Genomic DNA, 72,089 nt, shown 5'->3' with positions numbered 1-72,089 from the left:
GTTACATATTCAAACAGTTAAAACCCTACTGTACTTGGAAAGTAATACTTAACATCCATCTAGTATTTAGATATGCATTAAAAGCAGTGGCTTCGATATGCATTAAAAACAGTCACAACGCCTAAGAGTAGTTCGACACCGTGACGTTGAGTATATGTAAATAATTATTTGGAAACAGGAACTTCCCTACAGTTGTATCACACACACAATATCTCACAGTTACCACTAGCAAAAGCACGTTGGAGGAGCTACAAATTGTTTAACGCGTCTTTTATTAGATGATACGTACTTACACTGACTCACTGTGAGATAGGGTACAGTAAAAAGTTTTTTTTGCCCTGACTAAAGCCCACAGGGTGCCGACAAGTGTCCATGCTGGCACCAGCACATTTCCGCGGTCAGGGACGGTGCGATCTGGCGCACCAAACATCGCTGGAGGATCCCGCCAAAGAGGACGGTTGGGGCAGCTGGCCCTTTGCCTCGTCCAGTTAACGCCCATAGGCAAGGTAATCCTTTTCCTCGGCTTACCGCAATGACCCGTGCAAATGTTTCACCAGTGGAATCGCCGATAGCCATTGCACGCCTCCGTGTCCCGACTCGGCTGCGGACGAACTGACCAGAAGCGCACGGCAGCTGCCGCCACCGTCCGTGGGCCCAGTTACAGCCTGATATCACGAGGGGCTGAGGCATCCGTCCAGACAAAGTTGTCCGCAGTGAGGGAGACAACAGTAGATTCGCTATTGTTCTTTTAGAACTCCGAAACTAATTATAGGAGTGGATTTCCTGCACTTCGGCGATGTGCTTCCTGTATTCTGATCAAAAGTACCCGAACATCTACTATTTACGCCACCACTATTGTAGCTATCAGAGCGCCAGCTTGTCCCTGATGATAGTCGTCGTGTGAATTTTTTCAGCTGTTTTCGCCGATATTTTCCAATTTCATCTGCAGTCAGTATCACCAGATACTGCTCATCACATCTTTAATGCGTCGGAAAGTGTCAGTTTGTTTCATGCTATGAATAAAGTGATTTTACATCGTTATTCGATGTTCTTTTAATCAGTGTGTATTAAAAGGAAGGATAGGTAGTACCCCAGCGTAGTAAAGCGATCATCTTTGTACATCTGGCTACAGGACACATGTGGTTGCTAGTGTAGTCACACAGATGTTATGGCAATGTGGAGTACTGAGCTAGGATGTACGCTCTGCCAGTGGGTACAATATTGGACAATTATCATATTGTGAAGTAGCAGTTAAAGAAATAGAACTTCTGGCCACGATAAAGAAACAATTTCGAAATCAGTAAGACGAAATGTGCTATGTATCTAACAGACTTGATGCTTCTAACTGGCATTCCAACTACTCACTAGTAGCTATTTGTCATGTCAAGATAAAAAAAAATATAGATAATCCTAGACAGAACTTTTTGGTAGTGTAAAGAATCAGAAAAAAATGCTCTAGTACTGAAAATTGATTAATAAATGGATATGTATTTACACAAAAAATAACTCTTTCTTTTTGTTTGATGAGTGTACCATTCAGCTCAATTTTCAGCTTCCTACAACCGAATCATCTAACTCTAATCTAATCTGATCTCAACAAGACATCTACTGGGGTGATAACATATGCGTTATTCAGCCTCTCTGATGTAGAGAGTAGAGTAGAAGACACTGATGGAAACACAAAAGGAGTAAGATCTGCACGGTATTTTAAAGCAGTGTGTGTCTGGAGAGGTGCAGGTGTAAACATAGACTCAGTACTATTCCCAGAACTTGTGTATTCGAAACCTACGGGAAACAGTTTCCCACACAGCCATAATGAGTCAGGTTTCCTTAAATTACTTGTCGTGAACTCCAGAACGGTTCCATTAACTAGGTGGATTTCATTACCCAACCTGGCCAAATAAGCCCTTCTGCTCTGTCTCTAGTAACACTGACGTTGGTACATCAGAAACTGTACACTCCCTCACTATGACAAGTTAAGATTACTGCAATTGAATGTGAACTCACTGGTATCTATTTTATTCTTTCCCACCACACGCTAATGCATGACGTAAGAGATTTTTTTTCTTTTTTTTTTTTTTTCAATCTATGAAGGTCTGGAATTGCGCTTGTCAGGTGTGGCTCATGTGTACTCGGCATTTCCTTAGACCTCTGGTCGTTGAAGTTGGTGTAATATGACGTAGTGTTACTGCTGATACTACTACACGGGCGTCACACGATGAAATTGCCTCATGACGCTAAAACTGGTCGTGCAGGATCTGGAGAACCCAGTAGTACACACCTGTATTTGTGGGTCCCCCTGTCGCCAGCAGCAGCGACTCAACCCACACGTGCTTGCAGCCACTGTGCTGTACAGACGCCGCCTGCCATGGGTTCCAACTCCACCGTTCGCGCTTCAGTACAGAGGTACTTTGCCTTGTGGACACTGTGATAGCTGGACTCTGTCTCTTGTCGCATTATTTGTAACGAGTCTTCACACGTTTGTAAAAAAACAAGTTAAGTAAATCTTCTGTTTGTTGTGTTGTCTTCTTCACTGAACATTTCTGCTCCTGTGCAGCTTTCCAGAGGCGACGGCTGCCACACCACTCTGTAACCCACCTCTCCTCACCACTGAGTATGAAGTCCTCCTACACAACAGCTGGAGTACAGGTAGTGTCCGGTATCAAGACCAGTTTGTCTGATGGCTGGATCAGACAGTGTGCGCTTCAAATGGCTCTGAGCACTATGGGACTTAACTGCTGTGGTCATCAGCCCCCTAGAACTTAGAACTACTTAAACCTAACTAACCTAAGGACATCACACACATCCATGCCCGAGGCAGGATTCGAACCTGCGACCGTAGCAGTCGCGCGGTTCCGGACTGCGCGCCTAGAACCGCGAGACCACCACGGCCGGCGTGTGCGCTTCATCTAGGTAGCAATGCTATCTTCCTTGGTAGCCGTGCACCTCATCATAACACCTTACTACCTTTTTCCTGGAACAGATTTTCTCAAATATTCCTTAAGTCTAAGCGTTCTGACTTTCGACTTCTTCTTTTCTCTTTATTTTCTTTATGGTGCAACGTCGCGCGTCAGCTCCTCACAACATTCTTTCCGTTCCTCACTGTTAGATACAAAATATCTTCTATTCTCTACTTTCTGCAAGTTATCTTCAAACTTCTCCAACTAAACTCCTGGAAATTGAAATAAGAACACCGTGAATTCATTAACCCAGGAAGGGGAAACTTTATTGACACATTCCTGGGGTCAGATACATCACATGATCACACTGACAGAACCACAGGCACATAGACACACGCAACAGAGCATGCACAATGTCGGCACTAGTACAGTGTATATCCACCTTTCGCAGCAATGCAGGCTGCTATTCTCCCATGGAGACGATCGTAGAAATGCTGGATGTAGTCCTGTGGAACGGCTTGCCATGCCATTTCCACCTGGCGCCTCAGTTGGACCAGCGTTCGTGCTGGACGTGCAGACCGCGTGAGACGACGCTTCATCCAGTCCCAAACATGCTCAATGGGGACAGATCCGGAGATCTTGCTGGCCAGGGTAGTTGACTTACACCTTCTAGAGCACGTTGGGTGGCACGGGATACATGCGGACGTGCATTGTCCTGTTGGAACAGCAAGTTCCCTTGCCGGTCTAGGAATGGTAGAACGATGGGTTCGATGACGGTTTGGATGTACCGTGCACTATTCAGTGTCCCCTCGACGATCACCAGTGGTGTACGGCCAGTGTAGGAGATCGCTCCCCACACCATGATGCCGGGTGTTGGCCCTGTGTGCCTCGGTCGTAGGCAGTCCTGATTGTGGCGCTCACCTGCACGGCGCCAAACACGCATACGACCATCATTGGCACCAAGGCAGAAGCGACTCTCATCGCTGAAGACGACACGTCTCCATTCGTCCCTCCATTCACGCCTGTCGCGACACCACTGGAGGCGGGCTGCACGATGTTGGGGCGTGAGCGGAAGACGGCCTAACGGTGTGCGGGACCGTAGCCCAGCTTCATGGAGACGGTTGCGAATGGTCCTCGCCGATACCCCAGGAGCAACAGTGTCCCTAATTTGCTGGGAAGTGGCGGTGCGGTCCCCTACGGCACTGCGTAGGATCCTACGGTCTTGGCGTGCATCCGTGCGTCGCTGCGGTCCGGTCCCAGGTCGACGGGCACGTGCACCTTCCGCCGACCACTGGCGACAACATCGATGTACTGTGGAGACCTCACGCTCCACGTGCTGAGCAATTCGGCGGTACGTCCACCCGGCCTCCCGCATGCCCACTATACGCCCTCGCTCAAAGTCCGTCAACTGCACATACGGTTCACGTCCACGCTGTCGCGGCATGCTACCAGTGTTAAAGACTGCGATGGAGCTCCGTATGCCACGGCAAACTGGCTGACACTGACGGCGGCGGTGCACAAATGCTGCGCAGCTAGCGCCATTCGACGGCCAACACCGTGGTTCCTGGTGTGTCCGCTGTGCCGTGCGTGTGATCATTGCTTGTACAGCCCTCTTGCAGTGTCCGGAGCAAGTATGGTGGGTCTGACACACCGGTGTCAATGTGTTCTTTTTTCCATTTCCAGGAGTGTATTTAGGTTTTGACGACACATATGGGTATAAGAAATTAGCAAAGACTGGGAATATATGTGAAACAATAAACAGATGTCCAAAAAAATAAAACAAGGAAGGAAACAGAACTGAAATTTTATAAGGCAATGTTGATTCCAATGCTAGTTTACAGAAATGAAGCTTAGGTTGTACATAAATGTCAAGAAACTCACATGCAGGCAACATAGATGAGATATTCGAGAGGAGTAAAGGGATGCACAAGAGCGAACGATTAGTTTAAGCACATGTTGTAATAGTGGGACCAGATGTATCGTTAATCTGCTGTGGCAGCAGGCGATTGATGCGAGTCCGTTCGCTAACAGCGGGAATGGCTAAATGGCTCTGAGCACTATGGGACTTAACATCTGAGGTCATCAGTCCCCTAGAACTTAGAACTACTTAAACCTAACTAACCTAAGGACATCACACACATTCATGCCCGAGGCAGGATTCGAACCTGCGACCGTAACAGCAGCGCGGTTCCGGACTGAAGCACGTAGAACCGCTCGGCCACCACGGCCGGCTAACAGCGAGACATCGGCTGCAGTGCCTCCCCTGGTCTCGTGACCGTATTGGTTCTACTGTAGACGACTGAAAAACCGTGGCCTATTCATGTGAGTCCCGATTTCAGTTGGTAAGACCTGATGGTAGGATTCGATTGTGGCACAAATGCACTAAACCATAGACTCAGGTTGTCCACAAGGCACTGTGCAAGCTGGTGGTGATTCTGTAATGGTGTGGGCCATATTTGCATGGAATAGACTAGGGTCTCTGGTTCAACTGAACCTATAATTGACTGCAAATGGTTATGTTCAGCTACCTGAAGACTATTTGCAGCCATTATGGTGTTCATGTTCCCAAACAAGAGCGGAATTTTTATGGATGAGAATGCGCCTTTCCACCAGGCCACAAATGTTCACGACTGCTTTGAAGAGCATTGTGGACAATTCGAGCGAATGTCGCCCGACCTACATCCATCGAACATTTGTGGGACATAATTGTGAGGTCAGTTGGTGCACAAAATCCTGCACCAGCAATAATTTCTCAGTCACGGACAGTTATAGCGGCATCGTGGTTCAATATTGCTACACGGGAGTTCCAGCAACCTGTTGAGCTCATGCCATGTCGAGCTGCTGTTTCTCGCCGGGCGAAAGGAGGTCTGCCACTGTATGAGCAGATGGTTCACATCTTTTATCACCTCAGTGCAAAAACTTGCATCAGGTGTTCTAGACAGCCCATAATTTGAAATATTTCCCACAGCATACCTCGTTTCACTTTGTCAAGCTTCAAAAGTACCTGAATAGTAATCATCGATAGAATAAATTTAACACCGAGCGGGGTGGCGCAGTGGTTAGACACTGGACTCGCATTCGGGAGGACGACGGTTCAATCCCACGTCCGGCCATCCTGATTTAGGTTTTCCGTGATTTCCCTAAATCACTCCAGGCAAATGCCGGGATGGTTCCTCTGAAAGGGCACGGCCGACTTCCTTCCCAATCCTTCCCTAATCCGATGAGACCGATGACCACGCTGTCTGGTCTCCTTCCCCAAACCAACCAACCAATAAATTTAACATAAATAGAAGTAACTTATCTTTTTGGAGTTTTTTTTATCAATCTTTGTATTCTTAGTTTAGTTAGCTAAGGAATGTAAAGTTGACCACTGTCAGTCCAGTCTCGTTAATGAAGCTTAAAGCATGTAATAAAGAACGAAAGGTAACTCGATAAATGCAGCATCTGTGTTCGTAGGTAATGAGTGGTCATATGGAAAGACCACTCACGACGTGCCGTTACAGCCTGCCGCTTCGGACTGCAAATGGGCGGGAGTGAAAAAAAAAAAAAGAAACAAAAAAAAAAAAACTTCACGGAATTTAATATGTTGTAGTAATTTCGTAGTTACACTTTCTCGGCAAGAGCGCTGGCACAAAACTGTAAAAACTGATTAGCAGACAAGAGAGGAAAAATGCAAGGTCTTTCACATTTTTTAAACTGATCATTTTTAGAGTTCTGCAGAAAGCCCTTATAGGACGCAAGATGCTTTTAGTTTTGCGAAGCGGCAAAGAAGGAGGCGAAGAACGCAGGCGGCTCGAGGACAGACACCGGCGTTAGAGTTGATGTGGGGGCGGCTCTTGGGGTGGACGTAGCCAGGCCGTTGAGAGGTGGGGACAGGTGTTCTTCCCCTTTGTTCTCTCCCTCTGCCTCTGGCGCTGATCCTCCTGCTGCTCTCTGGGGTCCCGACATAGAGGTGTACAAATTCCCCTTGCAGCCTGCTTGCCCCTAGCTCCTCTGCAACCATTCATGCAGGTCAGCCTGCCGCGACGTAAACACAAGAGTGCGCGTGTACTGAGGCCCAGTGGGTAATGCGGCCGACTTGGGCTCCCGCAAGCACGGGCTACCTGGGTTCCCGCAAGCCTGCCAAGCTTCACGGGACCCGCTCAGCTTGCTGCGCCTGACAACAGGTTGCGCTGTCAAGCTACCGTGACTAGAGTAGCCAGGTAGTTAGCCTGCAGTTCATTTATCGCAACGGTGGAGGCAGCACAATGAATAGGTCGAACTTTAGTGAGATTGAAAAAAAATTGACAACTGGCGAATACATGCTGGTAACGAAACAGAGCACAAGTGCCGCATGGGAAACGTTTTCGTGTGTTTATGAGGCCGCTTCAAATAAATCGGTAGGTGTGTCTCAATGCAAACTATGTAAAATGCTCTTTAGTACTTATTCGGGAACCTCGACTATGTTTCGACATTTGTGCCAATTTGACAAGCAGTTCCCTCACTCAGTAAATATCTTGAAAGAGGACAAAGATTTAGTGGCCGAAAAGTGTGTCGAAATGCGTGCTAAGGACCTGAGACCATTTAGCAGTATAGAGGGAGAAGGATTTCTTAATTTAGGGCAGACACTGATCGACATAGGTAAAAAATATGGCTCAGTTGATATTAAAAATGTTATGCCTTCCCGAGTGACAGTAGCTAGGAAAGTTCAAACCTTAGCTGATAAAGTGCACAGCAAAATGCTCCCAGATATAGTGCATGCGATTCGTTCTGGTGTATGTGCCAGTACAATTGATCTATGGACAGAAAATTACAAAGAGGTGCATTACATGTCCGTGACAATGCATTACATAAATTCAGACTGGCGTTTGAATAAATATGTACTGATGTGCTCTGCGTTTTCTGACTGCCCAAAAACTGGCTCGAATATTCGAAACGAGTTGGAAGATGGCTTAGAAACTATGGGTGTTTCTCGTGAAGACATTGCCAAAATTACGTTTGTCACAGACCAGGGTAGTAACATTGTCAAAGCTCTCGAAATATATCAGCGTCTTCCATGCATGGCTCATAGTATAAACACAGTCTGTTCTGAGCGAATAGTTTTTGAAAGAAAATGTTCCAAATACACTCCGGGAAATGGAAAAAAGAACACATTGACACCGGTGTGTCAGACCCACCATACTTGCTCCGGACACTGCGAGAGGGCTGTACAAGCAATGATCACACGCACGGCACAGCGGACACACCAGGACCCGCGGTGTTGGCCGTCGAATGGCGCTAGCTGCGCAGCATTTGTGCACCGCCGCCGTCAGTGTCAGCCAGTTTGCCGTGGCATACGGAGCTCCATCGCAGTCTTTAACACTGGTAGCATGGCGCGACAGCGTGGACGTGAACCGTATGTGCAGTTGACGGACTTTGAGCGAGGGCGTATAGTGGGCATGTGGGAGGCCGGGTGGACGTACCGCCGAATTGCTCAGCACGTGGGGCGTGAGGTCTCCACAGTACATCGATGTTGTCGCCAGTGGTCGGCGGAAGGTGCACGTGCCCGTCGACCTGGGACCGGACCGCAGCGACGCACGGATGCACGCCAAGACCGTGGGATCCTACGCAGTGCCGTAGGGGACCGCACCACCACTTCCCAGCAAATTAGGGACACTGTTGCTCCTGGGGTATCGGCGAGGACCATTCGCAACCGTCTCCATGAAGCTGGGCTACGGTCCCGCACACCGTTAGGCCGTCTTCCGCTCACGTCCCAACATCGTGCAGCCCGCCTCCAGTGGTGTCGCGACAGGCGTGAATGGAGGGACGAATGGAGACGTGTCGTCTTCAGCGATGAGAGTCGCTTCTGCCTTGGTGCCAATGATGGTCGTATGCGTGTTTGGCGCCGTGCAAGTGAGCGCCACAATCAGGACTGCATACGACCGAGGCACACAGGGCCAACACCCGGCATCATGGTGTGGGGAGCGATCTCCTACACTGGCCGTACACCACTGGTGATCGTCGAGGGGACACTGAATAGTGCACGGTACATCCAAACCGTCATCGAACCCATCGTTCTACCATTCCTAGACCGGCAAGGGAACTTGCTGTTCCAACAGGACAATGCACGTCCGCATGTATCCCGTGCCACCCAACGTGCTCTAGAAGGTGTAAGTCAACTACCCTGGCCAGCAAGATCTCCGGATCTGTCCCCCATTGAGCATGTTTTGGACTGGATGAAGCGTCGTCTCACGCGGTCTGCACGTCCAGCACGAACGCTGGTCCAACTGAGGCGCCAGGTGGAAATGGCATGGCAAGCCGTTCCACAGTACTACATCCAGCATCTCTACGATCGTCTCCATGGGAGAATAGCAGCCTGCATTGCTGCGAAAGGTGGATATACACTGTACTAGTGCCGACATTGTGCATGCTCTGTTGCCTGTGTCTATGTGCCTGTGGTTCTGTCAGTGTGATCATGTGATGTATCTGACCCCAGGAATGTGTCAATAAAGTTTCCCCTTCCTGGGACAATGAATTCACGGTGTTCTTATTTCAATTTCCAGGAGTGTATATTAGCCATTCTTAATACAGTGCGGGCTATGGTTTCGTACTTCAAGAGAAGAGGTCTCTGTGTGAGATTGAACTCATCTTTAAAGCAGTGGGTTTCAACTCGTTGGAATAGTTATTTTGACATGCTTGTATCAGTCCATTCTCAGATTGATCCAGTGCAGGCTGTTTTACATAATGAAGGTGCCTCTGATAAGATGCTGGGTTATGACCACCATATAACTGGCCAGCTTATAGAATTTCTTAAGCCGTTTAAAGAAGCCACAGTTGATCTAGAGGGTGACAAGGAGCCAACCCTACATTTAGTTCTACCGTGGTTTTATGCCTTAAAAACTCACTGTACCGTACGGGATAACGATGCAGAGGTTTGTAATTTTATTGCATCTGAATATTATAGAACCACTTGTGAAATATGTATGTTGAGAAAATGTATTTTCAGGACATGAAATCTTTGAAACAAGCCGCCGATGCCTTCCTAGAACAGAAAATGTGCGTTAGTATGTTGCATAAAACTGCAAGGTTTATGGTGGCTAACTACCGCACATTAAGAAAGTTAACCGAGGCTGAAAAAATTGAAGTTTACCAAGCAGCACGACAGATGTGTGCTGAAGGTAAGCTCCTAAGATAATGCATGTATTCTTCATCTACATGTACATGGTTACTCTGCAAGTCACACGCAAGTGCTTGGTTGAGGGTTCATCCAACCACTTTCCACTTATTTGTCTCCTATTCTCGAATTTCGCGCGGGATAGAACACCTACATCTCTCCGTCTGAGCGCTGCTTTTTTGTATTTTATTCTGATGATCATTTCTTCCAATGTAGATGGAACTCAACAATATATCTTCGAATTCGGAGGTGTAAGTTGGTGATCGAAATTTCATATATAGATCGCGCCACGTCAGAAAACGCCATTGTTGTAATGATTCCCACCCCAACTCTTGTGTAATTTCCGCGACACTCTTTCCCCTGTTTCACGATAATACCAAACCAGTTGCCCTTATTTAGACTCTTTCGACCTCTTCCGTCAATCGTTAGGCTCTCCAACTGCGTAGCAATGCTCCAAAAGAGTGTTTTGTCATTAAAACGCCTACAGCATTTTCTGTGTGTCCATTCCTATTTAAGTAGCTCGTAACTGGAATCAGAGGTATTAAGTAAAATCTACAGCCTTTAGATTTGACTCGTTGACCCTGTAAACGAAGTTTAACGGACTTAGTATAGTACACACAGGGATAACCTCGCTCTTGTCATTATTTCCAATTGCTAATTTTCACACCAAAAATATATATCTTATTTAAATCGTCCTGCAGTTAGTTTTGATCTTCTGGTGACTTTACTGGACGATAAATGATAGCATCATCTAAAAACTATTATAATTTCAACTATGTGTAGTACGATCTTCACATTATTCAGCAAATATTAATTGCAACATGTACAGTTTCAGTACAAGTGCCCAATCACAGCACCCAAGAAACAAATCCAGGGCCGTACAAAATGGCGAAATTTGAGGACTGGGCAGAAGAGCCTCCTCTCCTACATGATGAAGTCAGCAGATACTTGCAAGAACACTGTGTGAACGAGGGAGATATTCTACAGTGGTGGAAAAATAACTCCCAACGACTTCTTCGACTTGCGTGTGTGGCAAGAAAAATATTAAATATGCCAGCCACTAGTGCCTCTAGTGAGAGAATTTTTAGTTGCGCTGGAAACCTAATTAGCGAAAAACGATCACGTCTTAATGCAGACAGACTTAACGATCTCGTCATAATTAATTCAAACACTAATCAGCAGACACATTAAGAATACAGTAGAACATTAAACAGGAAACTATGAGTTTGAGTGCAAATTTACTAATTAAGAGTGCAGATTTCTTTCTTGTGCTTTCTGGGCGCAATTTCTGAGATAGAAATTTTGTAATGCATACAGTTCATTTTTATTTTAGACTAAACTTTTTGATTTCAATCCCCCAAGTGACATTTATTATTGTTTGTAAACCATTTTCTGTTACTTGTGTTTGCAAAAGTAGCCAAATATTTTTAGGATTATCTGGTTTGGCCTAAATAATACTTTCAGGGGAACTGAAGGAAAATTTGTAAATATTTTATGTTGAAAAGTGTTCTGCAAAATAAAATATTCATTTGTGGATTAAGGCAATACACATTATGAGTTTAAATTACAATTTATTTTGTTGAGTTCCACACACATTGCAAAATGTAATTTTATTCTTGTATTTCTATATCAAGGGGAATCCCACATGCAGAGTCAAGATGCTGAAGGCCTAGACACTATAAATGCTCCTAAAATGCTCTTTTTCCATGAATGTATTGTAGTGGGAATATAATGGAAACTCTGAGCCACTCTCCGCAGCGTCTACATCTGCGTCATGAGGATTCAGACTCGTCGTTTAGGTCTGTGTTATGAGGGTCTACAGTCGTCGTTTAGGTTTGCATCACGCAAGTAAACACTCGTCATCTTAGTCTGCATCATGATGGCCCGAAATATGGTCCCTCATGACGCAGACCTAGACTACAAATGTGGACCCTCACGACGCAAACGTAGGCGCCGCGAAAAATGGCTCAGGGTCGCCATTGTATTCCCAGTACTATAGCTTTTAGACGAACTGGATACGAAACAAGTCCTTCGATTTTGTTAAAATGCATTTTGGCAATTTAGAATGATTTTGCCAACTTCGAATGAATTCACAGAACCAGCAAAATACATCTTGGAAACGTAGTTAAATATTTATATAATTGGTGTCATACTTGGCTGAAACATACTAAAGTTAAAGAATCTAGACTTCCAAAATCTTAATTTGGTTCTCATTGCAGTACAGTGGTTAATAGGGGCGTAGATAATTTATTCTTCTGGGGAGGTGACCAATCTTCTTTTTGGGGGGTGGAGGTTCACTTCTTTAGTACAAATATCCATCCGTTTCGGTGTTGAAAAGTGCATCACAGACTGCATTGTGTTGCCTGGGCATTTATTTATTCCATACTCTCGTAGTCCATCTTCCCTCCCCTATTTTCTCTCTATCCATGTAGTCCTCTCCCACTATCTCTCTGATCACCTCCCCCCCCCCCCCCCCCCATCCCTTGGCTGGCCGGAGTGGCCAAGCAGTTCTAGGCGCTACAGTCTGGAACCGCGCGACCGCTACGGTTGCAGGTTCGAATCCTGCCTCGGGCATGGCTGTGTGTGATGTCCTTAGGTTAGTTAGATTTAAGTAGTTCTAAGTTCTAGGGGACTGATGACCTCAGAAGTTAAGTCCCATATTGCTCAGGGCCATTTGAACCATTTTTGAACCCATCCCTTGGCCCATCTCCCCCCACCATCTATCCTTCTCCTCGTCCTCTCTCTGTTGGATTCCGCCACCTCAGTTCATCTCCTCTTCACCTATCTATGAAAACTTTTGTGGTGATCAGTGAATCAAAGTTTATTGCTAGGTAGCATTTATTGTAATACTTTTTGATAAGCAGCATTGATAGTTTTGTTTTCTGGTGCGTAAACAAATGAAGTTGAAGGTGTCCCGAGAGGGGAATATGCGACATACAAATTGCCATGTGAAAAACATGATTTTCAAGATTGATGCCACAAACATATAACAACTGCCCTTGCGATTTATCTATCGACATGGTAAATGTAGGCTGCACTGGAAATTATAACCGTTTAAAGTCGAATGGCGTGTCGGTCGGAATCTTAGTGATACTGGAATCAAACTGTCTTCACCTTTGTACTTTCCTTTTAAAATTGTGGCTTCGATTACGTTGTTCTTTAATTTAGCCGGGTGCCATTACAAAGACGTGGCTGGTTTACCTTTCGCAACATAATGATTGCCGATCCGACTTAATTACTGATTGGGAGGCGGTAATCTGAGGAAATCCAGCGAATTTAAAAATTCCGTAGGATAGTTGACTACATCATCTTGGTTAGTAACAGAATAAAGCGACTTTTATGTCAGCAATTCGCCAGGTGTCATATTTTGAATCTGAAAATTCATTTCCTTAACATCAAGGTTTTTTGCAGCCAATATAACACGTTCACTCAACCAAAAATGGTTTGCAACTGTTAAACGACATTTGCTGTGCGCGAATTGTCAAACACGATGACTCTGAATGTGTCAGACAGCTCTCAAATTTCAAAAAGATCATAGACATTTCGTTTAAAAGATATATATATATATATATATATATATATATATATATATATATATATTCAAATACACACACACACACACACACACACACACACACACACACATATATATATATATATATACATGTAAATATTCAAAAACCTTCTCCATGGAAACATGCGTACATAGTGAACTTTCATGGTAACCCGCAAACGATGTCAAAATCTTTTGTAAGGTACTCTTTTCAACGTACTGTCCAAAATATTATGTAGACAGTGATGTTCCTCTTGATGGTCAAGTGTGCAAAATTTCTTCAAGATCGGAATAAAATTGTAGGTTGGTGTAGAAGTGTGTAAGTAAAGTACCCTCCGCCATGCACCATTCAGAATTTTAAGCAGACAGCGCCCTTCATCCTGCTTTGAATATCAAGTGTGCCATATTTCATCAAGATCGGAATAAATACGTACAATTTGTCGAATTCCGTTATGTAAAGGAACCTCTGCCATGCACCATACGAAATTTTATGTAGACTGTGATCTTCCTCTTCGTTTCAAGGTATAGTGTACAAAATTTCATCAAGATTGTATGCAATACAAACACACGGACACAATGAAATCGCACTTTCAGTTTTTGTCAAATTTTCCAATTTTTCGGTCGATTTTCGAAAAATTTTATGTCATAAAAACCTTGTCCTGAGAATTACGAACACAGCAAAAAAAATTTAGCCGAATTGGTCCAGTCGTTCTCGAGTTTTACGCTTATCAACACATTTGGCAATTAATTTTTATTTATATAGATAGATAAGAAGCCCGAAATATACGCGTAAAGGAAGAATATATAAATAAAACCCATTATATATATATACGTTGGGGTTTGTCTTTTGGTGCTCAGGTAAAATAAAAACTTTTGATTAACGTTCATAATACGACAATGACGCGCGCAGACTAAACGGCTGCGTAGCGCAGCTCAGCAGTAATATGGGCAGGCAAGCAAGTCTCCCGCAGCCTGCAGCCTGCCCTGGTTGGGTTCTGCTTGGCTTGGCTGGGAGTGAAGCAGCCTGCCCGTTCTGTTGACAACGAGCGGCGGCCTGCCCGCCTGGCCACCGGGCAAGCATGGGCGGGTTAAAAGCGGAACGTGTACACCACTATCCCGACACCCACGCGGGTAACTACTTCAGCCACAACCGCTTTAATCTGCGGAAAGGTTTCCTATGCGCTCGCAGGGATGCCTGGGGGGCGGGTTTGGCAGGCAGTAGAGTCCGTGTGCAGCAGCCGTTGGTCCTGCTTTTAACACGCACTGTAGGTTGTCGTACTGCGTAGCATCTGGTTCAACCAGACGGACAAGTTTAACGGGAAATACGACCTTCGGGAACGAAACCTGTTTCCTTGAAAAGGCAACAGAACAAAAGAAATAATTTACTACAAAATCAATTCCAGGAACTACTACAAAATCTTTGGGAAACAAACTAAAACTGTATGAGGCACCAACGCTAATACTGAAAGATGAAGATGGATAAATGGAACACAGTTGCAAAGAAAATGCTGAAATCATGGCAAAAGCATTTAATAAACTTTTGAATTGTGAAAAACCTAAAGAACTGTTACAAATCGACGTAACTGTGCCAATTAAAGCAGAACCTAACAAATTATACATCCCCCCCCCCCCCAGCTATCCAAGAAGTAGAAAGAGTCCAAAAGGACAAAAAAAAATATAAGGTATGTGGAGAAGATCAGGTTTTAGGTGAAATATGGAAATATTCAAATAACACAGTGAAGACCTCCTTACCCAAGGCTCTAACAAAAATTTGAATAACAAAAATTCCCTGAACATGGGCCATCGCCATCCTGCACCCACTATTCTAGAAGGAGGTTAATGACAATCCAGACAACTCTATCCTAGATACCACACACAAGATTATATCCACCATCCTATATGGAAGAATCAAGGAACAACTAGAGCAACAGATAGGGTAATACCGGGGGGGGTTAGACCACAGAGAAGCTGTGCAAAGCAGATCATTAGTTTATAATTAATTATGGCATACTATATGAAACGGCCCCCCATGAACCATGGACCTTGTCGTTGGTGGAAAGGCTTGCGTGCCTCAAGGATACAGATAGCCGTACCGTACGTGCTACCACAACGGAGGGGTATCTGTTGAGAGGCCAGACAAACGTGTGGTTTCTGAAGAGGGGCAGCAGCCTTTTCAGTAGTTGCAGGGGCAACAGTCTGGATGATTGACTGATCTGGCCTTGTAACACTAACCAAAATGGCCTTTCTGCTGTGGTACTGCGAACGGCTGAAAGCAAAGGGAAACTACAGCCGTAATTTTTCCCGAGGGCATGCAGCTATACTGTATGATTAAATGATGATGGCGTTCTCTTGGGTAAAATATTCCGGAGGTAAAATAGTCCCCGATTCAGATCTCCGGGCGGGGACTACTCAAGAGGACGTCGTTATCAGGAGAAAGAAAACTAGCATTCTACAGATCGGAGCGTGGAATGTCAGATCCCTTAATCGGGCAGGTAGGTTGGAAAATTTAAAAAGGGAAATGGACACGTTAAAGTTAGATATAGTGGGAATTAGTCAAGTTTGGTGGTAGGAGGAACAAGACTTCTGGTCAGGTGAATACAGGGTTATAAATACAAAATCAAACAGGGGTAATGCAGGAGTAGGTTTAATAATGAATAAAAAAATAGGAGTGCGGGTAAGCTACTACAAACAGCATAGTGAACGTATTATAGTGGCCAAGATAGACACGAAGCCCATGCCTACTACAGTAGCACAAGTTTATATGCAAACTAGCTCTGCAGATGATGAAGAAATTGAAGAAATGTATGATGAGATAAAAGAAATTATTCAGGTAGTGAAGGGAGACGAAAGTTTGATAGTCATGGGTGACTGGAATTCGACAGTAAGAAAAGGGAGAGAAGGAAACATAGTAGGTGAAAATGGATTGGGGTTAAGAAATGAAAGAGGAAGCCGTCTGGTAAAATTTTGCACAGAGCATAATCATAGCTAATACTTGGTTCAAGAATCATAAAAGAAGGTAGTATACATGGAAGAATCCTGGAGATACTAAAAGGTATCAAATAGATTATATAATGGTAAGACAGATTTAGGAACCAGGTTTTAAATTGTAGGACATTTCCAGGGGCAGATGTGGACTATTGGTTATGAACTGTAGATTAAAACTGAAGAAATTGCAAAAAGGTGGGAATTTAAGGAGATGGGACCTGGATAAACTGACTAAACCAGAGGTAGTACAGAGTTTCAGGGAGAGCATAAGGGAACAATTGACAGGAATGGGGGAAAGAAATACAATAGAAGACGAATGGGTAGCTCTGAGGGATGAAGTAGTGAAGGCAGCAGAGGATCAAGTAGGTAAAAAGATGAGGGATAGTAGAAATCCTTGGGTAACAGAAGAAATATTGAATTTAATTGATGAAAGGAGAAAATATAAAAATGCAGTAAATGAAGCAGGCAAAAAGGAATACAAACGTCTCAAAAATGAGATCGACAGGAAGTGCAAAATAGCTAAGCAGGCATGGCTAGAGGAGAAATGTAAGGATGAAGAGGCTTATCTCACTAGGGGTAAGATAGATACAGCCTACAGGAAAATTAAAGAGACCTTTGGAAAAAAGAGAGCCACTTGTATGAATATCAAGAGCTCAGATGGAAACCCAGTTCTAAGCAAAGAGGGGAAAGCAGAAAAGGTGGAAGGAGTATATGGAGGGTCTATACAAGGCGATGTACTTGAGGACAATGTTATGGAAATGGAAGAGGATGTAGATGAAGATGAAATGGGAGATACGATACTGCGTGGAGAGCACTGAAAGACCTGAGTCGAAACAAGGCCCCCGGAGTAGACAACATTCCATTGGAACTACTGACGGCCTTGGGAGAGCCAGTCCTGACATAACTCTACCATCTGGTGAGCAAGATGTATGAAACAGGCGAAATACCCTCAGACTTCAAGAAGAACATAATAATTCCAATCCCAAAGAAAGCACGTGTTGACAGATGTGAAAATTACCGAACTATCAGTTTAATAAGTCACTGCTGCAAAATACTAACACGAATTCTTTACGGACGAATGGAAAAACTAGTAGAAGCCAACCTCGGGGAAGATCAGTTTGGATTCCGTAGAAACACTGGAACACGTGAGGCAATACTGACCTTACGACTTATCTTAGAAGAAAGATTAAGGAAAGGCAAACCTACGTTTCTACCATTTGTAGACTTAGAGAAAGCTTTTGACAATGTTGGCTGGAATACTCTCTTTCAAATTCTAAAGGTGGCAGGGGTAAAATACAGGGAGCGAAAGGCTATTTACAATTTGTACAGAAACCAGATGGCAGTTACAAGAGTCGAGGGACATGAAAGGGAAGCAGTGGTTGGGAAGGGAGTGAGACAGGGTTGCAGCCTCTCGCCGATGTTGTTCAATCTGTATATTGAGCAAGCAGTAAAGGAAACAAAAGAAAAATTCGGAGTAGGTATTAAAATCCATGGAGAAGAAATAAAAACTTCGAGGTTCGCCGATGACATTGTAATTCTGTCAGAGACAGCAAAGGACTTGGAAGGGCTGTTGAACGGAATGGACAGTGTCTTGAAAGGAGGATATAAGATGAACATCAACGAAAGCAAAACGAGTATAATGGAATGTAGTCGAATTAAGTCGGGTGATGCTGAGGGAATTAGATTAGGAAATGAGACACTTAAAGTAGTAAAGGAGTTTTGCTATTTGGGGAGCAAAATAACTGATGATGGTCGAAGTAGAGAGGATATAAAATGTAGACTGGCAATGGCAAAAAAAGCGTTCCTGAAGAAGAGAAATTTGTTAACATCGAGTATAGATTTAAGTGTCAGGAAGTCGTTTCTGAAAGTATTTGTATGGAGTGTAGCCATGTATGGAAGTGAAACATGGTCAATAAATAATTTGGACAAGAAGAGAATAGAAGCTTTCGAAATGTGGTGCTACAGAAAAATGTTGAAGATTAGGTGGGTAGATCACGTAACTAATGGGGAGGTATTGAATAGGATTGGGGAGAAGTTTGTGGCACAACTTGACTAGAAGAAGGGATCGTTTGGTAGGACATGTCCTGAGGCATCAAGGGATCACAAATTTAGCATTGGAGGGCAGCGTGGAGTGTAAAAATCGTAGAGGGAGACCAAGAGATGAATACACTAAGCAGATTCAGAAGGATGTAGGTTGCAGTAGGGACTGGGAGATGAAGGAGCTTGCACAGCATAGATTAGCATGGAGAGCTGCATCAAACCAGTTTTAGGACTGAAGACCACAACAACAACAACATATGAAAAGGAACAGACCTGTCACAGTAACATTTGTATATTTTAAGAACGTATATGACAGCCACTATAGACCTTCAGTATCAAAAATTTTACGCAAAAGGGCTCTCCCTCCGAAACTATTTAAATTAATAGGACCTACTCTAACCAGCGCCAAATTGAAAGTTAAGTCAGAGGGGAAATTTGTGAATCATTCCTTATAGAAACATACTGAAGTCAAGGTGACTGTCTGTCACCATTGCTGTTCAACTGTACGCTTTAATACATAATGAGAGAGTGGTACAAGGACAACTCAAAGAATATAAGAACTGGAAGTGCTAAAAATAATATAAGTTTGAAGTGCTTGGGATTTGCTGATGATCTTGCTCTCCTAGCCAACAATGTTCAAGAAACCAGGCAACAAGTTAAATCACTACAAGAAATAACACACAGAAATCGCCCCAGGACATCATTTGAAAAAAACAGAGTTCATGCTAACCGACACCCCACCTGCAAACGGAATTATAACAGAAGGACAATAAATCGAAATTGTTGATTAAATTTAAATATTTGGATGAAATTCTAATTTACAGTCTAAATCAGAACCCATCGAGGCAAAATGGAATAAAAAACTGAAAAAGAGCAAATTACATAACCAAAAATACGGGCGACAAAAGAAGCCAGTCCATTGACGCTAAATTAAAACATTATAAAATATTTACTCAACCAGAAATAACTTACGCAGCTGAAACCACCTTCAAAACAATTAATACAGTGGAAATGATAAAATAATATAGACAGGAAGAAGAATAATCAGGCCATTCATACATAAAACTATCAACTACATGGGCATTGGAGAATAGCTTCGAATGAAAGAGGGTACAAGAAAATAGAAGCAGTATCGAGCATAATCAGGAAGAAGTATGTCTCGTTCTTTGGAAATTTGATGAGAACAACGGCAAACAGAATTAGTAAGGGAATTATAAAAAAAAAATGTGGAATAATAAGAGCAACGTTGAATCGTCACAGAAATTAAGGAAGATATAAGAGAATTCCAAAATACTGTAGATGACTTTAAAAACGAAACCGAGAAAATCAGAATATTTCAAGACACGCAAGCGAGACTATAAATGAAGATCAATAAAAGATCTACGGAAGAGTGATCTTCTACGAAGCATGACAGAAAAATCTAAAAAATGGCTCAAATGGCTCTGAGCACTATGGGACTTAACAGCTGAGGTCATCAGCCCCCTAGAACTTAGAACTACTGAAACCTAACTAACCTAAGGACATCACACACATCCATGCCCGAGGCAGGATTCGAACCTGCGACCGTAGCGGTCCCGCAGTTCCAGACTGAAGCGCCTAGAACCACTCGGTCACAGAGGCCGGCTATTTCTTTTCTTTTTTTGTGCTGTGATTTTTTTCCGTCAGTGTAATTTTTAAAATTTTTAAAAATACTACTTGTTTTGAATGAAATATTCTACCACGTTCCATTTTCTTTTTTTGTGCTGTGATTTTTTCCGTCAGTGTAATTTTTAAAATTTTAAAAAATACTACTTGTTTTGAATGAAATATTCTACCACGTTCCATTTTCTTTTTTTGTGCTGTGATTTTTTCCGTCAGTGTAATTTTTAAAATTTTAAAAAATACTACTTGTTTTGAATGAAATATTCTACCACGTTCCATAGTTTCCAGTTTAGAGACCCTAGTTAGACAGAAATTTCTTCACAATGTACGCTGTGAGTAAAAGCTATCAGTAATTAACGAAATTTCTATTTTTATATATTTTGTGGTGGTCAGAAAGTATCCCCCATGTCCTTGGTAGAACGTGTAAGTTATTATCGCTAAGTGTGTACGCTAAGCGGTAGTTTCAAATTCTGGACCCTACTTACACGTCTGTACCTCTTTAAAAACTATGTTTTTATTATAAGTGAACGATCATAACATGTAGGGGCAGTGGTGTGTACCTAGCAAAGAGACCTTTTGCTTCTCAGTTTTGCTTTACTCAGAACTTAAAATGTAAGTGTTCGAAAACAATAAAATAATTAAACTTTCAATAACATGTAGTGTCTTTGAAGATCAATCTAATAACAAGTTCAATGACTCGTGACAAACCCAAATACCAAGGCATTGAACAGTGCGGAGATTACGCAATACTTGGTCCTCCACTGACATAGAATTAAATATAGTAAGCTTGGTCGTAAACTGTTGTCACTAACAGCGAGTAGCATTAGTAACATTCGATTATTTAACAACAGACTAAACATTCGTACATGCCTCAAAACTACAAACCAGTAAAAGGTTAGCTAACCACATGTTCTGCAAGTTCACACAGTCAGTACCGATTTCCTCACATACAAGTAGTTGAGAAACCTAAGTGAAAGACCTAACAAAAGAACTAAATGATAGGTAAGCAAAACAACACTTGTGTCTCAAATAAAACTCCTGTTGAGTCACAATATTCTTTCCTTAATATGAAACTGGCGCTTCTTTGTAATAATGACCTCATTAAACCCTAGGACAGCAAGAAGTTCCTCAGCAAACCAAAGCGCGTATTCAAGATTTGAAAAACTAGTGCCTGGAGAGTAACGTATTTGAGCTTCTCTAACGAAAATCCAATTTCCACATCTGTGCTGCACTAGTCACTTCAATTGAATATTATGTGGTGCCCTGTAACACTATACGCCACAGTAACAGGTTCATTGAATGTATAAGAAGGTTGCACACTACCTGTTTAAGGTGGACACATGATGGTTGCGTGGTTGGTTGATTGGGATGAGGGGACCAAACAGCGAGGTCATCGATCCCATCGGATTGGGGAAGGATGGGGAAGGGAGCCGGCTGCGCCCTTTCAAAGAAACTGTCCCGCCATTTTCCTGAAGCGGTTTAGGGAAATCATGGAAAGCCTAAATCAATATGGTCGGGTGCGGGTTTGAGCCTCCGTCCTTCCCAATGCGAGTCTAGAGTGCTAACCACTGCGCCACCTCGATCAGTCTGGGCACACGTTTTTCGTTCTCTCTTTCTTGCTTCCATCATTTACCACATTTTCTGATGGAATGATTAATGTACTTTGATGCCATTTAATACGATACTATCCATTTCAATTGTCAGGGAAGCTGGGAACTGTCTAAATGAACGTGTGACCATGAAGGAATACGAAGTCTGAATTCGGAGATAATTAGATAACACTATTATTTAACTTTCTGACTCCTTTCTAGTGAGAGATCACAGTGGATTAAGAAAGAAACTGCAGTGCGAGTCCTTTTAATAAATCAACACGAGTGGTGGCTTAATAACTGCACAACGCATATTGTTAGCGCCGTCGTGTCTTCTGTAGCTGATTTGCTTGGGCCTGTTGTGTTGATCACATTTTTGCTGTCAGATTATTCTTCTCCAAAGTCAGTTTTTAATTCCAGACCACTAGCATCGCAGCAGGTTCATCTTTTCCTTTGATGTACGTGGTACTACTCTCCACCACTGAAATTGTACTGTGTTAACTTTTTTCCATAAGTTATACAAATTAAAAAATATTTAAATTATTCTCTCTTTTTTTATGAAGAACGGTTTGCAATACAAAATCACAAATTAACATACACACAGTAAGATTACAATGGATTCTAACGAAATAATGTAAAGGAAATACGCCGATGTAAATTACTTTTGTATTTGGGTCCCATTTTAAACAAGTTAGCGGTACAAAATGCCAGTGTTTTCATACAGTGGACTTTTGCGATAGCTACAGTATTACTCCAAACTCTGGATTAACCCACAGTCACGTAAAGTATGGGATGTGGCCAAAAAAAAAAAAAAAAAGAAAAAAAAAACGGGCTGTATTAGTTAGTGCCTAAAAGTGGAACTGTATTATTGGTAGCACTTCATGCCTGTCATACATTTTAGGTAGGTCCGCCCTTTGCTGAGATGCAGCTGTGGAGCTGGCCAGGACTTGCTGCGGCTGTGCAGGCCCCTCACAAGATGGGTGACCGTGTGTTGCTGCCGCTAGACGAGAGCTCAACCTTAGACTGAGTGATGCTGCACACTTATGTGTGAAAAACATTGAAGCAACAGGAGGTGCCCTTAAGCTGAAATCGCCAGGAAGGCACAGAACATGTCACTCTCAGGAACGGATAGACGAAGTTCAAAATGTTGTAAGAAACAGTGTAAAGCGTTGTGTGAGACAAATTGCGGCCGTAATGAAAATGTCTGCTCGTAGAATGCATAAAATTTTCAGGAATAATTTAAAGTTGCAACCGTAAAACATACATATACTTATATGGATATGGTGTCTGTTCACACCATTGATGACCTAGAACGAAATTAGAATTATATATTAATACTTTCAGCTGCTGACAGGCGTTGATATATATCAACGGGGACAGGTGAAAATGTGTGCTTCGACCGGGATTCGAATCCTTCACCTCCATGGCAGACGCTCTATCCACATGAGCCACCGAGGGCACAGAGGATAGTGCGACTGCAGCGACCATCTCGCGCACGCCTCCCGCGAGACCCACATTCTCTACATTCGTAGTGCCCCTACCCAACACACTCATTATTCGTGGAAGACATTCTTACCAACTCCCGTAAGAGTTCGGGGAATATGTGTGCATCCGCACAGAAGAAGAAGGTCATGGCCGGTATTGCCAGAACTATATACTTATATCGATATGGTGTCTGTTCTTTCGAACATGTCCGAAGCAACAGACACCATTCATGACCTGCAGCGTGCGCGAGATAGTCCCTGCGGTCGCACTATCCTCTGTGCCCTCGGTGGCTCAGATGGATAGAGCGTTTGCCATGTAAGCAGCAGATACTGGGTTCGAGTTCCGGCCAGGGCACACATTTTCACCTGTCTCAGTTGATATATATCAACACACGTCAACAGCTGAAGGTACTAATGTATAATTCTAATTTCGTAAAACATACAGGTCGTGAATAAGTTAAATGAAAGTAGTTATGAAGAGCGAGTAGTTCTGTCTATTAAACTGTTGACTAAAATTAGGGATAATGAAAGCTTCTTAAATATTCTATGGATGAGTGAGGAGGCAAATTTTCATCGCAATGGTTATGTCACCAAACAAAACTGCAGTTACTGGTGAGCGGATAGTGCTAGCTAACTCCATCAACGCCCCTCACACAGCCAGAAAGTAACAACGGGATGCGCTGCCTTCTCAGCGGACACAATCGATCCTTTCTTTTTTGAGAATGAACATGGACGCCCAACAACAGGCACATGTCAGCGGTGTGCTGCCATGATTGGCACATTCGTCGCGTCTGAACTTGAACAGTTTCCTGCCAATACGTATTGGTTTCAGCAATATGGTGCTAACAAGGGAACCTCCCCATCGCACCCCCCTCAGATTTAGTTATAAGTTGGCACAGGGATAGGCCTTGAAAAACTGAACACAGATCAGTCGAGAAAACAGGAAGAAGTTGTGTGGAACTATGAAAAAAATAAGCAAAATATACAAACTGAGTAGGCCATGCGAAAGGTATGCAACATCTAGGAGAGTATTAGCTTGCGAGCGCAATGGTCCCGTGGTTAGCGTGAGCAACTGCGGAAGGAAAGGTCTTTGGTTCATATCTTCTCACGAGTTTAATTTTTTATTTTCAGACAATTATTAAAGTTCAGGCACTCACACATAATCAACTTCGCTCTCCAAAATTCCAGGACATGTTTTGATTTGCTTGGACAGATGCAGGATTTGACGGTCTACACACGGAAACATTTGAAAACGTAAAAAGCATATGTTTTGACAGAGCACAGGGAAAACTGTGCGACTGTGAAACTGTTGCATTCATTTGTTGCAGTTTATGTGACAAACTCTTATGTTTTCATCACTTTTTTGGGAGTGATTATCACATCCACAAGAAAACCTAAATCGGGCAAGGTAGAAGAATCTTTTTACCATTCGACAAGTGTGCAAGTTAGGTGGGTCGACAAAATATTCCTGTCATGTGACGCACATGCCGTCACCAGTGTCGTATAGAATATATCAGACGTGTTTTCCTGTGGAGGAATCGGTTGACCTATGACCGTGCGATCAAATGTTTTCGGTTCCTATTGGAGAGGCACGTCCTTCCGTCTACTAATCGCACGGTTTTGCGGTGCCGTCGCAAAACACAGACACTTAACTTATTACAGTGAACAGAGACGTCAATGAATGAACGGACAGATCGTAACTTTGCGAAAATAAAGAAAGTAAAATTTTCACCCAAGGGTGGATTCGAACCAAAGACCTCTAGTACCGCAGCTGCTTACTCTAACCACGAGACCACGGCGCTCCTGAGCTAAGATTGTCCTTTATATTGCCTATCTTACACATGGACTGCTCATTTTGTATATTTTGCTTATTTTTTCATAGTTTCACACAACTTCTTCCTGTTTTCTCGATTGATCTGTGTTCAGTTTTTCAAGGCCTATCCACTGCGTCAATTTATAACTAAATCTGAGGGGGGTGCGATGGGGAGGTTCCCTTGTAAGTCTCACTGTGTTCAGATTTCAACGGCATTGGTGCGCAGAGGGGTTGGCAACCACATCATTTGAAGCAACCCGACTTGTCAATCTGTGACTATTTATTTTGGAGGTCCCTCAAACAGAGGGTGCATTCTAGACGTCTAGACACAATTTCTGTCCTGAAAGAGACCATTTATGTGAAATCACAAACATTCCTATAAAGATGCTTGTATCTGTCACAAACGACTAACATCGCAGATTGTCCGAGTTCCAACGTAACAATGGTGGCTATCTGCACGATATCATTTCCAAGATATGAACGGTGCGTGAAATGTCAATATGCAAGGGCTTGGTTCAAAAATGGTTCAAATGGCTCTGAGCACTATGGGACTTAACTTCTGAGGTCATCAGTCCCCTAGAACTTAGAACTACTTAAACCTACCTAACCTAAGGACATCACACACATCCATGCCCGAGGCAGGATTCGAACCTGCGACCGTAGCGGTCACGCGGTTCCAAACTGAAGCGCTTAGAACCGCACGGCCACACCGGCCGGTAAGGGCTTGGTTGTTGAGATTGAAAATGTCGTACAGTATATTTCCCGGTCTGTTTCGCTATATCCATATCCGTCCATTTTTCAGCCACACAATGTATTTGCTTAATAGTTATAATCTTCTTCCGAATACGCTCAGAACCACTACAACTCTCGTTTAGGGGTTTGGTACCCCATTACTTTACAATGTCAAGGCAAGTCACATTCCTCTTCCTTGCACATTTCCAGCTGCTCCGCAAGTTTTGATCCACAAGGAAACCGATTGCAGCCAGGAACAGAGCTTGGGTTCCAACAACAACTGCCCCTCCACGTCAGCACTGATATCACGGCTCCACCCACGCACCGAACTAATCCTTCCTTTCCGTGTTCCCACTACCCATCCTACCGCCTACCACCATTTCCACATATCAGTCAACGGCATATATACTTACACCCACACCCTTCCTCCTAACTGAACACCCAAAGCTCAGTGTTTCCACAACATTTTTTGCCCAGCATCGATCCTTCAGCCTTTTTACTGAAAATACATTGCTCCTTTTTAATGAACTTTATCATCCTTTTTAACGCATTTTAAATGTCTGTTTTACCTTTTCATTCATATCCGTTGAACTGTTTCTTTTTTAAATTTGAAGTACGAAAACAACAATTATCTTTTTATAGACTTTAAAAACGTTTTTAAATTTTCCATAAATAAACTTTGTTCCAATGTCCTTACTCATATTTTGTAAAAGAATTTGGCTGAAGAGAGGGATATTGTAGCACTGGTAGCTCACCTCCCGGAGACATGGGAGGAACGGAATGAAAAAAATTGGAAAAGGCAGGAGCTGGTGCGGAAATTTTTAAGTCAACACGCGATGTACGCTGCGCTGCGATAGTCGATCAGCCGTCAGCAAACCGGACCCCAACGATAAAGGCGCGTTGCTTCTTCTGCCAGTCCATTGTTCCTGCTGATAAAGAAATTTCCTGGCCCACTGCTTCGAGTGAGGCCATCCCCGTTCACCGCCTACCATTGCTCGCTTCACACCACCCTTAATAAAATCAGTAACCTTCGTTGCCACATTTTGTGAGGCTGAATACGCAAAGTTGGAAAAACTCTGCCTCCATCAAGACAGTGCACCTAGACAAAGAGATGCTGTGGCTTTGGTAACAGCCATTTGAGCTGTGAGTAGTTGGAACATCCGTAACGCCGCTTTGGCACTTTGTGCCCTTTACCAGTTCCCACGTATTAATAAATGTCGTGGATTAATTCTTTTTAGAATTCAATAAAGACGTCATGCCAGCTATAGCCAGATATTGTGCGTACTCAGAATCACTCCTCAAAGATGGGAGCTAGCCACTGGGAAGGTGTTGGGCAGTACAAAATTTCTTAAAAGGGGCGTGGACCAAGAAGTTAATTTTTGATTTTAAATACAGGGTGAATCACCTAAAACTTGCACCGTAAATATTGCGGAAATGGAAGTGCTATTGATGTGCGGTTACGCAGAACGGATTCGTAGCCAGGGGCTCGTACTATTAGTCAATAAACTGATGATAACATTGAGAAAGTGTATTTTTTGTGCAAACACAGTTTAGAAAATGGAACAATGCCTACTGGCATTAACACACTAACATTAGAATGTCAGTGGTGTTTCTTGTAGGAGTCTAGGGAGAATCACTTACGAGATGTACCTTGAAAAGTTTCCACAACGATACATGTCTTTGCCACTCAACTTGCGTAGTTGCTAGGCACGATGTTGTTATGTTTGCTTAGAGTATGCTTGTGTGTTCCTCGAGTGCACTGCGACATGCTAGTCAGTTAGTATGTGACAGTCCAAGCAGTGGGTCGTGAGTGGACGATGAGATTTATCAATGTAGAAAAAACCGACATGCTGTTGGTGTATGGAGAGACTAGGAGGAACGCAGTTCGTTCTTATGTGGTGTTTGTAGCAAGATATCCCAATAGATGTCAGCCATCTCTGCAGTTACTTTTCAAACTCTTCAACCAGTTATATGAAAGTGGTAGTGCAACACCTAAACAACGTAACAGAAGGAAACAAGTGACGACAGAAGAGGGAGAAATTGATGTTCCTGCTGCTCTTGCAGTCGATCCCGATCGGTCGCACATGGATATGGCGCGAATGAGTCAAGTGTCCTACACATTCTCAGTCGTCATAGGTTCCATCCCTGTCACATCTCTCTCCGTCAAGAGATGCATGGAAACGAGAATAGTGTTAACTTCAGTACATGTGCATTAAGACAGGATACTCTAGATTTATCATGTACCTTGTTTAGTGATGAATCCACATTTACGAATCGTGCTCAGGTAAAGCGCCGAGACATGCCCTATTGGTCTGTTGGCAATGCCCATTGGCTTCTTCAGGTAGAACGACAGCGTCCGTCAAGTGTAAACGTGTGGTGCGGGACAGCGAACCATCAGCTCGCAGGCCCGTTTTTCATAGACGGAACACTGAACGCACACAGGTATCGCAGCCTCCTAACAGATGATCTTCCGCGGATGCTGGAGGACGTTTCTCTGCAGGCTAGGAGCAACCCGTGGTACGAGCGTGACAGCTGTCCAGACAGTAGTGCACGAAGTGCTACAGCATGTCACCATGAATTGTTTCCAGATCGCTGGACGAAAAGGACCTGTACCTTTGGCGGCTCGTTCCCAGGAATTGACGCCCGTGGACATTTTTCTGTGGGAAAAGCTGAAAGATACTGTCTACAGGGAAATAGCAACCACACACAATGATATGCAACGACATATTATTGCAGCCTACTCGGACACCTCCACTGAAATGCTAGCACGCGTGCAGCAGTGCTGCCATATCGGACTGGAAGCGTGTACTGCCACTGCTGGTTGTAACTTCGAACACAACCTGTGTTGGTCATTGTCTCATTCCTGGTCAGAATCCATATAACTATTGCATGCACTTATGTTGTTCTTTAGTGTGTGCTATCACAGATACTCTGTAAGTGTCGGTGAGGGAAATGTTTAAAATACAATATCTCCGAAACATTTCGCACTAGAATACTGCAACAAAAACCACTGGCATTCTAATTTACCCTACTTTCAGTCTGTTAGTGTCAATAGGCATTGTTGCATTTGATACAGTGTACGTTTACACAAAAAATACACTTCCTAAGTATTTTTACGATGTTTATTGGCTAATAATATGGGTTACCATTCATTCTGTGAAAACCGCACATCAATAGAAATCTCCAATTCCGTAATGTTTGTAGTGATGGGATGCAAGTTTTAGATGAGTCATCCTGTATAAACACTAATACAAAAAAAAAAGAGGGCACTACGAAGGAATTATCCGAATGAGTCGAAAATTCGTAGATGTGATATACATGTGTACTCAAACAGATAATTACAATTTCAGAAAAACTGGATGATTTATTCAGGAGAAAGAGAGTCTCAAATTGAGCATGTCAATAATCCGACGGTTCACCTCTGGCCCTTATGCAAGCAGTTATTCGGCTTGGCAGTGACTGAGAGAGTTATTTGATGCCCTGAGGGATATAGTCCCAAAGTCTGTCCAGTTGGTGCACTAATACTAAAAAAAAAAAAAAAAAGGCCCGAGACGGCTGGAGGACCTGCGGCGCGCTCTTCAAAACAGCAATTTTTACCACGGCCCACCATGACTCCTGCCCCACGGAGAGCGAGAGGCGGGTTGGTATCCAAGTGGCGTCTAGGACATCTTCAGACAATTCTTCGGCCTGGAATCTCTTTCAGTGGAGCAGAACTGTCTTCAGTGATGAGTCCCGCTTCGAACTGAGACCCGAGGACCGGCGAAGACGTGTCTGCAGACACCCCCGACAATGGTTGAATAATAACCTGACTGTCTAAATGGACGAGACACGTGTTTAAACTTATCACAGAGCATCGCACGGACAGACGGGCAATTCACTACACGATGTGTTGAAAAATGTTTCGGAAGGATGCAGAATTACAATTATCCATGTTGGCGGAGAGAACGATTCTGTATCGAATGCCTTAGTAAGGTTTACATCTGACCAGAAAAGAGGGCTTATCAGAACGAGACTGACTTCTCAGATCACGAAAAGTGGGTCAGAGGGATTACTTCGTAACCTGCTTCCTCACAGTGTTCTTGTTATAGACAACGCCCCGTATTAGAATAAGCGCCTGACTCGTGCTACAACGTCGCAAACCACGAGGAGATAAATTATGTCATGGTTAACAGAAAAGCGAATTCCTTTCAAAAAAAAGTCATATTGAGACCGCAGTTTTATCCACTGGTGAAACGAAAAAACCAAGCCACATCAATTATACAACAGGCAGTATTTTAACCGAACATAGTCTTATTGATGTACGACTTCATTCATACCATCCATAATTGAATGCAATAGCGCATATGTGGAGAAGAGTCAAGAATGGCGTTTAATAGCGTAATATTGCATTCAGAATGGACACGTTAGTAACACTTACGAATTAACGAAATAATTGCTTCCGTAACAGAGGAAGACTGGAAGAAACTCTGTCAGCATGAAAACAAAATTGGAGAGCAATATATTTGAATTGAATTCGAGGAATGATCATAAATGTGGGAAGTTGTACGGATTAGAACAGTGATAGTTATAATGATGTAAGCTATACTGACTCCGCAATTTAAGATGAATCAGCTGACACTGCCAGTGGACGTGAAACGTATAGTGGAGTATTTTCTAAATGTGCTTTATGTGTGGAAATAGTGGCAGTGAAATAGGATGCAGTTTGTCAAATGTCGAACTTATTATTAGTGGTGTGCTACTGTGTCTGCCATTAATCTAAAGATCTGTGACCGTGTTCTCAACAGTGAAGCTACTATGTACGACCAGTCGTACGTTTTCTACGACTATGCTTGTAAAATAAACCCACTTACACTTCCTTGCGTTTGCTCCTGCCACCTCCAGCCCCACTGGTTCTCCGCTGCACAGCGGTACCTCTTGCCCTCCCCTGCATTTTCCCTCCTGCGCATAAGAGTGTCCTGTGTCTGGAGGAAGTGTGCAGCGGTGTTCACGTGTGGACGCTACATTGTATATTGTCATGTTTATATGTTTTGTACCGAGCAACTCACAAGCTCGTCTGGTTGTAATGAGTGCCTTTCGTGCATGGATGATTTGATGGTGGACGAGGGTCAGAAACTAGTCATCAGTTGACAAATAAATCTTTCCATGGAACCTGCAACATCTACATATACATGGTTACTCTGCAGTTCACACTTAAGGGCCTGGCAGAGGGTTCATCGAACCATTTTCATACTACTTCACTACCATTCCACTCTCAAATGGAGCGTGGTAAATGGAAAACTTAAATCTTTCCATTCGAGCTCTGATTTCCCTTATTACATTATGATGACCATTTCTCCCTACGTAGGTCGGTGCCAACAAGATATTTTCGGAATCGAAAGAGGAAGTTGGTGATCGAAATTTCGTAAATAGATCTCGCCGCTAGGAAAACCGCCTTTGTTTCAGTGACTGCCACCCCAACTCGCGTATCATATATGAGTGACACTCTCACCCCTATTCCGCGATAATATGAAACGAGCTGCCCTTCTTTGCACTTTTTCGATGTCCTCCGTCAATCCTACTTGGTAAGGATCCCATACCGTACAGCAATATTGTAGCAGAGGACGGACAAGTGTAATGTAGGCTGTCTCTTTAGTGGGTTTGTCGCTTCTAAGTGTTCTGCCAACAAAGCGCAGTCTTTGTTTCACCTTCCCCACAATATTATCTATGTGGTCATTCCAATTTAAGTTGCTTGTCATTGTAATTCCTAGACATTTAGTCGAATTGACTGCCCTTAGATTTGTGTGATTTATCGTATACCCAAAATTTATCGGATTTCTTTTAGTATCCATGTGGATGACCTCGCACTTTACTTTGTTTAGTGCCAATTGCCACTTTTCGCACCATACACAAATTCTCTCTAGATCATTTTGTAATTGGAATTGATCATCTGATGATTTTACCAGACGGTAAATTACAGCCTCATCTGCAAACAATCTAAGGGGGCTGCTCAGACTATCACCTAGATCATTTATATAAATCATGAACAGCATAGGGCCTATGACACTACCTTGCGGATCGCCAGATATCAGTTCTGTTCTACTCGATGATTTACCATCTAGCACTACGAACTGTGACCTCCCTGAGAGGAAATCACAAATCCAGTCACACAACTGAGACGATACTCCATATGCATACAATTTGATTAACGGTCGGTTGTGAGGAACGGAATCGATCTGAGATCCCCTGTCGACAGCACTAATTACTTCATGGGTATAAAGAGCTAGCTGCGTTGCTCAAGAACGATATTTTCTGAATCCGTGTTGGTTATGTATCAATAAGTCATTTTTTTCAAGGTGATTCATAATGTTCTAGTACAGTATATGCTCCAAAATCCTACTACAAATTGAAGTCAGTGATATGGGTCTGTAATTCAATGGGTTACTCCTATTTCCTTTCTTGAATATTGGTGTGACCTGTGCTACTTTCCAGTCTTTAGGAACAAACCTTGCGTCAAGTGAGAGGTTGCAAATGATTGCTAAGAGAGGCGCTTTGGCGTCTGCATACTCTGAAAGGAACGTGACTGGTATACCATCTGGACCGGAAGAATTGGCTTTCTTAAGTGATTTGAGTTGTTTCGCAACGTCTAAGATATCTACTTTTATGTCACTCGTGCTAACCTAAGGTGGACCCCTGACTGTTACTGTAGTCAGTTATTCTTGAATTGGTGTCTCTTTCATAGTCACCTACCTACAACTATTCCTTCTGACTTCGTCCCACCACGCTGCAGTGTTCCAAGCCAGCTGCTGTCATTGTTACGCAGCTGTCGTCCGTTGCTGGACAACGTTCTTCTGAACTGGTCAACCGAGCTGTTCTCGCCGCATTTAGAAGAAGTTTTGCTGCTATACATCGCCGTATTTTTGCAAGCTGGTGGACACCGGGTGCCTGCTAATGAAGGTAAAGGACATACTTCTTCTATGTTATAAGAATAAGGTATGTAAACTGTGTATAGTCCTTCTTACGTTAAAACGTACGGATTATGGAAGGATAATACGTACTTAGACGTGAAAATAAAAGCTCAATTCGGTGTATAAACCTGTATAGAATGCAAAAAGTGACAATAAAGAATGAAGATTTGTTTCTGTGACACATGGCCAATGTTCGTGGTCACTTGACACGCTTTCTATCGTGTGATAAACGTTTAGGCTCAAATGGCTCTGAGCACTATGGGACTTAACTTCTGAGGTCATCAGTCCCCTCGAACTGAGAAATACTTAAACCTAACTAACCTAAGGACATCTCACACATACATGCCCGAGGCAGGAGTCGGCCCTGTGACCGTAGCGTTCGCGGCTCCAGACTGTAGTGCCTAGAACCGCTCGGCCACCTCGGCCGGCTAAACGTTCAGCATCGCTTACTTTTTCATAAATATTGTGTTTATTTATCAAACGAACTAAAACTCTGTTAGATTACCTCCTTCTGCCCTTACTTTGAAATTTTTGTCGTTTGGTGGTTAACGTATCAGTTGTGCATCAAGTGAAATCCTCAACGTTCCCTCGCATAATGGCATATATGAAACACGCCGGTTAAGCTCCATGCTTAGGATTAGTCTAGTCTAACTTTATAGCTCATGTTCCTCTTCGTTGTTCATAATGTAACCTATTAGGTCTTCAACTTTGCCTTTGCCATTTGTAATAGATGGCAGTAGCGGCAAGTGAGTGTGCAATAGGCAGGTCGTAAGTGTCATAAAATAAGCTTATGCACTTGTGAACATAGTGCCATTAAAACATTTTTCGGTTTGTGATTGCGTCATAAAGTTAATCTCGATTGAATACGACAACTTACGAGCCCAGTTCTCGTTATCTGTTACAAGTTTTATTTTCTGCGTTAATATGAAGAAACTTGCGGCTGAGACTCATCAAATGCTGGGTAAGATCTTTGGTGAGTTACCTATTAGTGAAACAACTTGCAGAGAATGGCTTCAGCGATTCAGAAACGGTGATTTTGATGTCGAATACCGGGACGGCGATGGAAGAGAGAAGTTTTCCGTAGCTACTGGAACCGACGGAACACTCACAGGAGATAGTTATAGAAAGCAACTGAGGCGTTTGAGCCCAACCCTGGAATGGCCACAATACAGCGACAGTCATCGAAAGGTATTTTGCAGCTTCACTGTGCCAAGGATTTATCATGCCAAGTTCAGAAATGATGAAAATACATAACAATAGTATAAAACTATTTTGACAAATAGATTTAATGAAGTCTAAGATCAGGCAAGGTAGGGTATTGTAGAAAGGTGGGAAATGGTCAGAGGTATAATATATGAGACAACTGGAACTGTACAGGGTAGAAAGAAGCAATCGAGATCCAGATCTGGTTTCATGAAGATTGGAGGAGGAAGACAGAAGGAAGGGATGAGGCAATAAAATGAATGCTGGAGAGGAGAACAAGAATTACTGTAAAAGAACACCAGGACAAGAGAAGGGAAGCATATAAGTAATGCAGAAGGAAAAAGAGAGAATTTGAAAAACGATGGAATGATGAGTTAGAAGAGGGGAAGAGTGCTCACGAAACACGGAAATGTATATGAGGGTGAAAGATATAAAGAAAGGATGCCAACTCAGAGCAGTTTCCCGTAACGATAAAGAGGGAAATCTGATTAGAGGAAAAGACAAGATTTTAATCAGGTGGGTGCAGTATTTCAGTGAACTGCTGAATACAGAAACGAAAAACGAAGGTGATGTTGATGCTGGTATCGTGGAAGAGGTGGAGCAGGAATTAAAGAGGGGAGTATCAGAAATCAGTCGAGAAGCTACAATGGAAGAAGTTAGAGGTAGTATTAAGACTCTTAAAAACAGTGAAGCTCCGGGAGAAGACAATATTACAGCAAAAATGATATAATATGGCGGAGAAAAACTAATAAGGGTGGAAAGAAAATATGGTGGAATAATGGAATACAGTAACACTCTGCCCTACGCATAAGAAACATGACAAAGCTGACTGTGCGAATTATAGAGGAATTGCACTGCTCTACATAGTATATAAAGTATTAGGAAAAATCATTGCTGGCCGATTAAGAACTTATGTAAAAGGGTCGATATCCACCAGCTGCTCATTGATTTCAAACCAGCTTATGATAATATCGAAAGGAATCGACTCCAGAAGGCAATGCTAGAGGCAGTAGTACTCAACAAACTAACAAGGCAGGTTCATATGACTTGAGAAGAATGTATCCAAAGCGAAGGTTGAGGGCACATTGCTAAAGGCATTTGAAGTTAACCGAGGATTGCGGCATGGTGATGTGCTGTCCAATATTCTGTTTAATGTCACCTTGGAGAGGACAATGCGAAAGACACAAAGCGGCAACCCTGTGGGAACGCTGTTTAATAGAGTGACGCACGATCTTGCATATGCAGATATATTGAGTTGTTATCCAGAAAGAAACAGGACCTGGGGGATAATCTTGAAAAATTAGAAAAGTATGGAGCGGAGGTGGGGCTGACAATTAATCAGTCAAAGACCAAGTGTATGTTAACATCTAGGAAAAGGTATGGTGAAGGAGAAAGAAGCATGACTTTGAACGGGAATGAATATGAACACAGTGAGAGCTTTAAATATCCTGGGTTACTGATAACTGAGAATAATGATATGAGAGAAGAAATACATACAAGGATTGCAGCTGGGGGCCGAGTTATTTTGCACTGATTAAAGTATTTAAAGCAAGAATCCTTAGTATGAATCTTAAGCTGACTGCGTGTCGTGCAGTAGTGAGACCTCTGGCGATGACAATGACGCAAAATGAGGAAGAATTGTTCCAGTGACGAGAAAGGGAGATACTTACGAACATCTACGGGCCACAGAATGATAGGGGGATTTGACGAATCAGAAATAATAAAGAGATCAGAGAGTTGTGTAACAAACCAGATATAGCGACGGAAATAAAGAGTAAGAGGCTATGTTGGTTGGGACGTGTAAAAAGAATGGTGGAGAACAGCACAGTCAACAAAGTTTTCAATGGAAAACCAGGTGTACGCCGTGTAAGGGGCAGACCAAGGACCAGATCGCTAAACAAACTGGAGGAGAACTTGAGAAGAATTGTAGTCAGAAGATGGAGAGCTGAGGCAGCCAGAAGAGAAGAGTGGATGGATATTGTCCAAGAGGCCAAGGCCCTACACGGGCTGTAACGCCAAGGAGTAAGTAAGTAAGTAAGATCTATGGTGATGTACCTATTAGTGGAAGAACTAGTAGAGAATGGTTGCAACGATTCAAGAACGGTGAATTTAACGCCGAAGACCGGCATGGCGGTGGAAATGGGAAGCTTTTCGAAGCGACTGACACCGACGGAAACAATCACAGAAGATACTTGTCGAAAGCTTGGTACGTTTGAGCCGAACACTGGAAAGGAAATGGCCACAGTACAGCGATAGACATGAAAACGTGATTTTTCAGCACGGCTGTTCCCGACCCACTGTCGCAAAACCCGTCAAAACAGACTTGGAAACGTTGAAATGGGAAGTCGTATACCACTCACTGTATTTGCCGGACATTGCTCCCTCTGACTACCACCTTTCTCGATCATTTGCTCACGGCCTGACTAACCAGGACTTCCGGTCAGATCAGCGAGTGCAAAATCAGATCGATTCATGGATCTCCTCCAAAAACGCCCAGTCCTTCCTGCGAGGGATTCGTATGCTACCCGAAAGACGGGAGAAAGTAGTGGCCCGAATGACCAGTACCTCGAATCGTCAATTTTTATAAGCTTTCCAAAATAAAGTCTCCAACTTCGAGAAAAAACATAGGAAAGTTGTAGACCTAAAGGTAACATTTAAACATGTACTCGTACGTCTAGCACCCTTTTTCTTTGTTACTATCTGCGAGTGCAAAATTATTGCTATTATTGTCATATATTCAGTCAGTGGCCTTCACCTTAATATCATTCAGTGCTCAGTAGTAAAAGCGCGAGCGATTTGGGTATGTGGCGAGATTTGAAATATGGAAAAACTTGTTGAAAGGAATTTTTGGTTGCAGTCACATAACTTCTTAAACAGCACATAGTTGTCTGGGAGTGAGAGGTGTACGCGTATCTGGTGCTGTACAAGCAGCAGCGCACAGCCATGACATTTACTAGCACCAGGGTGCAGTGAACTGTGTACAGCGACATCTCGTGATGAAAAAGTCGTTTGTAAAGCTGCACGCAGTTCAGAGCCAGCTCACGCTAGTAAATTACTTGTGTGTGTGATGGTTTTCGTAGCGAATCTGTCGTCATGGCTACAGCTCTCAAGCCCAGCCAGTCAGACTACTCATGAAATTAAGATTTTATACCAAAGCATATGCGTTTTACGAGTTTAAAATTATTTTGGGAATGGCTACGAAGAGGAAACATAGTGGTATACAATGCAAAAATAAAACTGATACAAAAAACAACCCATGCAGGAAAGCAGTTTCATTCAAGAAGTTTACCATTGGCGTGGAACGTGGTGCAACTATAAGCTATTAAGTAAACTTGTAGTCTAATCGGATTTTGGACTTCGATTTAACATTGTTGTCTATTACCTTACAGTTTTTCAGTGAGCATTGAAAGCCGTCTATCTCGTATCGATTAATATCTAATTGCTCGATATATCTTTAGTACTATGTTATTTTACGCAGCTTTGATGTGACATAGCAGTTCATTTCATTTAATGTTTCAGTCGTGTAGAGCTGTGGTCCTAAAAGCTACCATTCTCTCATTTTTTGCATATCTAAGTGTTTTGTTTCTTATATCAATTGTTGTGTAAGGTCAACTGAAGCTTTTGTATATCTTTTGCTTTCCTCGCTGGTGTGTACTGTTTCATCTCACTGATCTTCTAAGAATATCTTGCTGCGGTATTGTCTGATGCTACGTGCGACCCTCTAGTGGAATACAGTTGGTATTTGAAATAGGGTACGTCTGCTCGCGATTTTTGTTCCTGTTTAGATACATAGTACCGTCTCTCGATAAAAATATCAGTACGGAGCCCGTTTCTGACTCATGTGTATTACCGAGGAATGTCTGAAACTTTTTGCACATATTGTGCTAAATTGTCTCCGCAGAGTTCACGTTAAAAATGAAATTAGTTGGCAATTATAATTTCTAGTCTACAGCAGACAAATATATGGGAAAGCTGCCTTTATTTTACCGGCTCCTAATTCGTACCACTACTTCAAACTACAGTACCCCTTTCACAGTCTGACATTTTGTGTCGTCAACATAAAATACGTGTTTCTTAGAGCCATATTGTCGGCTGTGTCTCGAGGGACAGATTGTCTGAAGACAGCGCTCATCTTATTGTAGTAATCAACGTTACGAGATAAATGGCAACAAATGTTTTATTTTTGGTTAATACACATGAAACTTTTCACGACACCGTGTTCGTAACTTGCCCGTATTCTAAACTTCAAAAAATGTGTTTAGCATTATTGGTGCACATAATGTATAGAAGTGATGAGGTGAATTTTATCATGCGTTCTTTATGCTAAGTTATTAATCGAATAAGTAACGGAAAAGTGTTATGACTTGGACTTACATGTAACACTATATCTAAATGGCGGTCGTGGACCAATAAAATTTTTTCCTAAGCTAACTATTAAGAGGCAGACTGAAAATGAAAAGAAAAATGCTAACGGGGACAGTACAAAGTTTTCCAACTGAGCTGTAAATGATTTGGAAGGACATATTCTTACATTTTAAGAGATAATGTTCGGTTTAAGCTTTTTGAACGTAAGAAAATTTGCGTTAGACTTCGGTAAACGAGACGGCTTGCCCAACAGTTTCAATGCAAAAGAAGTAATGGCAGACAAAAAGTGGGCTGAAGATCCACGAGATAATGATGAATACAACGAAAAAAGCAAAAGAGTAGAAATCTAAATCTGTAGCTCGACCTGTGAAAAGGAAGTGTTTTGGAGACACTACAGGAAAGACACCACAGAAACTCATTTCTAAAACACAAGAATGGTGTAGTGAGTCGTCTGAGGTAGAGCGAATGGAAAAAGTGACCAGACACGTGAATTAAGAGAATATGGACTTACGATAGTGTGCAGGGATGGCGATAGAAGGGAAAAGTTGTATCGCGATGCCTGCAGATAGTGTTGTAAGAACTAAAGCAAGGGACATTTCCTTAAAGTTAGACTAACACGTATCTTAAGGTTAGGCACATATTTTAGAAGGGTGTTACAATTAATGTACCCGGCGTAGGTTACAATGGTCTTACAACTTATGCACTCGCTTGCCCAAATTAGAAAACCAGGTTCCTAATTTGTACCACTTGCAGATGCTTAGAAAACTAAGTGTGATGGGTTTAGTATTCTAAGATTTTCAGTTCTTTAAATCAGACACCGAGAACAACTTCCTGTAGATGAGGAAGCCACTGCTTACACAATTTTGTAACTTACTGTTTACACTACAGAAAAATCTCAAAAGTGGTACAATTTAGTAAAAATTCTGAAAAATGGTACAATTTTGACAGCTCTTCCCTACTCGTGCAGGTTGCTCTAGGAAACATGAAAGAAATTGCTATATTAATAGTTACGAAATAATTTCTCTCTCGCTTTTTTCTAATGCCATACTCGTCACAGACTGTACCATTTATTACAATTTCCACAATAGTAATTTCGACCTCTGATCATTTTAAAGTGGTTAAATGTGCTAAAACCATAGCAACTGTCAGTACTAATAAAGCAAATAAAAAGGATGTGAGCCTATGTTCATTTCATTAACGTTGTCAACTGCTTTGTTTTCAGTAAATATAACCACACGAAAACGACCGAAGGTTGAAATTACAGTCGTGGAAATTGTAATAAATAGTCCATTAGTGGCAAACATGATGCCACTGAAAAAATTCTGCGGCTCTGTGATCCGACAACAAATACAATTGTGTCGTTTCTAGCTTATATTTCGGTGGTATGGGAGTCAGGAAGAAAAATGAGAGTGGAGCGCAACTTTCGACTGCTCAAAGATTACGTCTGGAAAGCCTATTTGACTGTGTGACACACGCATTAGCGTATAACTTGAAGTGGGACAAAGAGACGTACACCTACACCTACATACATACTCCGCAAACCACAGTACGGTGCGTTGCGGAGGGTACCCTGTACCACCACTAGTCATATTCTTTCCTGCCCCAGTCGCGAATAGAGAAATGCAAAAACGACTATCTATATGCCTCCGCTGTTATTGTTTTTGTTGTGGTCTTCAGTCCTGAGACTGGTTTGATACAGCTCTCCGTGCTACTCTATCCTGTGTAAGCTGCTTCATCTCCCAGTACGTACTGCAGCCTACATCCTTATGAATCTGCTTAGTGTATTCATCTCTTGGTCTCCCTCCACAATTTTTATCCTCCACGCTGCCCTCCAATACTAAATTGGTGATCCCTTGATGCCTCAGCACATGTCCTAGCAACCGATTTCTTGTTCTAGTCTGGTTCTGCCACAAACTCCTCTTCTCCCCAATTCTATTCAACAGCTGCTCATTAGTTATGTGACCTACCCATCTATCTTCAGCATTCTTCTGTAGCACCACATTTCGAAAGCTTCTATTCTCTTCTTGTCCAAACTATGCCTCCGTATGAGCCCTAATTTCCCGTATCTTACCTTCGTGGTCCCTACGCGAAATGTATCTAGGCGGCAGTAGGATCGGTCTGCAGACAGCTTCAAATGCCGGTTCTCTAAATTTCCTCGGTAGTGTTGCTTGAAAAGAAAGTCGCCTTCCCTCCATGAATTCCCATTTGAGTTCCCGAAGCACCTCATAACACTAACTTGTTGATTGAACCCACCGGTAACAAATCTAGGAGCCCGCCTCCGAATTGTTTCGATGTCTCCGATGCCTCCCTTTAATCCTTCATCTGCCTCACTAGACTGGTCAATGAGTGACGGGATGGAAGCTTCAGACCAGCTTAGCGATTCTGCATAGGACCAGAATATTCTCGGGTTCTTTGCTAAGGTATGACGGTGGTTGTTGATGTATGCCTCGAGCATAGATATTCTGACAGACGCATGAATCTCTACTAAGCTTTACCTGTCCTTTGAACCCAGAGTGTTACAGCCTCCACTTCATCAGTATTTTCAGAATTTCGTTGTTGAACAATGGTTGGTCTTTTCCGTCCTTCATCCATTACTAGGTTCATAGTTCTCCAGAGTACGATTTACAGTGTGCCTAAACTTTGGCCGTAAAACCTTTAAGTTCGTCTTACTGGAAACAAGTGATGTCACTTCACTGACCAAGTGAGATGCTAACAACTGTTTATCTGCTCTTTGTAGCAGAAATATCTCCTAGCCTTCTTAACTGATTTAATAGTTGCTATGATGACATCATTATAATTAATCCTCTTCTCTATACTGACGCTGTACATAAGGTCCGGCCTGTTTGTAGCTACCAGGTCTAAGATATTTCCGATGCGTGTGGGTGCCGAACTGTGTGGTCAATACAGTTTTCAGAAAACTTGTTCAGAACTGCTTCGCATGAGTGTCTGTTTGGACTCTCCCCATTGAATCCATAGAAATTCCAGTCTATACTCTGTAGGTTAAAGTCGCCATCAATTAGTATTGCAAGATCTGGGTATTACGCGCTACTGACCGTAGACTTTCTTCGAATGACTCTAGAATTGTCACAGCAGAAACGGGTGGCCGGTAGAAGCATTCAGCAATTAACTTGGTTTCACACAGACCTGTTAAACCGGACCAGATAATTTCACTGTCACACTCAGCTTCGACCTCAATAGGGATAGTAATTTTGTCGACTGCAATGAACACCTTCCCATCTGTGGCATCTAATCTGCCTTTCCGATACACTTTCAATGAGTCACCAAGTATCTCAGAGCTTTTCACTTCGGGTTCAGTCAGATCTTCTTCCCAAGAATAATGTCAGTGCGAGAAATTTTCTGGGGGGCAGTACATTCGTGAACTTTATTAAGAATACTTCGACAACTTACTGATAAAATTTTTGGCAGTCAAAGTATCTTTACTCTGAATGCGGACTGAGTTTCCTTTCTGCGTATCGACTGACAAGGGTTCATCAGAGTACCTCGAAGTACCGCCTAGCCCGAAAAACCCTCGTGTGCACTTCTGCACACTTGCCTGGACCTTGAGCACACCATGGATTATGACGAAACCAGGATCCTGGCTCAGACCCCCTGACTCTGGGCTAGTGTCAATAATGAATCGATTGAAATCTCATCCTTCGGCTTGGACTTCTAGACGCAACAGTGATCATTTCAGTAAGTTGTCATAAATACTAAAATAAGCATTATGATTGAACTCGCTTTGCTCGTTGAGGATTAAATCCGGGTCTTTCTTCTTGTGGGTGTATATTTCAACTTCTTCTAAAATGTTAAGAAACCGTCCTTTGTGAGCTCTATGTAGGATGTCTAAGTCTTGTTCAATGTTCGTGACTGAGTGCTTTAAGGCAGCCATATGCCCCCCAAACGCTGTTTTGTTTTGAGAGAAGGTGTGCTTTCTAAATCTAGTTTTAAAGTCCCTATCAGTCTGCCCTATGTATTGTTTACAGCAGTCATCACATTTAATCTTATATACACCTGTATCCTGAAATTTATTCCTACTATTACATATTTTTAGAATTACGACTTACTGAAATTATTACTCTTGCGTATAGAAGTCCAAGCCGAAACACGGTGAAACAGCTGGAAGATGCGTGCAGCAAGGCCCTCTTACCCACGGCGATGGACATCAGACGACTGAACGGCTCGCCGCACAACACCGAAATAGCGGGAACCACGGAAGCAGACCATAGAGGAAAACAAGTCTACACCAGCGCCATGGATATAGAAATCGCCCTTTGTTTTCGACTGTAGAAAAACGATAATTTTATTGCTTATTATTATTTTGACAAGTACAGATTTTAACCTCGACAACTACAGATCTTAACTAAGTATTTTTAGAGATTAAGGAAAATTAGAAAAATCTACTTAATACAGTATGTGCATATGTAATGTAACAAATGTACCAGACGCCACCTGTAGGTAGGAGTTTTATAATTCATATAAATGACGCGCATTCTGCCAACAATTTAATGTGACTCAGCATGTGAAGGTTGCTGTGTGTGGACGGGTTATTCCTGTAACTGAAATTGCAGGTACGTTCTGGCACATTTGATGTTGATCTGATAGGACGAAATAGGTTTGCAGTTATGAAATAGTAAATTAGTATCTTTGTCATTTCAGATCTGAAGGTGGTTCTAGGGGAACCGAAAGCGGTCATGTGAATAAACATTTTCCCAATCAAGACGGATTATAAGTAACGTTGTGTAACCAGTGATTGCGGTATCCCTCCAGACATTGTCTGTTGTTGCAAAGTTCAGTATTAGGCCTATATCCTTTTCATTTTACTTCAGTGTAGTCAGTTCTGTCTTACTGCAAATACCAGCTGCATACTAATGACCTCCACTTGTACCTCATGAAAAACCAATGAACTTGAAGACAGAGATTTCAGAGGTGCCCTCTGTGAAATATGGGCAGGAAATATGAGATTGACGCTCAACCAACAAAAAATCAAGGAAGCCTGTTTGGTCATTACAGGCTCATTATCCCGAAATACCAGATAGACTTACCATATATAATCTTAATTGGGACAAATAACATCATCTCTCCGTCACAAAAAGAGTCTAGGAGTAACAACAGATGAAAAACTAACTTTGGATAATCACAAAGCTGCAAGTGCAAGAATGCATTATCATCTCTCCACGCCTTACAAAAATATAAAATACTCTTCGCTTTTGGCCTGTAAGGAACTATAAAAGTTGCACAAATGCTTATACTTCGAATCGTTCAATACAGCGATTTTATCCTGCAAAGTCTTTCTCGGGAAAGCTCACGGCGATGAATGGCTGCGTCCGACTCTTTGAACATATTTCACCGCGTTATATACAGATAAGCTTGTTACGTGCGGACAAGAATACAGATTTCCATATACTCTGTCTCCTCTACCACCTCATCTACATATAATGTCCTCAACCTCAACGGTGCTGTTTGAAAAACATAGCTTAAAAGCTCGTTCCCATTAGGGCAAATTCCTTTCTGTCCAACTCCATCGTTCATCCACTCGCTCGAAACCCCGTTCAGTGGCAGGAATCCGTCACTGGAATGTCATCCCTCATTACAACAGGTAACTGAATAACCCACCTGCTGAATCAACAATAGTGTATGCCTTTATCCCTGTTGTGGATTGGCAGGAGCCAACCCACGGAGTTTGGAGGAAGCCGAATGGCACGCGTTTTAGCTCACGCAGGCTGGCGTGAGGTCTGGAACAGGACAAGGAAGTTAGACTAGAAAAAAAGGATGTAGCTGGTGGAATACTTAACTTTAATCCATTAATGTTGAACGTAGCTCTTGTCTGTACATTCTTTACAATATCAATAGCAACTGATAATGACGCCTTGCCAGGTCGTAGCAAATGACGTAGCTGAAGGCTATGTTAACTATCGTCTCGGCAAATGAGAACGTATTTTGTCAGTGATCCATCGCTAGCAAAGTCGGTTGTACAACTGGGGAGAGTGCTAGGAAGTCTCTCTAGACCTGTCGTGTGGCGGCGCTCGGTCTGCAATCACTGACAGTGGCGACACGCGGGTCCGACGTATACTAATGGACCGCGGCCGATTTAAAGGCTACAACCTAGCAAGTGTGGTGTCTGGCGGTGACACCACAATCCCCATACACATTCGTTATCCCATTTCGTCCTACTTTCCTGCCAGATCTGTCTTCTTTGGCAATGCTCTTAGTTGGTGCGGACTACTCAAATTTCTCTCCCTCAGAGCTCTTAGTGTCAGGGAACGTCAGTTTTATACATCTATAAATACATATTGTGTCTACCGCTTTCACTGTCATTGTTATTATTACTATTATTATTATTACTATTATTAAAGTGGCAGCAGCAGCAGGAGCAGTGGTGGTAGCAGTAATAGTAGGACTGTTAGTATTAAAGTTATTACTTCTAAGCTAATACTATTCATTCACATTGTTTCTACATACATTCAAATCATTTTTAATTATATTGATTTTACTGCTATTCAAATGGTTCAAATGGCTCTGAGCACTATGGGACTCAACTGCTGTGGTCATTAGTCCCCTAGAACTTAGAACTACTTAAACCTAACTAACCTAAGGACGTCACACCCATCCATGCCCGAGGCAGGATTCGAACCTGCGACCGTAGCAGTCGCACGGTTCCGGACTGCGTGCCTAGAACCGCGAGACCACCGCGGCCGGCTACTGCTATTCCTCATATTAAAGTTATCGTCTTTCTGAACTAATTTTAGTTTTTTTTTTTAAAAAAAAAGTATCGAACGTGTGAAACCATGATCCAGTTTCAGAAAGAGCATTAATGCTCTAATCTGATCATCTTGAATAGATCAATTAATCAAGTAAACAAAAAACTTCCCTAGTCATAGTCCTGACGAATCTTTACTACTGTAACGCAGTTCAACAGCGAACCCTCTGCACACGTCGAGCTTTCCATGAATATCTGAATAAGGTTTTTGTGTGATATTGGTTTGTTTGATGACGTCAGTCCCTCCACTCCATCAGGATAGTTCCGACCAGAGAGAGTCGGTGATTTCCACGCACACTGTTGTCATTTACTCAGTCACCGCTGTCCTCAGAACCTCTCCCCCGACATCAGCTACATATCCCAGTTCCATAACTGAAATGTAACATGGGTTACCATTAAGGGTTAACGTGTTACCGTCATCACAGTTTCCTTCTAGGTATGTCCCCACTGTCTTTCTTCTGCCTAACAGGAAACGAATATTTCTGTCTCATTGTCGACACTATCCCAGTTTTTCTAGACCCTCCCAATTTCTTTCATTGTTCTCTACCAACTCATCTACTAATTTTTCTGTATTATTTCTTTCTCTTTCCCAGAGCAGTCACCTGGTTCCTCAAACCTGATTCCATCATAACTGGTTGACTTATATTTCTATTCGTTTTTCATTGTTTCCAATCGAATGGAATTCGGGAATTAACAGATTTTCAACCCGGATAGTAGTTGGAGCTAGACGAATGGGGTATTCCACTTCAGAAATCGTTAGGGAATTCAAATTCCGAGGTCCACAGCGTCAAGAGTGTGCCCAGAACAGCAAATTTCAGGCATTACTTCTCACCATGTACAACACAGTGTCGACAGCCTTCTCTTAACGACCGAGAACTGCGGCGTTTTTGTAGAGTCATCAGAAAAGCAACTTTGCTTGAAATAGCAGCAAAAGTCGGTGAACCACGAACGTATCCGTTACGACAGTAGCCGGCCACGGTGGCCGAGCGGTTCTAGGCGCTTCAGTCAGGAACCGGGCGACTGCTGCGGTCGCAGGTTCGAATCCGGCCTCGGGCATAGATGTGTGTGATGTCCTTAGGTTGGTTAGGTTTAAGTAGTTCTAAGTTCTAGGGGACTGATGACCTAAGATGTTAAGTCCCATAGTGCTCAGAGCCATTTGAACCATTGGAATCGTTACGACAGTGCGGCGAAATTTTGCCTCAGTGGGCTATGGCAGCAGACGAGTGACGCGAGTGCCTTTGCTAACATCACGACATCGCCTGCAGCGCCTCTCCTGGACTCCTAACCATATCGGTTGGGCCCTGGACGACTGGAAAACCGTGTTCTGGTCAGATGAGTCCCGATTTCAGTTGGCAGCAGATGATGGTGAGGTTCAAGTGTGGCGCAGATCCCACGAAGCCATGGACTCAACTTATCTCCATAATGGTGTGGGCTGTGTTTACATGGAATGGACTGGGTCCTCTGGTACAACTGAACCGATCACTGAAATGGTTATGTTCGACTGCTTGGAGACCATCTGAATCCATCTGTGGAATTCATGTTCCCAAACAACGATGGAATTTTAATGGATGACAAGGTGCCATGTCACGGCCACAATTGTTTGCGATTGGACAATTTCATCGTCCGACATGGATCACATAGAACATTTGTGGGACATAACCGAGTGGTCAGATCGTGCACAAATTTTGCACCGGCAAATCTTTCTCAATTATGGACGGCTATAGAGGCAGCCTGGCTCAATGTCTGTGCAGGGGACTTTCAGCGACCTGTTAAATCCAAGCAAGGTCTTAACTTACAGTCTTGTGTTGTCACAGGGAAATTCTGCGGAGTGTGACCTAGGTACACTATTACATGTTCAGATATCTAAGACCCCCCTATCCTTTTGTTCTACCTTGCAGAGCCATTCTGTACGATTATTTCTCAGAGATTTTCATACTATTTCAGTCATTCAATTAATTCAGCCTGTAGCGCAATAGTTGCTCATTTGTTTTCTTTTGAAGACAAGCATCCGTTCGTTCAGCAAGTCATCCACTCGAGCCCCAGCTGTCCCCTGATACACATCTCTAGAGGGGCAATTTACGTATTTAGCTTTTCCTGGGCTTTTCTCGAAGTATATTTCTCAAAGTTCGTGCATGTTTTTTCTATTTAACAGGATACATCTCCCGTTTTTAATTGTAAGTGTAAATTAGTCTGTAGCGCAGTTTTCATTTCTTCTGAACAGCCAGCTATCTACCTGATTTACACTAGAAGGACTGTAACAGTCAATCTGACCGCTGAGCGTCATTTCACATTTAATAAATGCGTACATTTTAATTCATGGGCCATATTTTTCATGACTTTTAATGTACCTTAGTGCTTTATAACTTCTATAAATGAGAAACGTCTATTACAAAAACCAAACGAATCATACACATTTCTACCTTAAAAGACTGCACCTCATCATTCTTACCGGTGAGATATTTCTGCGTTTCATATCTGTAAGGGCGCACCAGTGGGTAGTTTCATCGCCTTGGGTTATTTTATTTCGTTATCGGGATCTCTTTCCCGCCCCCTCTCTCTCTACGTTTAATTTTACTTAGTGGAAGAATGGACATACTTTAGCTGCCGTTCTCTGTCGATACACTGTTATCCTCTGCAGAAGTTAAGAGTTTCTCTTCATTATTATGCTGCGCCACTGTTTTCGTTCAGATGAAGAATTACTGATTTACATAAACAGTTTACCAGAACCAAATTCAGGAGTGTGTTGGATGTTAACGATGACAAAGGTTATAAAGCTGACATGGAATATCAGCCTCACGAAACGGTACAAGGCGGATCGTTAGCCCGCATCTCGTGGTCGTGCGGTAGCGTTCTCGCTTCCCACGCCCGGGTTCCCGGGTTCGATTCCCGGCGGGGTCAGGGATTTTCTCTGCCTCGTGATGGCTGGGTGTTGTGTGCTGTCCTTAGGTTAGTTAGGTTTAAGTAGTTCTAAGTTCTAGGGGACTTATGACCTCAGCAGTTGAGTCCCATAGTGTTCAGAGCCATTTGAACCATTTTTTTGAGGATCGTTAGAGTCGGAAGATGACAACTCTGTACAACATACGAATAATCCAGAGTAGAACAGTGTGGACTCGAATTGCACTAGAGCAAGCACCTGGAAGATTTGGGCGTATCAACGTGTTGGTAGAAAATCCTGGGCCAACGGTAATGCTAGGAAACTTACAGCCGCAACCAGTTACTTGAGTGCATGGCGAGTATTAACAGTCAATAATATTCTACATAACATAAAAAAAACTTTACAGAAATTAGAGCCCGAGAACTTCTCCAGGATGACACGGGGGTACTTGATATTGCCCATTTAGAAGCTGCCATAGCTATATTGTGTGCATGTGGAGCATTTGGAACAAACAATTTGCCCTGAAACTTCTGTGGTCTCAAGTGTGGGGGCCAGAATTTTTTTCTCGCACTATGGGAAGAAATAAGTTAACAGAAGTCATGTGAGTTTTAAGATGTGATAAAAAGCAGATTTGTGCCTAAAGACTCAAGGCCGATGGCTTCGCAGCAGTTACCCCAGTCTCGGCTTCGTTTGTAGGTAACTGTATCCAGAGCTATAAACAAAGTGCGTTTATAGCCGTAGTTCTATCGATTCAATGCACGGTGCCCGTGTATGCAATACATGAGTCATAAAACAGACAAATTTCAACCTCTGGTTTTCAACAGATGTCAGTAGTAAATATACAATGAATCGATCCTTACTTGGGTAAAAAAAGTGAAAGTCCCAATAACATATCTGTTGCTGAGCGTGTTGCTGCGTGTCTCATTCAACCTTACACTTCGAAAGGAAGAAGTGTAACATGTGACAATTTCTTCAAGCCAAACATCTTGCAGAACAGCTGAAGACGGAGAACACAACTATGGTAGGTATACTGAAGAAAATCCGAAGAGAAGTTCCTCCATCAGCTAAGTCTACTGCCGGATCTTTGTATGATACTATTTTATACAAATCTGGCGACACAGCCATTATTCCCTATCGAGGGGAAAACCAAGAAAAGCGTTCCCGTATCGAGCACAATGCGCCAGGCAGTTGCAGTGGACGATCAAACAGAGAAGAAACTACCTGAAACCGCGAGCTTCTAGAATTCTACTAAATTTTAAGTTGATATTCTGGACGAGATGTCTCGCCTGCGTACTGTCAAGTGTGATTGCCGCAGATGGTCTATGCACGTCTTTTTCGACATCCTATACCTTGCTGAAAACAACGCCTGGGTCTTTTACAGAGAGACAACAGGCGAAAAAGTTACCCGGCGAATGTTTCTTTTCAAATTTGCAAAAGAACATATGCACAATCATATGTACAATCAAGGAAAAGACCTCTTCATTCATTGCAACCACTGAAATACGTAAGGTACCGGTACTGAAGACCTGCCAGATAGACGAATGCAAAAGTTCGAACAAAAATAAAAATCTGTGTGTGCAGTGCAAGAAATTCGTATGTGGTCCATATGCTGGAAGTGTTCAGCAAGTGTGGGCAAAGTGTTTTGACAAAGACGGTGGCTAGGACTGGGAAGATGTCATTCAGAGGAAAAATGTTATTTTATAGTTATCTCTACAGTATATTGGGTCCATTTTTCCTTATTTGTCATACGAAATATATGTTCTAGACCTGTTGAGTACGAGTCATACAGATAAAAATGTTGTTGTGTAATTATATGTTTATTTGGATTTGTAAGTTTAGTTTATCTTGATTTTGTATTTACAATGTATTCCTTACTTCGATCTTTTTTACTTAATTAAATATATTTTCTTTAGAAATTTTTAAGCATAACGCATTTTACGATAGGCATGATGCACTAATGACCTAAAAAGACACCGTACTGGAGCAACTTAAGAAGTAAATCTGAAAACAAAAAAAGGAAAACTTCACCGCTCAAAATGACCTGTTACATTCCTTCTACGTAGTTTGCTAATGCCGGTTTGCCTAGCGCTGAGGCGTCAGCGAACATTGATGACACATCAGCAGGGTAGCAAGTTGCGTATCTAGGTTTCTGCCGCTCTCATAGTTCACTTCTTCAGTTAGTCTTGCTTAGCATGGGTAGGATATGTGAGTGCTTTGTGCATACGCAGGAGCAGCTGGCTGCAGTTCGCGAATAGCTGAATGAGCTTTCGGCTACGATTAGTCCTCCTTGGAGATGATGCCTCGTGGTTTACCGGTAGCAGAGAATGTGACGCGTTGCGAGCGACAAGCAAGGTGTTGCTTGTTTCGCCTACGGGCTCTGCTGCCGAGGCACCTCCTAGTGTGGAGGATCTGCCCTCACAGCAGGGCGAGTGGCGGGTACTAACGCGTTCCTGTCACCTGAGGCGAAGGGCCAATGGGGAGCGTGGCGTCTTGCCTCACCTATTCGTTCTGTGAGCGGTGGTTAATTAGTTATCAGGCGCTCCACCGTTATGGACCTTCTGAAATGTCTGCTGGGGACCTCATTCAAGGTGTGGAGGCAGTCCTGTCTGCGGCTGTCGCGCGTCCAGGGTACAGTTGTCTGAAAGTTGTCAGTCACGTCGCCACCAATTACACCTGTTCCATGGGTTCGGAGGCCATCCTCAGTTCATACAACCGGTTGGCGGAGGTGAGGAAAGCTGTTGGCTTTGTACGTGATACAGCCAGTCCTTTGGTTTGGAACCGACTTGAGGGTCTCTAACAAGAGCTTCGTCGACTCTGCAACATTGTTGACCGCAGATTTCTGGACCTGCGTTATGGGATGGGATTCGTAGGACTTCCCTTGATAGGTCAGGGGTACACTACACAAAGGAAGCAGCTGTTCGGGTACAAGAGTGGACAGGAAAACGAGCTTTCTTCTTACGGAAACAGGATAGCCTGAGATTGTTGTCAAACAACTAAAAGCTAAGGCACCAGTATCACCCAGACTGTATGGCTTACCCAAGATCCATAAACAGGGTGTACCACTTCGCCCGATCGACAGTAATATCGGCGCAGCCACCTACTCTACAGCCTCCTACCTTAAGAAGATTTTGGCACCATATGTGGGAAAGAGTGTCCACCACATTCACAACTCCTCAGACTTTGTGGAACTTCTCAACAACCTACGGATCTCGTACACAGATATCACGGTCAGTTTGCATGTGGTGTCTCTATTCACTAGGGTACAACTTCAGGACATACTCGACATAATTAGTGAGAAATTTGACGGAGCCTTGCTAGATCTTTTCAAGCATATTTTGACACTGACGTACGTCCTTTGTGGAAGCCAATTCTACGAGCATACTGAAGGAGTGGCCATGGGTAGCCCCTTACCTCCAGTAGTGGCGAATCTGTTTATGAAGAAATTTGAGGATGAGGCACTTACAACTGCTGCCTACCAGCCGACGTGTTTCTTCAGATACGTTGATGACACGTTCGTCATCTGGCCACGAGGCCCGAGAAGACTGGATGAGTTCCTGGACCATCTGAACACAAGATACCCCAACATCAAGTTCACCATGGAACTAGAGAGTGATGGTTCGTTCCCATTCCTCGATGTCCTGGTAAAGAGGAAGGCAGACAGCACCTTAGGCGAAAGTGTGTATAGGAAACCAACACACACTGCCTCATATCTACAGGTTCACAGCTGCCATCACCCAGCACAGAAGCATGAAGTGCTGAGAACACTCGTACACCGAGCCAAAACACTCTCTGACCCAGACAGCCTGACAGCGGAATTAGAACATCTACATATAGTGTTCACAGACAACGGATACTCCACCAGGGACATCCGCAAAGCGCTCCATCCCACCACACGACCTGAGGCAACAGGAGAGGAGCAGGAAGAAGAGACTAGCCTTTCTTTCTTATGCTGGGCCTATATATGGCAAGATCAGCAGAATCTTGAAGAAACACAATATCGAGAGTGTGTTCTGACCTCCTAACAAGATAAGAACCCTCCTTGGAACTGTCAAGGATGATTTGGGTTTAAGGAAACCTGGTGTCTACCAAGTACCATGTGAGTGTGGGATGTCGTACATCAGTCAAACTACTAGAACAGTTGGAATAAGATATGAAGAACACCAGAGACATACGAGACTACGACAGGTAACTAAATCTGGAACAGTAGAACATTGCCTGGACTTTGAGCACACCACGGATTATGACAAAACCAGGATCCTGGCTCAGACTCCCGGATTCTGAGCTAATGTCATTAATGAATCGATTGAAATCAAGATGGCGGAGAACTTAATCAACTGGGAAGCGGGATATCAGCTTAGTACTGCGTGGAATCCTGCTTTGGAACTACTACAGAAACAACGGAAGAAAGTTCCCTCCTACAGACGTCCGAGGGCGTAAGTAACGGAACAGGACGGTATACGCGATACCAGGCGGCAGCAAGCTCCTCGGAGGACGGCCATCATAATATGCAGCTCCAACAGCAGCCGGATGGGGCAGGAATCGCACCTCACAGGCGCTTACCGGGTTCAGAGGGCCAGGAGAATGGCTCGGCCACGAGAGAAACTCGCCGTCGCCGCGGACAGCATGAGGAACTTCAACAGAGCCACGACAGTGCTAGGATCGCGCCTATCGGGCGCGGACCCAATAGGGAACGCCTTGGGATGTCCGCTACCTCAGAAGAGAGCCGCAACGGGCGCGGACCGAAGATGGAGCGCCTAGAGACTGATACCACCGCCAGAAATGGCCACAGTGGGCGCAGACGGCATAGGGAGCGCCACACACCGCCCAGCCATAAATATGGGACAAGGTCAACTCGTCAACCAGTCTCAGGGAACACCTGATGAAGACGCCGAGTTACGACGTCGAAATATTGTGTTGGGAAGACGCGGACCACCGGCAGTACACCCGATTCTACGAGATGACAAAATAGTCTTGTCTTTAATTGGTCCTAAATTACAAACCGATAAGGTATATTAGTGAGATTAAACGGGTAAGGGAGGCGGTTGTGGTATTCAAAGTAATTCTTTTTATCATAACAATAGCTGAAATATAGGATGGAATTATGGGTAGCATCTGCAGTCGGAACTTGTGAGTAAGGGAACTCTGTCTGGTCATTCAGTACGAATCTTGTGTTGATTAACATATAATTATAAAATCTCATTATTTCGAGATAGTTCATCTTCCTTCCCTTATGCATGTGAAGTAATACTTCACGTTTTGTCTTGCAACTATGGCCTTCTTTAAGCAGGTGGTCTACAAAAGTAGTCTCCTCTTCTGAATCCACGTTTCACCTTGTAACTGTTGCCGTCTTGAAACAGGTGGAAATTTTTTTTGAACTTTCTAGAAATAGAGAAATTGATAAACATACGATCATCAACCAAAGCTTGAGCTAAGTACTGAATGACAAGACACAGTTCCCTTACTCGTCACTACTAACTGCAGATACTACTCATAATCCCATCCAGGCCAGTTGTAAATTATCCCTCTCACTCACATGCCCAATTTTCCAATATTTCAGTTTCAATAATTTCTCTTGTTGTGCTAAAAATATTACTTTGTATATCACAGCTGCCTCACTTACCTGTCTCGTCTCACTAGTATGTCTTATATGTTTGTAATTTAGGACCTATTAAAGACAATGTTATTTTGTTCAGCCACACATCCGGAAGAGCTCACCAAAGTTTGTTGTTCAGTTTATTTTCTTCTATGAACAACTGTTGTAGTTTGTACATAGTTCATTAGCAAATATCTCATGTATTTTTTCCTGCTTCAATAATCTTACGTCGCGTTTGCACTGAGGTAATCCCTCTTGTTTTATTTCTAAACCTAACATTAACATTTTCCATCTCTGGAAACGGAGATACTCCGTACATGCACTTGTTTGAAATCTTTGATCTAACATAATATCACTGTACCATAAAGTTACCTTTATACCTGAGGATGGCGTAACAGACGAAAACAGGTTTTGAAATAAATAACAAATATTGGAGAATACTACACTAGTGTTGTGTTTGCTTTCATTCATAACGTATAAAATCTTCTATCAACAACTGACGGAACACTTAAGCAATGCAATATATTCTTACCCTTCTGCAGTGCGGAAAGAATGCAAAGAGGTCAGGGTGGTGTGGCAATGTCATTTGTAGATAGCGGCTTGATGGCTTCCAGATTCCAGGCCTCAAGGGAAACACATGTGGATAAGTAGACGCTGAAGACATTTTTATAGTGGGCAGTGATGGACCAATTACAAGCTTCACCGTTTATATTCTGATGCCATCATGGCCCATAGATGGTAAATTTGATATGAATGATGGCTTTTCGAACGTGTTGCAAGTACCATGCTTGAGATAGCAGTTTTCGTGGCTGCCACCTATGACGCTTTTGAAGTAATCAACAAGTTTGAGTTTCGTTTGCGGTTCCGTTCTGGTTGGTTGGTTGGTTGGTTTAAAGATTAAAGGGACTGAACTGCAAAGGTCATCGGTCCCTTGTATGGAGCACAACGACAAAAACAACATATAGAAGAAAGGCAGAGAACCGTGGCTGGTTGATCATGAAAGTAGAAGAATGAGCCAGCCACTCTGCAACTCGTTAAAATGTCCAGTCTAAAAGGTTAGGATGGAGTCGAATTACAACACAAAACTAAGTAAGATATACAGCACAAAAGAGGGCGACGTAATAAAATTAGACGGGCCTATAAAAGCCGCTTACGCGAGTAAAACTTAAAACCCGATGTGCCATAGAGACATTGTCACCTAAAAGAGATGATAAATCACCTAGGAGATTAAAAGTTTGCCTGGGGGCGGTTAAAAGAGGACATTCCGACAACATATGGGCCACCGTCATGTTTGCACCACAGCGACAAGCGACAATTAGGTGGGTCCTATCGACGCAACAGATGACCATGCGTCAGCCAAGAGTGACCAATGCGGAGCCTACAGAGAATAACAGAATCTCTGTGAGAGGCCTGCATGGAGGACCCCCACACAGTCGTGGTCTCCTTTACTCGCCGCAGCTTGTTGGGTGCAGAGTGCGCCATTCGTCTCCCAACATCCCAAAGACCCGCCGGCGCAACACCGATCGGAGATCAGTTGCCGGGAGGCCGATCTCCAGCGTCAGTTTGAGGGTAGCCTCTTTGGCGAACTTGTCGGTGAGTTCATTTCCTGCTATCCCAACGTGTCCCTTGGTCCATATGAACACCACCGAACGTCCACGCTGATCAAGAGCGTGAACGGACTCCTGGATGGCAACAACAATGGGATGGCGTGGGTAGTACTGATCAAGAGCCTGCAGACTTATAAGACATTCACTGCAAATAACGAAGGACTCTCCAGTGCTGGTAAGAATACGCTCAAGGGCACAAAAAATGGTTGTTAGCTCTGCGGTGTAAACACTGCAGCCTTCCGGCAAGGAGCGCTGGTCTACATAGTCCGCATGAGCATAAGCGTACCCCACATGGCCATTAACCATCGAGCCATCGGTATAGATAACCTCCGAGTCACGGGATGCGTCTAGGAGACCAAGAAATTGGCGGCGCAAGACTGCAGGAGGAACTGAATATTTTTGCCATCGTGAGAGGTCCAGCTGAAGCTGCGGCCGACGAATACACGAAGGTGGTGTATGTGGGTGGACCTGGAAAGCAGATGGAAGAGGCAAAGACTCGAGTTCACTAAGGAGTGACCAAACACCGATCCCAATTGAGTGTCCTGATCGCGGCCGCCGGTGTGTGATACGGACTGCCGCATTAGCAAAAAGGAGACGGTAGTTAGGGTGACGGGTGGAAGAATGGATGTGTGCAGCATAGTTAGCTAAGGCTTGTTGACGCTGTACGCGAAATGGAGGAACCCCAGCCTCAGCAAGTAGGCTATTAACAGGACTGGTGCAGAATGCTCCTGTCGCCTGCCGAACTGCACAGTGGTGAAAGGGATCCATCAGTTACAACACTGAGGGCGACGCTGGGCCATACGCCACACTCCCATAATCGAGTCGGGACATCACGAGGGATTGGTAGAGCCGCAGCAGCGTATTACGATCTGCACCCCAAGTTGCGTTGCTGAGGCAGCGGATGGCATTCAGATGCTGCCAGCACTAACGCTTGAGCTGAAAAATATGTGGAAGCCATGTAAGCCGAGCATCGAACAGCAATCCCAGAAAACGGTAAGTGTCAACAACCCTGAGCATAGCATCCTGAAGATAGAGCTCAGGGTGGGGATGAATAGTTCGACGCCGACAAAAGTGCAGAACACAAGTCTTCGCAGGAGAAAAGTGAAACCCATGGGCGAGAGCCCACGCCTGCGCCTTGTGTATGGCTCCCTGCAACCTACGTTCGGCAACACTAATAGTGGAGGAGCTGAAAAAGATGCAGAAATCGTCAGCATATAACTTGGGTGAGACAGACGACCCTACTGCTGCTGCAAGGCCATTAATGGCCAGAAGAAAAAGTGGCACGCTCAATACAGAGCCATGTGGAACGCCGTTTTCCTGGACATGAAGCGAACTATGGGTAGTGCCAAGTAAAACGCCTAATGTGCGAACAGATAAAAAATTCTGAATAAAAATGGGGAGAGAGCCCTGGAGACCCCTGCCGTGCAACGTGGCGAGAATATGGTGCCGCCTCGTCGTGTCATATGCTCTGGAGAGGTCGAAGAAGACAGAGACGAGGTGTTGGCGCCTGGAAAAAGCAGTGCGGATTGCAGACTCAAGGAAGACCAAAGTATCGGTGGTGGAACGGCCTGGACGAAAGCCGCTCTGGCACGGAGCCAGGAGACCCCGAGACTCGAGCAGCCAACACAGCTGTCGACTCACCATACGTTCCAGTAGCGTGCACAGAGCGTTTGTTAAGCTGATGGGCGGATAGCTATCCAAATTAAGCGGGTCCTTACCAGGCTTCAGCACCAGAACGATGGTACTTTCGCGCCACTGCGACGGAAAGACACCATCGCCCCATATGTGGTTAAATATGACAGGAACACATCGCTGACAGTCTGGGGACAGGTGTTTAGGCATCTGATTGTGGATGCCATCTGGCCCTGAGGCTTTATCGGGGCACCGTGCCAGGGCGCTTTGGAGTTCCCATGAACTACATGGGGCATTATACGCCTCAGGGTGGCGAGAAGCAAAAGAAAGTCGTTAGTCTTCCTTCCGGCGTTTTAGCGCACGAAATGCTGGCGGGTAATTCCGCGACGCAGAGGCCTGAACATAGTGCTGAGCGAAATGCTCGGCGATTGCATCGGCATCGGTGCATAGCGTCTCGTTGATGGAAAGCCCTGGGACACCTGTAGAGTGCTGCAATCCGAAGATGCGCCGAATCTTCATCCAAACCTGGGAGGGTGAATTACGGGAACCAATGGTGGAAACGTACCTCTCCCAGCACTCCTCTTTCCGCCTTTTGATGAGCCTCCGGACCTGAGCACGGATACGTTTGAATAAAATTAGGTTCTCCAAGGACAGGTGCTGCTTGTGTAGCTGAAGAGCCCGCCGACGCTCTTTAATGGCTTCAGCGACGTCTGGCGACCACCAAGGCACTGACTTTCGACCGGGGGCACCCTAACGAACGAGGAATAATACGTTCCGCAGCGGAAGCAATCGCTGTAGTCAGTGTCTCAACCGCCACATCGATGTTACCGTGGGGGAGAGATTCAACAGTGGCAGCAGAGGAGAACACTTCCCAGTTTGCCTTGCTGAACGCCCATCTGGACAAGCGATCGGGGGAGCGAACCTGGGATAGTGAAAGGAAGATGGGAAAATGATCACTACCACACAAGTCGTCATGGACTCTCCAGTGGACCGATGGTACAAGCCTTGGGCTGCACAACGACAGATCTATGGCCGAGAACGTGCCATCTACATCTATATCCATAGTCCGCAAGCCACCTGGCGGTGTGTGGCGCCAAACTGAAATATGTGGTGGCGCCGGTGTTTAAGAGGCAGAGGTCGAGTTGGGAGATGAGATTCTCGACATCTCTGCCTTGGCCAGTAATCATCGTTCCACCCCACAGGAGATTGTGGGCTTTAAAATCCCCTAGGAGAAGAAAAGGCGTGGGGAGTTGGGTGACAAGTGCAGCCAATTCGGTCAGGGGAACTGTACCATCTGGAGGGAAATAGACACTGCAGACGGTTATGTCCTGGGTAGTCCTTACTCTGACAGCCACAGCTTCCAATGATGTTTGAACGGGAACAGGAACACATCTTGTAAGCGCTACGGTTACAGTAATAGCCCCATGTATCCACGAAGGACAAGGGTCCGCATTGCTGGGAACCAGGTTTCCTGGAGGGCAATGCAGAAAGCAGCTTAGAAGCTGGCGTAGCACAGGTAGATGGCTAAAATAACCGCCGCAATTCCACTGGAGGATTGTACAAAGTGTGTCCTGTAGGTGTATGAAGGTGCTGAAAAGGCAAATTACTTAGCAGGGTCACATGCTGCCACAGACTGACTGTCTGACGTCTCAACACCCATCGTTTCTGAGGAGACGGTGAGATCCAGGTCAAGAGGGGACGCAAAGAGCTCGACCTCATCCTCAGAGGCAGAGCCGACAGGAAGCGGTGGTGTGGAAACTACCGGGTCCTTATTCTTCTTAGAGAGCTTCCTCTTCTGTCTCTTGTATTGGGAGGAGGGTTCGCATACTGGTAGGGCTTTCCTGACGTATTGTCAGGAACAGAGGAAGAGCGTGGCTAGCGTCTTGTGAGACACTGGTAAAGTCCTTGCAACGGACTCCTCCAAGGGACCCCTTCCAAACGAGTGAGGCCAGAAAACGCTGTTGCTTCTCCGGCTGAGTAGCCGGAGAATGCTGTGGCTTATTTGCCATGTCGATTTACAAGAAATTTTGGCCATAAATGTGTACGAAGTTGTGAATTTGGTAAATTTACTCCATATCCGTAGTATCGATATAACCATGTTCTTTGTAAGTCTGTTCTTGAGACGGCAGATGTTGGTCACAGAGATTACTTATTTTGAAGAGAGTAGGCGGCACAGTGTGGTAGGTGGTCTCGTGATGGACTTGATTTGAAAAGGATGGTAGCAGGCCTGCCGGATAGTGGAAACAACATTAGTTAAAGAGAATTTTGTAATAATATACTCTGATGAAAAAATTTTGTGGAACTGAGATGATGTGAATGCAAGAATGTCAGAAGGGATATTTTCAAAGGTAGTCTAGATTCTTTTATATATTCGTTATTGTCTAGTTTCTTATTGTTAGAACGTTGTGTATGATTAAAGTTTACTATAGAAATTTTATAGTGGAGCACATGGATTTGTCTTATAATTGAAATAAGTGTCAAGGAAAGTAATAACACAAGAAAGTTATTAAATAATTTTTTCCTAACATGTCTAGTTGTGAGAATTTTATGAAAGGGTGTATTGTTGTTACGATTTAATGAAGCATAGTTATACTTGGAGTCTTTGGTCTCATTTTTCAGCCGTTAAGTTTAGTTCCTCGTCTTTCATTCTTTACCTTTATGAATGTGTTTTTATACTTGCATTGCACATCGCGATTTGTATGCTGCAGAAGAATTTTTGTGAAAACTGGTCAGTTACCGTAATTCATTGCACATCACAAGTACGGCAAATGGAATTTTGTTTTGGATAGTTAGATCAATATTCCTATTTGTAACAGGTTGCACAACAGACAAGCGTTCCGTGCGCACAGTTAGACCAACAAATTTAATTATCATGAAAATTCATGTCCACTGTAAGCCACAGTGATTGTCGGAATGTATCTTAAAATATCATATCATTTCATAGGTTTCGGAAAAGTGGTATCTTGTGAGTTTTCAAGCAGTTTTATCAGAAAGCCAGATGCATTAAATTTTATTTTTAAATTTTATTTTCATCTGCTGTGTATTAGGAATAACAGTTCTGGTAAAGTGATTGCCTACTAGGCAAAAAATAATGATTAGCAACATTCACGACCAACATTGTAATCTGTATCATTCTGTTATACAGTCAAACAGCAGACGTAAATTTCATTGAAAACGTATTGTTTTCTCGCAGACAAACTGTTTTACGTACCGACTAGACAGGATTTCGCATCGTGTGGCGTATGCTCCACATCATTCCGTTCAAAATTTAATTTTAACACAGTTCTATTGCCCTGCACTGAAACTCTCTACAAACACGAGTTTAGGAATTTTACACATTACGTTTAACCAGAGTTCAGCATTTCTCACAGCTTCACTCACTTGTTTCGCTTTCGCTTGTGGGAAATATGATTATCAGAAGCAGGCCACAGTTTGTAATTCAGTGAGGAGTGTGTCTGAAATTCATGAGCTGTTTTATTTCATGTTAAAAAGGAGAAGGAAACCTGTACCTTGTCTATGTCTTTAGGAGAGCTTGTTTGTCATACACTTGAATAAATTTCTTACTAACTCCATGGTTTTTATTTTATTTTGGGTGTAAATATTTTCTGAATTGCATATAGTCAAGAGTGAGATTTCCTACATGCTGTGATTGTTTATTCTTCGCAGTTTGTGACATTCCTGTGTTTCTCCTTCAGATACAAGGGAAGTTTTTAGCCCAAAGCAATCAGAGTGACGTGTAATGTCACTTAACGCCACTTTCGCCGTTAAAGAGCCAGGGATTGGAATCAGGGGCTCAGTGGCGCCCAGGACAAATTTCGATACTGTGCTCCTCCCCTCCCACGCCCTTATGCCGGGTTATTCCCATTCCTGTCTAATCCTCGTCCGACTACTCCTTGGTAGTTTGCTGTATTAGAATGTTTCGATAAAGAGAAACAGCAAATTACACAATTTTCATTAATTTTTAAGCAGTTTAGGTGAGAGTAACTTCAGCTCGGGGAGACTTTTGCTACCCATTTCAACAAACAGTCGCCATACTTCCAGTTTCAACCTCGTAACCAACCAAACCGTCTGAAGTGACAAGTTTCGAAAATTCGATGAGCCGATGTATGAAAACGTAAGATTAATTATAGAATATAAATTTAAGGTCTATGAAGTACGTTGTTAAGGTGTGTATGTGGAGTCCTGGAGTGTAGCCTTTAACGGAAGCGAAATAAGGACGATAAAGAGTTCAGAGGATAAGAGAATAGAATATTTTGAAAAGTGGTGCAACAGAAGAATATCGAAGATAAAATGCCTAGATCGAATAAATAATGAGGAAGTTCTAAATCGAACTGGGAAAAAATTAAATTTTTGGCCCAGTCGGACTAAACAAAAGGCTTGTTTGATATTGCACATCTTGAACCATCAAGGAACAGTCAATTTCGAAATGGATGGAAGCGTGGGAGTGAGTGAAGGGGGCCGGGTTCGTAAAAGTTGTAGAGGGAGGCCAAGGCATAAATACAGCAAGCTTGTCCAGATCGATTAGATTCAGCTGGTATGAAGAGACGAAGAGAGTTACACAATATAGAGTAGCATGCAAAAGTGTGTGAAATCAGTTATTGAACAGAAGATTACAACAATAACAACTACAACAACGACAACAAGAACAACAAAGGTTACTTTATATTCCATGCCACTAACGGTTAGTTAGTTACTGTATTCTACGATATCAGTAAGAAATAGAATTATTTATGCTCCCACACAAGGCTACATGGTAAAATTTAATTGCATACACAACGTTATAATACCTTTAGACCTATGAAAATGTGTTTGCTTGCGAATTCTGTTCTTCTTTTAACTCAACATTCGTGACTATACTCTTACTATACGAATATAAATTAAAACTGAAATCAAAAGAAAACTCGTTTAGCTTCCATAGCTGCACTGGCTTCTTTCCTTGGAAACATGGCGTATGTTAGACGCAGTTTGCGCCTGTTTATTCCTTTATTGATGTCAACATGAGTTTACAACGAAGTAAGAGCTATCCATTTCATTATCTTGTATACGTTTCGGTTCAAAATATGAAACAACACGTAGCTCGAAACGATGATGTGCGCGGACTTTCGTTGCAGATGGGGCAAAATATTTCCCCATAAATGTTACTTAGTAAATTTGAGGACGTTGTTATTTTCTCCTGTTGGTTAGTACCTGCTCAGTTTTATAAACATAAACAAGCTAACAGTATAATAATAGTAAAACCTGTTTTTACATTTCTTGATATTACGTTTTCCCACCATCTACGTTGATTTCATTTAATCTTAAGTGCTTTTGAAACACTGCCACTAACTTGAACATCAACTTTCAAACTGATTCGCGTGAAAATTACCTCGTGTCCCCTCTCACACTGAAGCTGAAGGTTAACCGATAACATACAATGAGGTGACAAAAGTCATGGGTTAGCGATACGTGTATATACAGATGGCGGTAGTATTCAATATTCCGAGACCCATAGTGCCAAGAGTGTGACGAAGATACTAGATTTCAGGCATTACCTCTCACCACGGGCAACACAGTGGCTGACGGCCTTCACTTAACAACAGAGGGCAGCGGCGTTTGTGAAGAGTTGTCAGTGCCAACAGAAGATGTAGGACGTTCGACGAACGTATCCGTTACGAGAGAGCACCAAAATCTGGCGCCACTGGGCTATGGCAGCAGACCACCGAGGCGAGTGCCTCTGATAACACCACGACACCGTCCGCAGTGCCTCTGCTGCCCTCGTGGCCGTGTCTCCTGGGTCCTAGACAACTGGGAACCCGTGGCCTGGTCACGTGAGTCCCGACTGCAGTTGGTGAGAGCTGATGGTGGTGTTCGAGTGTGGCGCTGACCCCACGCACCCGTGGGCCAAAGTTGTCAAAAGGCACTGTGCAGGCTGACTGTGGCTCCACGGTCATGTGGGCTGCGTCAACACGGGATGGACTGGGCCCTCCGGTCCAACTGCACCCATCATTCAGTACTTGGAGAACATTTGCAGGCATTCGTGGATTTAATGTTCCTAAACAACGATAGAATTTTTATGGACGACAATGCGCCACGTCACCGGGGACAACTCTTCACGATTCGTTTGGAGAATATTCTGAACAATTCGAGCGACTGATTAGGCCACCCAGGGGGCCCGACATGAGTCCCATCGAACCTTTATGGGACATAACAGAGAGGCCAGTTCGTGCACAAAATCCTGGACCGGCAACGCTTTCGCAATTATGGACGGCTGTAGGGACAGCATGGCTCAATAGTTCTGCATTTGATGCACTGTTTCGGGCAAAAGGAGGTACAACAAGTTATTAGGAAGTATCCCGGTACTTTTGTCAGCTGAGTGTAAAGCTGTAAAGTTTGTTTTACAATCTTAAAAGTTTTCGGTTCTACGAGAAATATACGTGGCGGTTTTAGGGGCGCTTTGGAGTCGTTTCCAGAATGTTACGTCACCTGGCTGCAATAAATCATCAAAAGCAGAAAATGGCTCTGCGCACTGTGGAACTTAACATCTATGGTCATCAGTCCCATAGAACCTAGAACGACTTAAACCTAACTAACCCAAGGACAGCACACAACACTCAGTCATCACGAGGCAGAGAAAATCCCTGACCCCGCCGTAAATCGAACCCGGGAACCCGGGCGTGAGAAGCGAGAACACTACCGCACGACCACGAGCTGCGGACTCAAAAGCAGAATTTGACTTTTTTTTCTCTTAAAGGCAACTCACGTAACGCATAAAACAATACGCAAACAAACAACTGATTTGGTCTTAATACAGTTGGTTTGTATTAATTTTGCAAGATTCTCATTGATCAGTTCTTATATGCCAGTTACATCCACGCACTTAATACTGCGGCTCCCGTCAGACCACCAACGTCAAGCAACGCCCGGCGTGAGGCTCACTTGGATGGGTAATTGTCCAGGTAGACCACAACCCGTTGGCTGTTTTCTCTTTGCTTTACGCTGGAGTGGAGAGAGGATGATGGCGTGAAGTTGCTGGACACCAACCCTATCTGGTACGGAGACCACACTGGTGAGCAGTATTCAAGCAGTGGGCGAACAAGTGTACTGTAACCTACTACCTTTGTTTTCGGATTGCGTTTCATTAGGATTCTTCCAATTAATCTCAGTCTGGCATCTGCTTTACCGACGATCAACTTCATATGATCATTCCATTTTAAATCACTCCTAATGCGTACTCCAAGATAATTTATGGAATTAACTGTTTCCAGTTAATGACATGCTATTTTGTAGCTAAATGATTAGGGAACTATCTTTCTATGTATTCGCAGCACATTACACTTGTCTACATTGAGATTCAATTGCCATTCCCTGCACCATGCATCAATTCGCTGCAGATCATCCTGCATTTCAGTACAATTTTCCATTGTTACAACCTCTCGATACACCACAGCATCATCCGCAAAAAGCCTCAGTGAACTTCCGATGTTGTCCAGAAGGTCATTTATGTATATTGTGAATAGCAGCCGGCCGGAGTGGCCGTGCGGTTCTGGGCGCTACAGTCTGGAACCGAGCGACCGCTACGGTCGCAGGTTCGAATCCTGCCTCGGGCATGGATGTGTGTGATGTCCTTAGGTTAGTTAGGTTTAATTAGTTCTAAGTTCTAGGCGACTAATGACCTCAGAAGTTGAGTCGCATAGTGCTCAGAGCCATTTGTGAATAGCAACGGCCCTACGACACTCCCCTTCGGCACACCTAAAATCACTCTTAATTCGGAAGACTTCTCTCCATTGTGAATGACATGCTGCTTTCTGTTATCATCACACTTACTTCGGAAGACTTCTCTCCATTGAGAATGATGTGCTGCTTTCTGTTATCTAGGAGCTCTTCAATCCAATCACACAATTGGTCTGATAGTCCATATGCTCTTACTTTGTTTATTAAACGACTGTGGGGAACTGTATCGGACGCCTTGCGGAAGTCAAGAAACACGGCATCTACATGGGAACCCGTGTCTATGGCCATCTGAGTACCGTGGACGAATAGCGCGAGCTGGGTTTCACACGATCGTCTTTTTCGAGACCCATGCTGATTCCTACAGAGTGGATTTCTAGTCTCCAGAAAAGTCATTATATTTGAACATAATACGTGTTCCAAAATTCTACAACTGATCGACGTTAGAGATATAGGTCTATAGTTCTGCCCATCTGTTCGACGCCCCTACGGTACACCGCTGCAAGAAGGGGGGCAAGTTCCTTCGCGTACTCTGTATAAAATCTAACTTGTATCCCATCAGGTCCAGCGGCCTTTCCTCTTTTGAGCGATTTTAATTATTTCTCTATCCCTCTGTCGTCTATTTTGATATCTACCATTCTGTCATCTGTGCGACAATCTAGAGAAGGAACTACAGTGCAGTCTTCCTCTGTGAAACAACTTTGGAAAAAGACATTTAGTATTTTGGCCTTTAGTCTGTCATCCTATGTATCAGTACAATTTTGGTCACAGAGTGTCTGGACATTTTGTTTTGATCCACCTGCCGCTTTGACATAAGACCAAAATTTCTTAGGATTTTCTGCCAAGTCAGTACATAGAACTTTACTTTCGAATTCATTGAACGCTTCTCGCATAGCCCTCCTCACACTACATATCGCTTCGCGTAATTTTTGTTGGTCTGCAAGGCTTTGGCTATATTTATGTTTGCTGTGAAGTTCCCTTTGCTTCCGCAGCAGTTTTCTAACTCGTTTGTTGTACCACGGTCGCTCTTTTCCATCTCTTACGATCTTGCTTGGCACATACTCATCTAATGCATATTGTACGACGGTTTTGAACTTTGTCCACTGAACCTCAACACTATCTGTACTTGAGACAAAACTTTTGTGTTGAGCAGTCAAGTACTCTGAAATCTGATTTTTGTCACTTTTGCTAAACAGAAAAATCTTCCTACCTTTTTTAATATTTCTATTTGCGGCTGAAATCATCGATGCAGTAACCGCTTTGTGATCGCTGATTCCCTGTTCTGCGTTAATTGTTTCAAATAGTTCGGGTCTGTTTGTCACCAGAAGGTCTAATATGTTATCGCCACGAGTAGGTTCTCTGTTTAACTGCTCAACGTAGTTTTCAGATAATGCACTTAAAAAAATGTCACTGGATTCTTGGTCCCTGCCACCCGTTATAAACGTTTGAGTCTCCCAGTCTATATCCGGCAAATTAAGATCTCCACCCAGAACTATAACATGGTGAGGAAAGCTACTCGAAAAATTTTCCAAATTTTCCTTCAGGTGCTCTACCACAACAGCTGCTGAACCAGGGGGCCTATAGATACATCCAATTAGCATTTTTGAGACTGCTTTAACCGTGACCTTCACCCAAATTATTTCACATTTTGGATCTCCGTCAATTTCCTTCGAAACTATTGCACTTTTTATCGCTATAAACACGCCTCCCCCTTCACTGTCCAGCCTCTCTCTGCGGTATACATTCCAATCTGAGTTTAGAATTTCGTTACTGTTTACATCTGGTTTCAGCCAACTTTTTGTCCCTAGTACTATGTGGGCATTGCGACCGTTTATTAATGAGAGTAGTTTTGGGACCTTTCTATAGACACTCCTGCAGTTTACTATTACCACATTAATATTGTTATTCCCTGTTGCATTTTGCCTAGTACTACCTTGCCGTGTCTCAGGAGGCGTCTTGTCCGACCTATGGAGGGAATTCTCTAATCTAAAAAACCCACATGTGCACTCCACACGTACTCCGCTACCCTTGTAGCCGCTTTCGGCGTGTAGTGCACGCCTGACCTATTCAGGGAGACCCTACATTTCTCCACCCGTTAGCGGAGGTCGAGAAATTTGCACCCCACATCTCCGCAGAATCGTATGAGTCTCTGGTTTAAGCCTTCCACTCGGCTCGAAACCAGAAGACCACGATCGGTTCTGCGAACGATACTACAAATAGTTAGCTCAGATTCCACACCGTGAGCGAGGCTTTCCGCCTTCAGCAACTCTGCCAACCGCCTGTATGAACTGAGGATGACCTCTGAACCCAGACGGCAGGAGTCATTGGTGCCGACATGAGCAACAATTTGCAGTCGGGTGCACCCAGTGCTCTCTATCGCCGCCGGCATGGCCTCCTCCACATCTCAGATGAGACTGCCTGGCAAGCAGACAGAGTGAACACTGGCGTTCTTCCCCGACCTTTCCGCTATTTCCCTAAGGGGCTCCATCACCCGCTTAACGTTGGAGCTTGCAATCACTAATAAACCCCTCCCCCCAGTGTGCCTGCTCGGACCCTGCTGAAGGAGCGGCCACATGTCCACTCACAGGCAGAGCGGGCGATGCCACACGGCCAGCCTCCACATTGGCCCTCCGCCTCGTGCGCCGCGAACGCTGCTGGACCCGCCACTCCCCTTGGGGAGAGGGTGGCCCAACCGCGCCCGGTACCCGCGAAGATGTCTCGACAGCAGGGACAGTGGGTGAAGCATGTAACACCTGGGGTGTACCATGTGACACACCAGACTCCCCACTGCCGCTACAGTCCGAGGCAGCAGCCTGGAGACGGCTGACCGCGGCCATCAACACGCTCAGCAGCTCGCGAACAGTGACCAGCTCCTCCTGCGTCCGAACACAGCAGTCACACATCCTGTCCATCCTAAGAAATCAATTTACTGTAGAGAGTTAGTTAACTTTTAACTAGTCAGCTAATTCATTAAAGGGCTGATAGCTGACTAAACTGTGGTTACTAGACACTTCTTGTTGGAAACAATGAAAATAGCGCTACCTGTCTCTGGACTGTATTCAAAACAAACACTAGACTACTGGCACTACAGCTGACTAAAGGGACTCTCTCTGAATGTATTCAAAACAAACACGAAATCTATGGAACACTATTACTAGCACTCAAAAATTAAAGCTTCCTAAAAGCAAAAACACACGGAAGAAGAAGTGACAAGTAAGAAAAATACAGTTAATACATAAATTAACGTAGCTTGCTGCACAGCAGAAGTGACGCAGACGGCAGTTACGACGACGCCATTACCAGCTCATAGCGATCGGTCGCCTCGCCATACGGATATCCGAGGATGACTCCCTGCCAGACGCAATGCATGCATGTCCGAACGACCTTCGCGTCGTGATTAGGAATAACACAGACATTTGCAGTATCGTATTTATCCGTCGACACCGGGCGAGCGACTTCTAAGTAATGTGTCTCCCATATACTGGAGTATACATAATGGGTGCACAAGAACAAGTCGTAGAGGCATGATTGACGAGATATGGCAGTTTCGATCTGGCCATGAGCCGGACAGCTAAAGGTTAATGCGACAGCTAGCGACAAGCGGGAAATTCGGGTTCGAGTCCGGTTCGGAACAAATTTTAAGTGTCATCATTACATTATGATGCTATTGGTTGTCCATATTCAAGACCGCAAATACATGTCATGCAGTTCCTCTCATATGTCATGCGGTAATTTCGTTACACCACTGAGAACTGTAAAATAGGGAAAGCATAATCCAAATATTTCAGAACATATACATAAACTCTTAATTCTTTGGAAAATTTTTGTATCTTGTGTGTACTGTGTTCTTGCTAAATGCCAAATAACGTCGAACATTTTTTTCTCGTCAAATAATTCTGACGTTTCCACTGTCAAAATAATTTTTGTTCAGACACGTTTATCGATTACGCTCTAATTTACGCATAGTGTAGGTTTTTTCGCTGTAACACGCAGATGTCTTTTTGCTCTCAAATATTTCATGGTTCTTCAAGAGGAACACTAATAGGAAAAAAGCACTAGCACGTTGTGTAACCTCACAATACGTCACGAAGACAAAGCTAACAACATAACAAATACTAATAAGACACGAAAAAATAAAAAAAAATATCTTACCTTCATGAACTCTGCCAGAGTAGGTTAACTTCCGATTTTACCAGACGCCGCCATATTCCTCTGTATCCGCACATGCGTAGTGTGCGGCACACACGTTAATTTAAAACAGACTCAGCCCGACCTACAGATCAGTGATACCATAGAAACACTCAAGGCGTCGATTTTTTTTTTTTTTTTTTTTTTTTTTGCTGATTTAATTGCAGGCAAGTAAAGCGCACGCACTTGGAGCAGTCGATTTTGACCAGAAAGTCGCTCGTGTAAAACGGGCTTAAGGTTGCGAAAACTCTGGTATCATACTCTCTGAATCTTATCACCATCATAATAATAAATATCATTACCAATATGTTACCATAGGACAAAAGATGTAATTCGTTTTTCGATGGTGGTGCATTAAATGGAATTCTGTCGAACTCCGACATATACGCCTTGTCTTCTAATTAGTACAATCAAGCTAAAAAGTTGCTGCAAAAATAATGTTTCGCATAAATTGAAAGTTACAACCCTTGAGCACAATCATAAAAGGGAGAACTTTAGAACTTGCTTTATTATACAGCCGAACAGGCACGTGCTGTATCATACAGAACCCACCACAACAAAACATTGTAAGAAGTTATCATTGAGACGGCTGTGTCATTAGAGAATGTGTGTAAGGCTCATTCATCCAGAAAAGCTATGCTGCCTTGCTAAAATTCCTGTCATTCGAAGAGAAGTAAATTCTGAAATTCACTCTCAGTTTAGTTAACTACCCGCCAAGGTAGCAGAGAGCTCTAACACGCTGCTTCCTGGACTCGGGTAGGCGCGCCAGCCCCGGATCGAATCCGCCCGGCGGATTAACGACGAGGGCCGGTGTGCCGGCCAGCCAGGATGTGTTTTTTTAGGCTGTTTTCCACATCGTGCTAGGTGAATACTGGGCTCGTCCCCACGTTTCCGCCTCAGTTACGCGGCTCGCAGACATGTGAACACATTCGCACTATTCCATGGAATACACTAGACGCAGACAGCTGGGGTACACTAATTCCTTCCTGGGGGTACGGGGTGGCCACAGGAAGGCCATCCGGCCATCCCTTCAGATTAACACGCCACATCCGATTAACCAGCAGACCCCGCGAGTCGGGATTAATGCTTAGGAAAGAGAGACTCTCAGTTTAGTTAACAGCTAACAAGTTCACGACTGAAACTGGGAATGAGTTTCTTTAAGCCAGTCGAGGCATTCACAGCTATGACACAGCGAAAGAGTTCAAAGACGTGGCTTTCTATGAGAAAGTATCTTGGTTTACTGGTGACAGAGGGAATGGACAAAAATTAGGAAACTCCAAAAACACAACACATTACCATGCACAAAACGGTGTAGGCAAATCGTTGGCATTCGGAACAGCATCCACTCTTCTCTAAATGGATAAGTACGGTCCTGTGTGCTCCTCTAGTGGACCTCTTAACATTCTTCTTGCAGAACACTTGCAAGTTCAGTTATAGATGATGGAGGTGAATGGCGTTCACGCAACCTTCTCTCCAAACGCTCGATGATACTGTGATCTGGTTACTGCGGTGGTCAGGAGAGATGCGACATTGTATCCTCGTGCTCACAAAACCAATCTTCGACAATGAGAGCTGTGTGAAAAGGAGCCGTGTCATCTCGGAACACAGTGTCACCATTGGGGAATAAACATTGTACCATGAAATAGACCTGATCAGCCTAAATCGTCATATAGTTCTTGGCACTAATGGGGCCTCACAGAGTAACATGCCCCTCCCCCCACCCCCACCCCCCTCCAGAAACAGTACGATATAGCTGGCTGAATCATCACAGTACCCCTACCATGCTTCAGCCTTGGCACATAAGCGCCTTGGGAAGTTGGAAGCAGTGCGAAACAAAAAGTATCCGACCAAATGGCTTTCTCCAATTGTTCCGAAGCCAAGGTTCAAATGGCTCTGAGCACTATGGGACTTAACTTCTGAGCTTAGAACTCCGTAAACCTAACAAACCTAAGGACATCACACACATCCACGCCCGAGGCAGGATTCGAACCTGCGAGCGTAGTGGTCACGCGGTTCCAGACTAAAGCGCCTAGAACCGCTCGGCCACACCGGCCGGCCCAAAGCCAAGGTTTTATGGTTTCAGCAACAATTTTTTCTGTTGTGGATACTTACATCACTGGTGATTCCTTTTGGTATTCCAGTTCGCCTGTAATTCCATGCATAAGGAGCTTCCTTTGTGTCATTTTGGTGCTCACAGTGTTCATGAGTGCGAATTCTGTCCTGCAGTGACTTCTGCAGTTCTCATCTTCTATTCTTTGTCACAAATCTCTGCAACGACCATTTGTCAACATCACTCAACACACACTTCCGCCTCCATTATACTTTAGTAGATGATGGTTTTCCGCTTTTCCCTGTAAGTGGTATAAATCTTCGAGATGGTGCCTCTTGGAACACCAAACACTTCATCCATCTTAATTACAGAAGCATGCACCATACGAGCACCAACAATTCCTTTTAATTCACTTAGCTCTGATAAAATGTACTCGCAACACAGTTCTGACCACTTGCGAAGTATTAAGTACATTACACATGTACCATTTGTCTCCAACCCAACAGCACAATCTATAGGTTTAGCTTGTTAGTGAGTTAATTTTGGGTGGGGGGGGGGGGGGGGACTAAACATTGAGGTCGTTGGTCCCATCGGATAAGGGAAGCGATGGAAAAGGAAGTCAGCCATGCCCTTTCTAAGGACCCATCCCAGGATTTGCCTGAAGAAATTTATGAAAATCACAGAAAACCTAAATCAGTGTGGCTGAACATGGGTTTTAACCGTCGTCCTCCCGCCGATTGCGAGTCCAGTGTGCTGACCACTGACCACTGCCAGGTTTGGCTGGCATCTGCATATATGTTCAAGCATGCATTCCTCATGGTGTTTCCATATTTTTGCCCAAATCCTACACCACAAGATGACCTTGTGACCAGACAGCAGGAGAATGGACTACCTGGAAGTCACTGAGCTGTGTCCATTCTTGTGTGACAAGGCCCAACAATTAAGACCAGACATCGTTTGTCACTGTGGTGTCTATGTTCTGTGAATGCGGGGCTCAACTCTAGCTCCATCTAGTGGTGCATACTATGCCCAGTCTCATGCAACATGGAGAGCACTGGGTCATGCTATGGTCAGTGCACTTTCCAAGTTCTGGTCTTCGTTTTTTTGGTTCACAGTGTCTACGTTTGCTCGTTGTACGTTTCCTTCTTGTGCGTCAACAAAAATTGAAAACAAATGCATTCAGCAGCGTCGTTGTTCAGTTAACATCTCAGCACTCAGATGAAATGATTTGCGAAATACAATCAGAATCAGTGGAACTCCGATAGGAGCGTCATTTGGAAGCCGCTCTGCCCCCCTCTC

The sequence above is a fragment of the Schistocerca nitens genome, chromosome 1 (assembly GCF_023898315.1).
Source record: "Schistocerca nitens isolate TAMUIC-IGC-003100 chromosome 1, iqSchNite1.1, whole genome shotgun sequence".
NCBI classification, from domain to species: domain Eukaryota; kingdom Metazoa; phylum Arthropoda; class Insecta; order Orthoptera; family Acrididae; genus Schistocerca; species Schistocerca nitens.
This window is presented reverse-complemented; position numbering follows the sequence as displayed.